The sequence below is a fragment of the Nansenia antarctica genome (genome assembly GCF_963989245.1).
Source record: "Nansenia antarctica genome assembly, chromosome: 10".
Classification (NCBI taxonomy): domain Eukaryota; kingdom Metazoa; phylum Chordata; class Actinopteri; order Argentiniformes; family Microstomatidae; genus Nansenia; species Nansenia antarctica.
In genome coordinates this window covers 36,407,388-36,479,476 of record NC_137680.1, presented here as the reverse complement: position 1 = coordinate 36,479,476, position 72,089 = coordinate 36,407,388, and the positions used below count along the sequence as shown (strand labels likewise).

General features: G+C 43.2%; 1 protein-coding gene across 1 annotated transcript; it reads left to right on the top strand.

Moving 5' to 3' along the window:
* Nucleotides 1-29,565: 29,565 nt before the first annotated feature.
* ino80c (INO80 complex subunit C) lies at nucleotides 29,566-33,498 on the top strand (the record flags this gene model as incomplete). Its single annotated transcript, XM_080541249.1, has 5 exons — nucleotides 29,566-29,799; nucleotides 30,063-30,176; nucleotides 30,287-30,398; nucleotides 31,916-31,983; nucleotides 32,859-33,498. 5 exons carry the CDS (start codon nucleotides 29,566-29,568, stop codon nucleotides 32,988-32,990), a joined length of 660 nt encoding a protein of 219 aa, XP_080397375.1. The 3' UTR covers nucleotides 32,991-33,498.
* Nucleotides 33,499-72,089: the final 38,591 nt, after the last annotated feature.

Below are 72,089 nucleotides of genomic sequence, written 5' to 3'. Positions count from 1 at the left end.
CATTCAACACTACCTGTCTGTCCTCCCATTCAACACTACCTGTCTGTCTGTCCTCCTCCCATTCAACACTACCTGTCTGTCTGTCTGTCCTCCTACCATTCAACACTACCTGTCTGTCTGTCCTCCTCCCATTCAACACTACCTGTCTGTCTGTCTGTCTGTCCTCCCATTCAACACTACCTGTCTGTCCTCCTCCCATTCAACACTACCTGTCTGTCTGTCCTCCCATTCAACACTACCTACCTGTCTGTCCTCCCATTCAACACTACCTGTCTGTCTGTCCTCCTCCCATTCAACACTACCTGTCTGTCTGTCTGTCCTCCTACCATTCAACACTACCTACCTGTCTGTCTGTCTGTCCTCCTACCATTCAACACTACCTACCTGTCTGTCCTCCTCCCATTCAACACTACCTGTCTGTCTGTCCTCCTCCCATTCAACACTACCTGTCTGTCCGTCTGTCCTCCTACCATTCAACACTACCTGTCTGTCTGTCTTCCTCCCATTCAACACTACCTGTCTGTCTGTCCTCCTCCCATTCAACACTACCTACCTGTTTGTCTGTCCTCCCATTCAACACTACCTGTCTGTCCTCCTCCCATTCAACACTACCTGTCTGTCTGTCCTCCTCCCATTCAACACTACCTACCTGTTTGTCTGTCCTCCCATTCAACACTACCTGTCTGTCCTCCTCCCATTCAACACTACCTGTCTGTCTGTCCTACCATTCAACACTACCTACCTGTCTGTCTTCCTCCCATTCAACACTACCTGTCTGTCTGTCCTCCTCCCATTCAACACTACCTGTCTGTCTTCCTCCCATTCAACACTACCTGTCTGTCTGTCCTCCTCCCATTCAACACTACCTACCTGTTTGTCTGTCCTCCCATTCAACACTACCTGTCTGTCCTCCTCCCATTCAACACTACCTGTCTGTCTGTCCTCCCATTCAACACTACCTGTCTGTCCTCCTCCCATTCAACACTACCTGTCTGTCTGTCCTCCCATTCAACACTACCTGTCTGTCTGTCTGTCCTCCTACCATTCAACACTACCTGTCTGTCTGTCCTCCTCCCATTCAACACTACCTGTCTGTCCTCCCATTCAACACTACCTGTCTGTCCTCCTCCCATTCAACACTACCTGTCTGTCTGTCCTCCCATTCAACACTACCTGTCTGTCCTCCTCCCATTCAACACTACCTGTCTGGCTGTCTGTCCTCCTCCCATTCAACACTACCTGTCTGTCTGTCCTCCTCCCATTCAACACTACCTGTCTGTCCTCCTCCCATTCAACACTACCTGTCTGTCTGTCTGTCCTCCTCCCATTCAACACTACATGTCTGTCTGTCTGTCCTCCCATTCAACACTACCTGTCTGTCTGTCCTCCTACCATTCAACACTACCTGTCTGTCTGTCTGTCCTCCCATTCAACACTACCTGTCTGTCTGTCTGTCCTCCTCCCATTCAACACTACCTGTCTGTCTGTCTGTCCTCCCATTCAACACTACCTGTCTGTCCTCCTCCCATTCAACACTACCTACCTGTCTGTCTGTCCTCCCATTCAACACTACCTGTCTGTCTGTCTGTCCTCCTCCCATTCAACACTACCTACCTGTCTGTCTGTCCTACCATTCAACACTACCTGTCTGTCCTCCTACCATTCAACACTACCTGTCTGTCTGTCTGTCCTCCTACCATTCAACACTACCTGTCTGTCTGTCCTCCCATTCAACACTACCTGTCTGTCTGTCCTCCCATTCAACACTACCTACCTGTCTGTCTGTCCTCCCATTCAACACTACCTACCTGTCTGTCTGTCCTCCCATTCAACACTACCTGTCTGTCTGTCTGTCCTCCTCCCATTCAACACTACCTGTCTGTCTGTCTGTCCTCCTCCCATTCAATACTACCTATCTGTCTGTCTGTCTGTCCTCCTACCATTCAATACTACCTGTCTGTCTGTCCTCCTCCCATTCAACACTACCTGTCTGTCCTCCTCCCATTCAACACTACCTGTCTGTCTGTCCTCCCATTCAACACTACCTGTCTGTCTGTCCTCCTCCCATTCAACACTACCTGTCTGTCTGTCCTCCTCCCATTCAACACTACCTGTCTGTCTGTCCTCCTCCCATTCAACACTACCTGTCTGTCTGTCTGTCCTCCTCCCATTCAACACTACCTGTCTGTATGTCTGTCCTCCCATTCAACACTACCTGTCTGTCTGTCCTCCTACCATTCAACACTACCTGTCTGTCTGTCCTCCTCCCATTCAACACTACCTGTCTGTCTGTCTGTCCTCCTCCCATTCAACACTACCTGTCTGTCCTCCTCCCATTCAACACTACCTGTCTGTCTGTCTGTCCTCCTCCCATTCAACACTACCTGTCTGTCTGTCCTCCTCCCATTCAACACTACCTGTCTGTCTGTCTTACTACCATTCAACACTACCTGTCTGTCTGTCCTCCCATTCAACACTACCTGTCTGTCTGTCCTCCTCCCATTCAACACTACCTGTTTGTCTGTCCTCCTCCCATTCAACACTACCTGTCTGTCTGTCCTCCCATTCAACACTACCTGTCTGTCTGTCCTCCTCCCATTCAACACTACCTGTTTGTCTGTCCTCCTCCCATTCAACACTACCTGTCTGTCCTCCTCCCATTCAACACTACCTGTCTGTCTGTCCTCCTCCCATTCAACACTACCTATCTGTTACCTATCTGTGAGAAAGTGGCTTCTCAACTTTGGTCCAGCTCTGGACTGTTTTGAACAGTTCTGGTTTTCCACTATACACAACAGACCAGGAACTAGTAGGAGGAGTAGGCGATAGTAGGCGGAGTTACGCGTCATAACAGCGCGCCATGGTGGTGACGTATATTTTCACGAGACACAACACAGCCACAACAACAGCAACATGGAGGAACTTGAAGCTATCGTATGCCTTTCCCTCGGCATGTGGTATATTATTAACCGTGGTTTTTTGGAGAGAAAGAGAAAGAGAGAGAGGAAGCTATGTACACATAATAAAGTCATGTTTTTTGAACCCTTAAAACCACTGCCTTCACTTGTCTGTCTATCTGTCATTCTCCCATTCAACACTACCTGTCTGTCTGTCCTTCTCCCATTCAACACTACCTGTCTGTCTGTCCTCCTCCCATTCAACACTACCTGTCTGTCTTCCTCCCATTCAACACTACCTGTCTGTCTGTCTGTCTGTCCTCCCATTCAACACTACCTGTCTGTCTGTCTGTCCTCCTCCCATTCAACACTACCTACCTGTTTGTCTGTCCTCCCATTCAACACTACCTATCTGTCTGTCTGTCTGTCTGTCTGTCTGTCTGTCTGTCTGTCTGTCCTCCTACCATTCAATACTACCTGTCTGTCTGTCCTCCTCCCATTCAACACTACCTGTCTGTCTGTCTGTCCTCCTCCCATTCAACACTACATGTCTGTCTGTCTGTCCTCCTCCCATTCAACACTACCTATCTGTCTGTCTGTCTGTCTGTCTGTCTGTCTGTCTGTCCTCCTACCATTCAATACTACCTGTCTGTCTGTCCTCCTCCCATTCAACACTACCTGTCTGTCCTCCTCCCATTCAACACTACCTGTCTGTCTGTCCTCCCATTCAACACTACCTGTCTGTCTGTCCTCCTCCCATTCAACACTACCTGTCTGTCTGTCCTCCTCCCATTCAACACTACCTGTCTGTCTGTCTGTCTGTCCTCCTACCATTCAACACTACCTGTATGTCTATCTGTCCTCCTCCCATTCAACACTACCTACCTGTCTGTCTGTCCTCCTCCCATTCAACACTACCTGTCTGTCTGTCCTCCTACCATTCAACACTACCTGTCTGTCCTCCTCCCATTCAACACTACCTGTCTGTCTGTCTGTCCTCCTCCCATTCAACACTACCTGTCTGTCTGTCCTACCATTCAACACTACCTGTCTGTCTGTCCTCCTCCCATTCAACACTACCTGTCTGTCTGTCTTACTACCATTCAACACTACCTGTCTGTCTGTCCTCCCATTCAACACTACCTGTCTGTCTGTCCTCCTCCCATTCAACACTACCTGTCTGTCTGTCCTCCTACCATTCAACACTACCTGTCTGTCTGTCCTCCTACCATTCAACATTACCTGTCTGTCTGTCCTCCTCCCATTCAACACTACCTGTCTGTCCTCCTCCCATTCAACACTACCTATCTGTTACCTATCTGTGAGAAAGTGGCTTCTCAACTTTGGTCCAGCTCTGGACTGTTTTGAACAGTTCTGGTTTTCCACTATACACAACAGACCAGGAACTAGTAGGAGGAGTAGGCGATAGTAGGCGGAGTTACGCGTCATAACAGCGCGCCATGGTGGTGACGTATATTTTCACGAGACACAACACAGCCACAACAACAGCAACATGGAGGAACTTGAAGCTATCGTATGCCTTTCCCTCGGCATGTGGTATATTATTAACCGTGGTTTTTTGGAGAGAAAGAGAAAGAGAGAGAGGAAGCTATGTACACATAATAAAGTCATGTTTTTTGAACCCTTAAAACCACTGCCTTCACTTGTCTGCTTTATGAACTGTAGTATCATTGTGTGCCGTGTTATTCACGGACAAACACGGTGCCCTTTGCAGGTTAATAACTGTGGTTTACCGTGGGTTAGGATAACAATTCCAACGTGTCCGGATAGGGGAGAGGACAGGGAATCCAAAACCATTTGAATGGTGTCGATACGACACTGTTATCACGGTTGACACAGCATAACTTCTCGGGGTGTAAAGCACTCTCTCTATTTCAGGCTAAACTGTGCAGTGTAGCCGGCGTCCTGGTTCCTCCAGCAACCGGACACTTCCATAAATAACAACAAATATGTAATATGTAAATATGTATAATACCACGTTCATTGATAAAATGATGCCAGGGATGGAAAGGGGTGATGGCAGTTTTAGAAGGGGGATGATGAAGCTCTGGACTACGGAACGGCACAGCACAACGGGGGGAAATGCGATAAGAATTATGTCAAAATGCAGCACCATCATGCACAGATCAGCCTTAAAACATGTAACGTTAGATATATAACGTTATACAGGGAGCGATGTATTTCTACAGAAAGGCTGATAGATTGTAGAATCTTCTTGTCGGTAAAACGATGGAATCAATCTATTGAGGATTGTGATCTTAAATGCGTTGTGTCATCTCAGGATAGATTAGGTGCACAGCATACACGATTTGACAAGAAAATAGGATGTTCAACACGGGTCGGAATCTCTGTACAGTTCAACTGTTCAAAAAGTGCAACTTCTCTGCTTTCAGAAACTCTTTGAATTTTTTAGATTGGGCATATAGTTCATGAATTACGATAGTTTGAATCCGCTGTAGACAGCTCCGGTTTCGGAGCAAGATTATCGGCATTAGTCAAATACATGCTCACATCAAGTCATCCGCTCACTGCTCTCCATCAAAAATGGCACATCCATCAATAATATTACACAATAACAACTGCTCTGATTAGATAGCTTAGATTGTTTAATACATCAACGGGGGGAAAAGCGAGATGAACTCGCGAGTGTCATGCTTCCTCCAAGTCCTAATCTATTCCATTCAAAGTGTTTTAGCCATCCCCCTTTCCACTGGTAATAAGGAATTGGCAAGAATAGATCGATATAAATAGATCAACATAATGCAGCACTATCATGCACAGATCAGCCTTAAAACATCAGGGCTCTACAGTGCGACCATTTCACTCGCATTTGCGACTAAAAATACATCTGTGCGACTAGAGAAATAAATTCACGAGCACACGTGCGAGTACCGTTTTTTAAAAATAAATCTGCGCGAACCGTGTGGCCACATTTTAAGCCGTCAGCCAGCCCGCTACGACCACGGGAAGTCATGTTAAAAGTGAAGTTACTTCTGTTAAACTGGCGCTAAGCTAACATCGCTAATCGCTAACTCCCTCCTGGGCCTTAAAGAGACAAGCGCCCTTTTCTCATCTCAAGCTTCATTAGCTTCATTAGCTCACCACATCTACAGATTTGGTCCCACACACTCCAGATTTGAACCCAAGGTTACAACCAGGGTTAACTACCCAGGGTAGAAAGTAGAAAGCTCTCAGACCTTCAGAACCCATTGAAAGTAGTGGAGGTACTCCAGAAGTCCAAATGCATCTCTAATCCTAGGAAACCCTAGGAAGCAAGTTGCCTAATGGCATGAAAATGCAACATGTTGTACTTGAGTGTGGCAGAGAGGTGGGACCCCCGGGGATGGTGGTGTGCTAACAGCTAGCCGCCGCAGAGGCACCGTGCTGGGCTGGCCACCTCCACATGTCACCACCCCGGGCAGCATGGGGCTGGGGACTGGTCATCTGGATGTGGGGTAGTTTAATACCCCTAGATGTGGAGTTGTCTGGCCACCGTGTGTGACTGATGTAGCCTGACCCAGCAGCAGGGAGGTGGGCAGCATGGAGACAGACCTCTGCATGGCCTGGCTGGGCTGCTAGCTGACAGACCTAGCCCTAAAGCCTGGCTGGGCTGCTAGCTGCTAGCTGACAGGCATGACATGGATGAATGAATGAACATGCTGCTAACCAGGAGAACTTGACACAGCTAGTTACCATAATACAATGCCATCAACTCTGCGTCTAGTAGGGCTGTAGGCATGGGCCAATGTGTGATTTTGGTGCAAAAATTGCAAAATCACTAATAAAAACGTGTTATAATTACATTTTTCACTGTGCTCCTAAATTTCTTTGTGTGCCCCTAACATTTTTCATTTAGGAGCACATGTGCTCCTAGTGAAAAAGGTTAGCGTAGAGCCCTGAACATGTAACGTTATATATATATATAACGGAGCGATGTATTTCTACGGAAAGGCTGACTGACGCGGGGCTCATTCAATCTCCAGCAGGCGCGGTCAACAGGAGTTTCATCCAGCAGCAAGCGGTGCTTTGCGGGTTAATAACTTTGGATTACCGTGGGTTAGGATAACAATTCCAACGTGTCCGGATAGGGGAGAGGACAGGGAATCCAAAACCATTTGAATGGTGTCGATCCTACACTCCTATCACCGTCGACAGCGCGGAGCGAATTCCCTGGTAAAACGTTTCTCTGCCCCCGCTGTCAACGGGACTTTCAACCAGCAGCAAGCGGTGCTGCGAGGAGCAGCGGCAGGGTGAACGCCCGGTTCATTGAGTTTACGGTTAAAAGCATAACTTCTCGGGGTGTCAGCGTGGTGGTTAAGGGCTCAAAATGACCGTATACCGATGGTGAAGTTAGCAAAGGAGTATTGTGTTTCTACCACATTCACAGCCGGTGTTATTCACGGGCAAAGACGGTGCATAATAGCGATTTTTGTGTTATGCTTGTTGTAAATAAAAGTTCTATGATGCATTGAAATGACATTAAACTAAGATAATACGATGGTCAGCATAATTTTTCGAATCTTTATTAATAAGCTATTACAGAAACTGTAGTGACATTTTCCAAGAGCGAATGTGGTATTTCAAGATGGCGGTTAGCGAAGAAATCTATGAACATGGGATGACGATTTCCATTGACCAATCAACGGTGTGCAGCGTCACACGTCACACACAGCCTGGCAAAAAGATTCCGGGTCTAAATTTAGACCCTGGTATCGAAGGGGAGCTAAAGAAGCGAGCCGAGCCGACCTGACCCGACCCGGGCCGACATATGGAAAAGCGCCAAAGAAGCAGGCCAGCCCGGGCACGATAATGGAAAAGGGGCTATAGATAGGTCTGGCTATGAGAAGTGTGGAGAGATAGGTCTGGCTATGAGAAGTGTGGAGAGATAGGTCTGGCTATGTGAAGTGTGGAGATAGATAGGTCTGGCTATGAGAAGTGTGGAGAGATGGGTCTGGCTATGTGAAGTGTGGAGATAGATAGGTCTGGCTATGAGAAGTGTGGAGAGATGGGTCTGGCTATGTGAAGTGTGAAGATAGGTCTGGCTATGAGAAGTGTGGAGAGATAGGTCTGGCTATGAGAAGTGTGGAGAGATAGGTCTGTGAAGTGTGGAGAGATAGGTTTGGCTATGTGAAGTGTGGAGAGATAGGTCTGGCTATGTGAAGTGTGGAGAGATAGGTCTGGCTATGTGAAGTGTGGAGAGATAGGTCTGGCTATGAGAAGTGTGGAGAGATAGGTCTGGCTATGTGAAGTGTGGAGAGATAGGTCTGGCTATGTGAAGTGTGGAGAGATAGGTCTGGCTATGTGAAGTGTGGAGAGATAGGTCTGGCTATGTGAAGTATGGAGATAGGTCTGGCTATGTGAAGTGTGGAGAGATAGGTCTGGCTATGTGAAGTGTGGAGAGATAGGTCTGGCTATGTGAAGTGTGGAGAGATAGGTCTGGCTATGTGAAGTGTGGAGAGATAGGTCTGTCTATGTGAAGTGTGGAGAGATAGGTCTGGCTATGTGAAGTGTGGAGAGATAGGTCTGGCTATGTGAAGTGTGGAGATAGGTCTGGCTATGTGAAGTGTGGAGAGATAGGTCTGGCTATGACTGTGAAGTGTGGAGAGATAGGTCTGGCTATGCGAGACTACTGGCGGACTAACGTTACCAACGAGCCTATGGGCCACTTGCCAGATTCGGGTTGGGTGCGTTTAAAAAACGCGGATATTTTAGCTTGTCAGATGTTTGGTGTTTATGTCCGTAATAATTCCTCTTTCTTGGGGGGGCGGGTGGTTCCGTTGGGGGGGCAATGGTAGGGGAAACACTGTGTTTACTAGTACATTTTTGAGAAATACATTTGCTTTGGTTTTTATTCTGTAAAAGTGGGTCGCGACTTAATGACCATGTGGGTCCCAAAGCCAGACCAGCTGAGAACCACTGGTATAGATCACACACACACACACACACACACACACACACACTCATCGACTCATGATGCACACAGACGCAGACCAAATCACACACATCATATACACACACACACACACACACACACAGACAAAGAAGATGTATCTGGGCCAGATTAGAAGAGAGACATCTGTGTGTGTGTGTGTGTGTGTGTGTGTGTGTGTGTGTGTGTGTGTGTGTGTGTGTCACAGTGCTGTTTCTCCATGAGTCAGCAGAATTTGGACACATTCCATTTCCTCTGGGGGGTGGTGGGGGTTGGGTCATGCCTTTCCTGTGGTGTGTGTGTGTGTGGGGGGGTCATATCTCACGCTGAAACAGATGCTCAATGAGAGAAACAGCCACACGTCCGGTGTGAGGAGAAGGGTGAGACTGGGCCCATCCTACCACACGGTTAGGTTAGACAACACACACACACACACACACACACACACACACACACACACACACCTGAATCAGAACTTGATTGAGCAACATCCTATAAAGAACATTGTAAAAGAGGCCAAACAACAGCCTCAGTGTCCGTCAGTCACCTGGACTGAAACACAGTCTGTCCTTGTCACCACGATGGAAACCCTCCCACAGACAGACACACGGTGAGAAACCCTCCCACAGACAGACACACAGTGACACCACTGTGACACCCAGACATCACGTGACTGGGCCACACTGGACCATGTGACGCCCTGACATCACGTGACTGGATCATGTGACGCCCTGACATCACGTGACCAACCTCTGGACTGGGAGGGGTCCTAAACACTGTAAACATTAACCCCTCAGTGTCCCACTATAAACACTTAACTATGACAACCACCAGAACACACCTCAGTGTGTCTGTCTGTCGATCAGCGCGTACGCTTCAATAATATCACTCCACGATCATCTAGTCTGGTCTGGCAAGCGTCTGGCAATCGGGCAAGCGTAATAATAATAATAATAATAATACATTTTATTTATAAAAGCACTTTACACAAGAAATCTCAGAGTGCTACAATTAAAAACAGGAAGATAAAACAATAAACATTTTCAATTAAAAGGCTAAAAAAAGGCTCTATTAAAAAGGTGGGTTTTAAGGCCTCGTTTAAAAGCATCCACAGACTGTGGTGCCCTTAGGTGGTCAGGGAGAGCATTCCACAGCCTGGGAGCAGCCGAGCAGAAGGCCCGATCTCCCATGGTGCGGAGCTTGGTCCTGGGGGTCTTGAGGAGGTTGGTGGCAGTAGAACGGAGGGTGCGTGAGGAGGTCTGAGTAGTATGGAGGAGTTCCTTGAGGTAGGGGGGGGCAGTTCCATGGATGCACTGGTGGGTGAGGAGGGAGACCTTGAATTCGATTCTGAGGGAGACGGGGAGCCAGTGAAGTGATTTGAGGATGGGGGTGATGTGATCATATTTGCGCACCCTCATCAGGATCCTAGCAGCGCTGTTCTGGATGTATTGAAGTTTCTGGAGGCAGCTGCTAGGAATCCCGATGAGGAGTGCGTTACAGTAGTCCAGTCTGGAGGAGACAAAGGCGTGGATGAGCTTCTCTGCATCTGCCAGAGTGAGTGCGGGACGAAGTTTGGCGATGTTCCTTAGGTGAAAGAAAGCTGTCTTGGATATGTGTTTGATGTGGGTCTCGTAGGTGAGGTGAGGGTCCATTTTGACGCCCAGGTCGGTAACAGATGAGGAGAGGGGAATGTTCTGGCCAGAGAAGGTGATGCTGGATGACCGGACCTGGTGTGGTGTGCCGACTAGGATGGCTTCAGTTTTGGAGCTGTTTAATTGTAAAAAGTTGAGCTTCATCCACGCCTCTATTTCCTCCACACAGGGTTGTGTGTGTGGGGGGGGGGGGGGGGGGGGGGGTACAGGGTTGTGTGTGTGTGGGGGGCGGGGGGGTGGCGGGGGGGGGTTGTCTGTTGTTAACTCTGCGTTATATGTGACGAGACGTCATCGAACTGCAAAACGGGCGCAAAGTGCAAAGGCTTCAATTTTGCGTTCAATGTTTTTTAGTCGAAAAAAATCTGATTTTGTTTTTTTGTCACCAGACACAAGTTAAGGTTTTGAACTACCCACTCGTTATTTTTTCGAGCAGTTTTACGATAGTTAAATACGTGTACTTAATCAACAAAATAAGCGTATTTTTCGCCTGAATGCTTCTGAGAACTTGGGGGCGGGAACGTGAGCCCAGCTAACAACAACAATCGGTGTGAATGGCTGTGAGCTCAATCGACGTAGCCAATAGCTGGGCGAGGGGGAGGGATAAAAAGCCACATGCAGGAAGCAGCGCGCTTTTGTTTACACCAGAATGTGTTGACCAGACTCTAAAAGGTAAGATCTTCTATGTATGTACATGCCTTTGTTAGTTAAGTTAGTTGTTAATGTTAAAAGTTTAAAAACATGTGCTTTCTTTGTTAGAAACGAGCTAGCCGCTAGTTGGCTAATGCCAAACACACTACTCTGATGATTTTCAATACATGTAATGTTTTTCTTCTCTTCCTCTTTTTTCTATTATTACCTTCTCCCTTACGTCCACTGACCCTCATCTACTACCTGGAGTTACTATGGAAGTATGGAGTTGGACAAACATACTTAGTTACCAGCACTTTAGGTAATTATCATTGTCATGTTAGGCTAGCTATTTTATGAACATGGTATAATGGTATGGTAGTATTTTATGAACATGGTATGGTAGTATTTTATGAACATGGTATGGTAGTATTTTATGAACATGGAGTGCCAGTAACTGTAGGCAATATTTTAATGTACTATCTTCTTTCTGTTGCAGCTTTGATGCCCCCCACCCCACCAGACACAGCATCTCAGAACATGACTGTCTAACAGCCAAGTGCTCATTGAAGTACACCACACACTCTGGCAATATTTTGTTGAATAACAAGAACAGTTGGGCATAGATACAGCATTTTGAACTGTGTCATGATTTATTAGCTATTGATAGTCAATTCACAGACCTTGCATGCTTACCTGTGTATAGTCTGTTGTATGTTGAACTATAACGCTGACATTTGCTGGACAGAATGTATAGTCTGTTGTATGTTGAACTATAAGGCTGGACATTGACTACTGAGCACTACACTATTTCCAGCACAAGACATCAGCAAATTACTCTTAATGCCTCCATAATAATAAGCTGGCTAATTAGCTACAGTAATAACATTGATAGGTGATAATGTTAGCAATATCTAGCTAAGTACTGTAAACTTCTCTTTGAAAAGTCTATCTGACCCAGTGACTAACACTAATGTTTGCACAGCTTGTCGCACTATTGTTCTGCTGTAGTGCGACTACCATCACTTATACTTATCACTTTATTACTTATTATTGTGACTATGTACCTTGTTGAAGAACCAAAGCGAAATAGTTTTATTCTTGTGTACTGTAAAATAAATTCTGATTCTGATTGAAGACTTTTTTGTATCATTAAAAGACTAACAATAACAGTTACAACAACCATAAATAATAATAAGCTGGGTAATTAGCTTAGGTAATACCTTGCTAGGTAATAATGTTATAGCTGTATAACTATAGCTGTCTGACCCAGTGACCAGTATTGACAGCTGATAGCTGTCAATCTAGAGGGGGAGTGGTTGGGGGTGGGGTTGACCAGCTATTGTTACCGCCCATTACCTGCCGGTGTGAAGGTGTGAAAAAGTCCCAAATCTGTCAAAGCCGTTTCCTCAGGATTTAGTTTTCAGGGTTAACAAGTTTCAAATACTCATGTTGTCTTACATTTTTCCCCGATGTCTATGTATGACACATCATTTGAAAGCTTACAATCTGTAGTTTAAGCATATGTAAAAAACAGAAAAATGACTTTGCCCCCTCTTTGATCATTCCACCAGATCGCGTCACATATGTGTCATGTTATCTGTTGTTAACTCTGTGTTCTATGTGCTCATGTTATCTGTTGTTAACTCTGTGTTCTATGTGCTCATGTTATCTGTTGTTAACTCTGTGTTCTATGTGCTCATGTTATCTGTTGTTAACTCTGTGTTCTATGTGCTCATGTTATCTGTTGCTTGTTGTTTCTGTGTTTTCAGTTTTTCCCATATTGTCAGCGTCTTTGAGCCCCGGAAAAGCGCTATATAATACAATTAATTATTATTATTATTATTATTATTATTATTATTATTATTATTATTATTATTATTATTATAAGAGGAGGAGGAGGAGGGGAGGGGGAGAAGGAGGAGGAGGAGGAGGAGGAGGGGAGGGGAGGGGAGGGGAGGAGAGGAGGAGGAGGAGGGGAGGGGGAGAAGGAGGAGGAGGAGGAGGAGGAGGAGGGGAGGGGAGGGGAGGAGACGGAGATGAGGAGGAGGAGGAGGAGGAGGAGGAGGAGGGGAGGGGAGGGGAGGAGACGGAGATGAGGAGGAGGAGGAGGGGAGGGGGAGAAGGAGGAGGAGGAGGAGGAGGAGGGGAGGGGAGGGGAGGAGACGGAGATGAGGAGGAGGAGGAGGGGAGGGGGAGAAGGAGGAGGAGGAGGAGGAGGAGGGGAGGGGAGGGGAGGAGACGGAGATGAGGAGGAGGAGGAGGGGAGGGGGAGGAGGAGGAGGAGAAGGAGGAGGAGGGAACAATGGCATTCCTGTGCTCGGGGGCTCCAGGTGCTGTGAAACCCAATCCCACCCAACAGCCTCGCTGGCACACGGAGCGCCGGGAACGCCGAGCCGCTGCCTCCTCTCTGGAGACAAGGGGACAGAAGGGAGCTATTGTTCCAGGCTCGGACCAAACCAACGCACAGGGAAAAATACTCTCTCAGAGAAACACACACACACACATACACACACACATACACACATATACACACACACACACACATACACACATAGAAGACACACATACAGACGTAGAAAATATCTCTCACTCTCACTCACACACACACACACATAGAAAACATCACACACACACACACACACACACACACACACACACACACACCAGTGTTTCCCCTACCATTGCCTTGGGGGGGCGGGCCGCCCTCCCAACGGAACCCCCCGCCCCCCCAAGAAAGAGGAATTATTACGGACGTAGACACCAAACATCTGACAAGCAGGCTAAAATATCCACGTTTTTTAAACGCACCCAACCCGAATCTGGCGAGTGACAAGCCCATAGGCTTGTTGGTAACGTTAGTCCGCCGTAGTCTCGCATAGCCAGACCTATCTCCACACTTCACATAGCCAGACCTATCTCCACATTTCACATAGCCAGACCTATCTCCACACTTCACATAGCCAGACCTATCTCTCCACACTTCACATAGCCAGACCTATCTCCACACTTCGCGCTGTGCCCGCGCTGGAGAATAATACAAGATTTTGCATTTTGCAAGATTTTGCAAGATTGACTGCAGATTGAAAGTAAGCAAGTTGAAACGTTAGCAAATATAATTGCTGAGTGTTCTGACAGAGAAAGTTGGTTAAAATTGGTCGTTAATATCGTGACTAGAAAGTGTCTGACTATAGTTCCATGGTGTAAATAGTGTCAAAGAACTAGCAAGCTAGCTAGCTCAGAGGTGATTAGATGAGCTAGTCTCCTTGCACACTTGCCAGCTAAAGAGCTAACTGGATGCACTTTATTATTTTACTTAAAGTAGATATACTATCTTTCTTATTCTGCTAGAGTTGGGCTTCATGGTAATACCATAATGGCATATTTACAGTACATGGACAGTTGATTGAAGCATTGGAAATGTCTGTTTTTTATAGTTGAGAGAGTAGGTGAGAGAGTAAAGTCAAAATGACATTATCTGACTGGATTGCCAACAGCAATCCAATATTCAATTATAATTATGTTATAAATTGATATGAATCATCAATCAATTAGATTATAAATACTCTGGCTGTTTTGTTTACCTTTTGGTTGACAGCGAAAGGGAGAGAGGAGGATAGGGAGGGAGAGAAGGAGAGAGAGCAGGATGGTGTCGAGAGAGAGAGCAAGAACCAGGTGAGAAAGTGGACAGGTAGTCAAGACCACATAAGTAAGTAGCCTTGAGAACCGATGGTTCTGGAGCCTAATGGCCCATAGGGCAGGAGCCTATCTCCTGTTTCCGTAGTGTGACGATCCACACTTGAACCAATAGTGGGCGCTATACATCTGTTGTCCTGTTGACCGTCTCTCTTGGTTCCAGATGGGCACAGGTGGGGGTGATCATCCTAATTGTCCCAGGAACCATAAGAGTGGGTCAAATTGATGGACTCGCTCTCTTCCTTTGTCGACCAGCAGCCGTTTTTGGTTGTCGTTTCTATTTTCTTTATCATTATTTCCATTTAAACATTATATTCTTTAATAAATCTCCTATTATTGTTATCCATGTGTCGTCTCCCTTTTTGTCACCTTGTCAAGAGCCAGGCAAGCGTAACAAATTGGGTGCTCGTCCGGGAGTGAATTTGGTGAGAGCAATATTCTCTCCCTTTTCATAGTTGATATTCGGGATTGGATTGTTGGATGTGTCCAACTCTATATTGGGAGACTCGCATGGTTATTTGTTATAGTTATTGGGTTTTGGTTGGATTGGATTTAATGTATTGTTTAGTATATTTGGTACGTTGGTTTGGGTGCTGGTGACGAGGGGGAGCTGGCCGTCCGACTGTGCTGACAAGGACGTAACTCTTGATATTGGCTGTGATCTTCGGCTGGAGTTTGGTGAGTGCTGTGTTCTATGCAAAGCAGAGAAGGATAGGTAGGGCGGGTGGTTTAGATACCATCAGAGCTATACGTGAATCCCCGTGCTAGGAGTAGAAGCGCTTAACGCTTGTTTATTGTTTTCGTTTGTTATTTTTGGTGTGTTGAACGCGGGGGCGCCACCAGGCATTTGCCGGTGGAAGAGTTGCATGTGAACGCACTGAAGACTAGCTGAGTGGTTAGTCAGTCATTACTGAGTTAGATGCGGGGCAGCTCTTACGAAGTATGTTAGTTACTTTTCTGTTTTGTATGTGTGCACAGTTACTCGCTTTAAATGGGCTGAAGATTATGGCTGATATGGGAGTAGTTTATAGGAGGAGTTTGTAATGGGAGAGGAGATTCCCGTTTGTTAGGGTTGATTTATATTGGTTAGTTGATTATATTGAGTTATGGATGTTTTTGAGGAGTTTGTGGAAGCTCCGTCGGTCGATGGATTGGTACGATTAACAAAGGAACAACTGTGGAAGGTTGTTGAACATTATGAGGTTAGGCCTGAGGTGGTGAAAGGCCGAGCAAAGAAACAGGACGTAGTAGAGGCTTTACAGAATACATTAATTCAAAGGGGCATACTAAAGGGTAAATTGTCTGTCCCTAAAATACCCGTTGGGGTTGCATCTGGGTCCACTGAGTTAACATTTGATCAACAGAAAGAATTGTTAGCATTACAGATGGAATCTCAGAGGCAAGAGCGTGAATCTCAGATGCAAGAGCGTGAATTTCAGACGCGAGAGCAGACGCGAGAGCGTGAATTTCAGATGCAAGAGCGTGAATTTCAGACGCGAGAGCGTGAATTTCAGATGCGAGAGCGTGCGAGGGACAGGGAATTGGAGTTGGATAAATTAGCTCTTGAACGGGAGCGCCTTAAGTTGATTGCTGAGGGAAAGTTATCTGACGGTGGAGGTGGTGGTTTGGGTAATTCTAAGAGGGATAATTTGTCTGAAATGGTTAGACTGTTGCCAAAGTTTAATGAAAAAGATCCTGACATATTCTTTTCACTGTTTGAGAGTGTTGCCGACGATAGGGACTGGTCTACTTCAGACCGTACCGCATTACTACAGAGTGTGCTTATTGGCCGAGCTCAGGAAGCTTATATTTCTCTTAATGGTGGAGAGAGGAAAGATTATGATACAGTTAAGGCCGCTACCCTTAGGGCATATGAACTTGTTCCTGAAGCTTACAGACAGCGGTTTAGACAATGGAAGAAACATGACAAACAAACTCATGTTGAGGTTGTAAGAGAACTAACCAGCCATTTCAATCGTTGGTGCGTGGCGGTAGAGGTGAATACTCTGGAGGATCTGTCAAATTTGATTATTTTGGAACAGTTTAAAACCATTGTCCCTGATCGCATTGCCACTTACGTTAACGAACACAAGGTGAAAACAGCAGGTCAAGCCGCGGTGTTGGCAGATGAGTTTATACTGACTCATAATGTCCTGTCCTAAAAGGAAAGAAAACCTACAGTGGGAAGGGGGGCTCTGTTAGACCGTTGGCTTTTGCAGTGCATGCTTGTGGGGCAGCAGCAAGAGTGTCTGGGGTTGCCGAGGGGTCTCCCTTTAAACCAGGGGTGATGGCATCCTCAGTATCCAGCCCACCTGCGGCTACTGAGTTGGCGGGGGCACTACAGGGCTCTGTCTCCATACTGATTAGCGAGGAGGATCCTGATTTTGGCCCGTTTATTACTACAGGTTTCGTTTCTCTGGTGGGTAGCCCACAGAAAGTGCCTGTCCAGATACTTCGTGATACGGGGGCTTCAGAATCTTTTATATTGGAATCGGTTTTAACATTCTCTCAGGAGTCAAGTGTGGGGACCAGCGTTTTGATTAGAGGGATGGGGATGCAGACTTTGTCGGTCCCCTTGCATGAAATTGAGCTTTACTCTGATCTGGTCCAGGGGGTAGTAACTATTGGTGTTCGACCCTCTCTGCCTGTGGTGGGTGTGGCAGTCATTTTATGAAATAACTTGGCTGGAGGAAGAGTGTGGAGTGATGTGCCCCCACCTCTGGTAGTTAGTTCTGGGTTTACACGGCCAACAGGACCCGACCTAAGTGTGAAGGAGTTTCCTGAGGTTTTTACTGCCTGCGCCATGACTCGTGCTATGAGTTGCATGGACCCTAAAATTGATGATGGTAAAGAGTCTGATAAGTTCACTCCTGACAATTCTGTTTTTCAGTTTCCTGATCTGCCGCCGTCTTTGTCTCGGAGTGAGTTGATTTTAGCCAAACAGGAGGATCCTGAGCTGAAGCTGCTGCTCAGTGGGATTCAGCCTAAGGATGAGCTGGAGAGCTCTGAAAGTGGTTGTTTTCTCTTGGAGGATGTGTTGGTTCGTCAATGGCTTCCTCATAATGATTGTTCTGTGAGTGACCCAGTTTTCCAGGCAAAATTTACTGGTCCTTACTCTGTTGTACGACAGGTGTCCGAACATAATTATTTGATCGATACCCCTGACCGTAGAAAGTCTACACAGACCACAGTGAATGGGGTCTCCATCTCCATCCACTCCTGTGGTGGCAGCAGGGTGGGAGGAGGATGTGAGTGGGCCTGGAGACGGTGTTTTGCGTCCTCGGCTCAAGACTTCTGAGACGTTGGCTGATTTATGGGTATTGTTGTTTGAGTACTGTTTGGTTTCTGTTTGGCACTGGTTTGGGCTCTGCAGCACTTTGATGTTTATGTGGGAGGGGGGGGGTCCCATCCAGTGGTCATTTGTTCAGATCATAACCCCCTGACCTTTTTGCATTCTTTGCAGAGTCCGAGCCAGCGCCTTACCAGGTGAATCCTTGCTGCCGGTCTAAAACTCTTGTCCTAAATCTCTCTTTCTCTTGCTCCTCCCTCCTTAAATAGAGCTTTTCCCCAGGTACCAGGAATTGCTGGAGGGTGGGCAGGTTGTAGGGGAGGTTGGGATTTGACGATTAGGCTGTGTGGCGGAGATCACCGTTTTCTTTGTGCCGGTTGGTCAGATTGGCATAAATTATTGTTATAATTTGTATTTTTGATTAATCTAGTTAAGTTAGGTTGTAATCTGGGAAACAGAATTTGCAGAGACCTTTTTAGTAGGCCTCTGTTTTAAGGGGGGGGGATGTGACGATCCACACTTGAACCAATAGTGGGCGCTATACATCTGTTGTCCTGTTGACCATCTCTCTTGGTTCCAGATGGGCACAGGTGGGGGTGATCATCCTAATTGTCCCAGGAACCATAAGAGTGGGTCAAATTGATGGACTCGCTCTCTTCCTTGTCGACCAGCAGCCGTTTTTGGTTGTCGTTTCTATTTTCTTTATCATTATTTCCATTTAAACATTATATTCTTTAATAAATCTCCTATTATTGTTATCCATGTGTCGTCTCCCTTTTTGTCACCTTGTCAAGAGCCAGGCAAGCGTAACAGTAGCGTGAGGCGGCTTAATGTACAAGTACACCCCTGGACATGACGCTGGTATGAGGCAGGGTCTTACCCCCTGGGGGGGGTCCATGCCACGGTCCATGCCACCCCCCCAAGGCAGCAAACCTTGGGGAAACACTGCACACACATACAGACATAGAAAACATCACACACACACACACACAGACAGACATAGAAAACATAACACACAAACACACACCTCATGTCAACATATGACAACCCTCGGGTACATAAGGTTCAGAGATAGGAAATGTTAGAATAGGTATAGCATAGCATAGAGTACAGCACAGTGTTTTATTTGTATAGTATAGTGGATAGTGTACATAGCCTTTATGTATGTAAACCAGCTCTTTTCCCTTCTTGTTTTTAGTTTTTTTTTCCTAGCACCAGGGGAGACCCCCCCTCCCAAATTTCGTTGTTTGGTACCTGTACTATATCAATGACAATAAATAAATAAAAAAGACCATTCATCACATACAGATATAGAAAACATCTCACACACACACACACACACACAGAGACATAGAAAACATCACACACACACACACACACACACACACACAGAAAACATCACACACACAAACACACAAACACACAAACACACACACTTTAAATGCATAAAACACAGACACGAAACAACCAGTGCATACGGATAACGGAGCCCATGTGCAGCTGAAGGCTGAGACCCGCAGCAGGCAGGAAACACCACCAGCCACCACAGCCTTGGGTTGAGGAACATGATTCATTTCCTGTCCATGCTGGACAAGTGATACTTTAAAACAGGGCTTGGCTTACCCACAGCCTTTTCCACTGACTGGGGAGGGGGAATTCAAAACATGACACACACACACAACATCTCCCAAGATCCCCGAGAACAAGGAGCGAAAAGGCTTGAGGCTTTTGGACCGACGTCAAGTCAAGGCTCTCCCCGAAGTCACACACACACACATGTTTGTCAGACTGGGCGTTATAGAGGGACTGTCACCACTGTTTAAAAAACGGTTGCGCAACTGTGTCGGCTGTGTTCCCTGCGGTTCAAGTTGTCACACACAGATCTGCTGTTGACTGCTGCAAAAGCACGACAGACCGCTCAGCCATGTTCAAAGCCATCCCTGCCCTCCGGCCACTCATCAGCTCTGTGTACCGGGGGTAGCAGGGGTCGATGCTCACACAGAACGCTGCACGGTTTCCCTCCAGCACTACTACAGCACATGTTGACCTATTGTCTGAGCCAGGGAGAGAGAGGGGGCATCCATCCACACAGGCACTTGGGGATAAATAACATAGGATAAATAATATATTTGCGGTCCGAATCCTACATCTTCATCTGCTGCAGTCAGACACTCTTTAAGCGGATTGATGGTGAAGCCATTTCCATATCTCTCTGATGGTAGGCTATAATTACTGTGCTGTGAGTGGATGTTTCTCTCTGTGCCAGAGAGAGAGAGAGAGAGAGAGAGAGAGAGAGAGAGAGAGAGAGAGAGAGAGAGAGAGAGAGAGAGAGAGAGAGAGAGAGAGAGAGAGGTTATGGCACCACATATACATCAACAAGACTATAATAGGTCCCTTTTGGATTGAGTTACATGAAATGTAATCAACTTCAGGCCTGCTTGTGAGAAGGAACTAGACAAGTGAGAGATGCTTGTCTATAGAGTCTTAGAATGGTCGTTTAAACAGACTAATTGAGTCTCTGAATAAGGCTACATCGTTGGGGGGAACGCAATCCAGTCCTTTGGCCTTCTGTTGACCCACGGGAGACACAAGCACGGGGTTAAATGAGGAGATGAGAGTGGACAAACATTCACGTCCAACATGTTCACAGCTAAAGACAGCATCGCGTCTTCAGGAATCGTTCCCACAAACCTACGGTACAAACTCCTCACTATTCACGTCTATACATTTACTGAACTAGTTCATTTAACCATTAAACGGTTTCAGTACAACATGCATCAAGCATCATTGACAATGACAAACACAGCGTCATTGACTTCAATTGATCGATTGTCATCGAGACAGCAGCCTAGTACGGCCATGCCAGGAGCCCGGTCCCGGTAGTTTCACCTCCCGTTAAAGGCTCAGCTAACAAACCAATGTAGATTTACCTGATTGCAATTAAAATACGTACCTTTTGGGTGAAAATGCGTTAAATTTCCCCGCCGATTCTAGTTTGTATGTTGAATGAGGAGTCGCATTCCGTTATCAGCGAACCCCCCCTGCAGCTCTCCGGTGCAGCTCTCCGGTGCAGCTCTCCGGGGCCAGTCCGCGGTGCTGTGTGCAGTGACCGGGGGACAGGGTGACCGGGGGACAGGGTGACCGGGGGACAGGGTGACCGGGGGACAGGGTGACCGGGGGACAGGGTGCGGGAGTACACACCCCTCCGACGACCACAAACCTCTCCGACTTGTAAACAACGTAGCTATGACTGGCCAGCTAGCTTAATAACGCTGCTTAAAAAAAAGCATCCAACATATATCTATTGAGTTTTCCCGATGATAAAAGGCGACAGACAGATGATCCAGTATAAGGGTCCAACTGTCCCCCGCCACCGTCCGATCTAACGCTGTTCTAGATGCTAGCCGATGCTAGCGGTGTGGATGCTGCTAGCTAACAGACCAGTACTCAGACATCCATCCTAGAAGAGAAGAGAAGAGAGGGGAGGGGGATTTCTTTTCACGGTAGAAAAAACAGCGAGATTAAGAACGTAGCGGGTTTTAAAACATGTCAAGCGAAATGGCGTCCGTTGAAAACACGGTGTGCTCTCCCGTCCGTTATGATTGCAGAGCGAGATGTTCGCCGAGGATTGTCTGTCCGTCCGTCCGTGCAGGCGGCTCAGGTAGGGCTGCGTTCAGAGCTGCTGTCTGCTGCGGGGCACCAGAGGCTCCTCCTCCTCCTCCTCCTCCTGGCTCCTCCTCCTCCTCTCCCTCCTCCACCCTCCCCTCTCTCTCTCTCTCTCTCTCTCTCTCTCTCTCTCTCTCTCTCTCTCTCTCTCATCTCTCTCTCTCTCTCTCATCTCTCTCTCTCTCTCTCTCTCCCTCCGTCCCCTCCTCCTCCTCCCCCTCCTCCCTCCCCTCCCCTCCTCCTCCTCCTCCTGGCTCCTCCTCCTCCTCCTCCTCCACCCTCCCTCCCCTCTCTCTCTCTCTCTCTCTCTCTCTCTCTCTCTCTCTTCTCTCTCCTCTCTCTCTCTCTCATCTCCTCTCTCTCCTCTCTCTCTCTCTCTCTCTCTCTCTCTCTCTCCCTCCGTCTCCGTCCCCTCCTCCTCCCATCTCCTCCCCCTCCTCCCTCCTCCCCCTCCTCCTCACCCTCCTCCTCCTCTCTCTCCTTCTCCTCTTCCTCCTCCTCCTCCTCCCTCCTCCCTCCCCTCTCCTCTCTCTCTCTCTCCTCTCTCTCTCTCTCTCTCTCTCTCTCTCTCTCTCTCTCTCTCTCTCTCTCTCTCTCTCTCTCTCTCTCTCCCTCCGTCCCTCCTCCCCTCCCCTCCTCCTCCTCCTCCTCCTCCTCCTCCTCCTCCTGGCTCCTCCTCCTCCTCCTCCTCCACCCTCCCTCCCTCTCTCTCTCTCTCTCCTCTCTCTCTCTCTCCTCCCTCCGTCCCTCCTCCTCCTCCCCCTCCTCCTCCTCCTCCTCCCCCCTCCTCCTCCTCCCCCTCCTCCTCCTCCTCCTCCTCGTTCTCCTCTTCCTCCTCCTCCTCCTCCTCCTCCTCCCTCCCTCCGCAGCTCCAACCCGGAAGAAAATGATAGCAGCCCTGCAGTACGGCCGCAGCTGGATATACTTAATATCTAATATTGATATCTTTAATATGTGTCATTAGGTATGGTTTGATTATAATCTATGTCATACATGTTTCTATACCCAATAAACAAATGTTATTGCCATTTAAGCATACATAATAGATAGTACTGTATCCTCCTCTTATGCTACATACAAATCCAAATTCTCACCACATCTTCTCCTCAACAGCTTACTATAGCCTGCAGTCTCTATTAATGGATGATGGATTGCCACGTCAATAGAAAATTGCTTTAGGGAAGAGGAAATAACTTCTGAGAAAGAAATGAATGGTTCGAAATTGTCTTACCTGTACCAGAAAGAAAAAAGAAAGTTACCGTTTATGGGAATTGCATTTTCTCTTTCACAAGGTTCTATACATATATCCACTCTATGGCTTCCCTGGTCCTTGTTTTATCAGGGGAGCGTTTGAGTGTGTTCCCCAGCGACCCCACTCTTCCATCACACTTCATCATCTCAAAAAGAAAGGCAGCTCCTGGGAGCGTTCAGGCTGTTACCACTGCTAGGGAGAACAAACTGCTTGACTCAATGAGTTCATTTTCTCCACTTAATGAATTGGGACCAATTCACAGTTATATTAAAAAAAAGTGAATAGCACTTGTTGATAGCCAACGACAAGCCAAAGGTGTAATACAAGGTGAGAAAAGTGCATGATAGCATTTACAAGCCAATGCCAGTGGATGTTGTTAGAGTGCTCTCACACGCCATGCAAATGTCCAACCAGAACAAATGCAAATGAGTTTCCTTACATTGCTCTTTCCATCCCTGAACCTCTTCTGCACACAGTACACTCCTTGAGGAGGGCCTGCCGACTCACTCACTGCACAACATTCTCATAATAGCAACTTCTGAGATATTCTCATAATAACCGGTAGGTTGTAGGTCTGCTGAGATATTTTTGAGCACAGATTTGCATTCTTATTTTGTAGTTAGTCAAGATTACACACAACAATACAATCTAGTGATAATACTGTATATGCGTGGGGAATAGGTAGGCCTCACACTGCCTGTTCGCTTCCTGTACAATGCACCAGGCAGGAGGACAGCTGTGTCATGGCCAGCTGTCTCACACTCACTGCTCACTGGTATGGAACAGCCAATATACCGTATACCCGCACTGTTACGTCATCTGCTTTTCAATCACAACCTTCAGGAAAAATCTATGTGACTGTCGGCACGCCTACAGTGGCCCACACCCTGTACTCTCGGCTGAAAACTGAAATCATTTTTGGAGAAACAGCTTGATACAGAGGCTCCTCGTCCCAATGTTTGTGAGCTACAGTATTGAGACTTCAAGTCATTCTCGATTCTCGAAGAGCCGACAACGTTTGAGATGTCAGGGTGACATCTTTGATGTCACAGTGTCGCGCTGTTCAAGTCAGCTGTCTGATGAGTCCATAAAGATGTGAGAGTTGCGGTCCAATACTTCACAGTTACAGCCCGCAGTTTAGGTTTGCTCATAAAACATTCATATCTGCGTGCTATTGAGCTGCAGCCCTACAGTCTCCAGGAATCCCTTATTTATGCATAGCTTGTAGCAGTAGCCTGGTGGAGTTGAAATATGGATGAGACGTCAGGATAAGCCCCTTCTGAGTCAGCAGTTCCCACTGTACACATGGCCGCAGGTTCACCCTAGGATATCCCAAGCACTGAAAAGGGCAAATCAGAGCAAAGAAAAAAGAAAACGCGCACGCACGCACGCACACACGCACACACACATACACACACACACACACACACACACACACACATACACAAACACATGGTGTAAAGATATAAGGCCTAAATGACACTGTGTCAGCATGGGAGGAGTGAGGTCTGATGTGTCTTCACTGTGTGCAGATTTCTGGATGTTGACACGACCGTCCCCTGGGGTCCTGGTGTGAGCTGAGGGATCTGGAGGCAGTTTATACCCTGACTGTCTGAACACTGCTACTGGCTAGTTCTGATCTGAAGTTGATTATCTTTGACTTATTTGCTTATTATCTTTGATTAAACAAATTCCAATATGTCCAGAACTCTGCTGCCCACCCCTGTCCTCCAAAACCTACACTGGCTCCCGGTCAAATACAGGATCCAATTCAAAATCCTACTCACCACTTACAAAGCCATCAACAATCTGGCCCCCTCCTACCTTGCCGACCTCATCCCCCTCCACACCCCCTCCCGTTGCCTCAGGTCTGACGATCAAACCACCCTCAAGACCACCAGGACCAAGCTCCGGACCTGGGGTGATAGGGCCTTTTCAGCCGCAGCCCCGCTCTCTGGAACGCCCTCACCAACCACACCAGACAGGCCAACACCCTCCCAACATTTAAACAGGCCCTCAAAACCCACCTATTCAAGCTTGCCTTCACCAGTTAACCCTCTCCCCCTCCCCTTCCCATGTGTCCCCAGCACTACCATAACCTTTTTGTGTCTTTTTATTATTACTACTCGATCTTTTCAGTTTGTAAAGTGTCTTTGAGTGTCTACAAAAGCGCTATAATATATGTTTAATATATTATTATTATTATTATTATTATTATTATTTATTTTTGTTACATAATCCTGTATGCATGTCGGAGGTGTGGTGTTGCCTAAGGAACTCCTGCTGCCTTTAGGATGCGACTCAGGACATGCTGAGGCCCTCTGAGTCACACACCCACGCACACACACACACACACACGCACACGCACACGCACACGCACACGCACACACACACACACACACACACACACGCACACACACACACACAAACACACACACACACACGCACGTACATGAACTAAGGTAATGAGATAGTAACCCTATACTAAGGTAATGAGATAGTAAGCCTATATACTAAGGTAATGAGATAGTAACCCTATACTAAGGTAATGAGATAGTAACCCTATACTAAGGTAATGAGATAGTAACCCTATACTAAGGTAATGAGATAGTAACCCTATACTAAGGTAATGAGATAGTCAGTAAGCCTATACTAAGGTAATGAGATAGTCAGTAAGCCTATACTAAGGTAATGAGATAGTAAGCCTATACTAAGGTAATGAGATAGTAACCCTATACTAAGGTTATGAGATAGTAACCCTATACTAAGGTAATGAGATAGTCAGTAAGCCTATACTAAGGTAATGAGATAGTAACCCTATACTAAGGTAATGAGATAGTCAGTAAGCCTATACTAAGGTAATGAGATAGTCAGTAAGCCTATACTAAGGTTATGAGATAGTCAGTAAGCCTATACTAAGGTAATGAGATAGTAACCCTATACTAAGGTAATGAGATAGTAACCCTATACTAAGGTAATGAGATAGTAACCCTATACTAAGGTAATGAGATAGTAAGCCTATACTAAGGTAATGAGATAGTAACCCTATACTAAGGTAATGAGATAGTAAGCCTATACTAAGGTAATGAGATAGTAACCCTATACTAAGGTAATGAGATAGTAAGCCTATACTAAGGTAATGAGATAGTAACCCTATACTAAGGTAATGAGATAGTCAGTAAGCCTATACTAAGGTAATGAGATAGTAACCCTATACTAAGGTAATGAGATAGTAACCCTATACTAAGGTAATGAGATAGTAACCCTATACTAAGGTAATGAGATAGTAACCCTATACTAAGGTAATGAGATAGTTAGTAAGCCTATACTAAGGTAATGAGATAGTAAGCCTATACTAAGGTAATGAGATAGTAACCCTATACTAAGGTAATGAGATAGTCAGTAACCCTATACTAAGGTAATGAGATAGTAAGCCTATACTAAGGTTATGAGATAGTAACCCTATACTAAGGTTATGAGATAGTAAGCCTATACTAAGGTAATGAGATAGTAAGCCTATACTAAGGTTATGAGATAGTAACCCTATACTAAGGTAATGAGATAGTAACCCTATACTAAGGTAATGAGATAGTAACCCTATACTAAGGTAATGAGATAGTAACCCTATACTAAGGTAATGAGATAGTCAGTAAGCCTATACTAAGGTAATGAGATAGTAACCCTATACTAAGGTAATGAGATAGTAACCCTATACTAAGGTAATGAGATAGTAACCCTATACTAAGGTAATGAGATAGTAACCCTATACTAAGGTAATGAGATAGTAACCCTATACTAAGGTAATGAGGACAACTGTTCCCTACAGGAGGTTTAAATATTCTCCTCGGGTCCACAACAAAAGACTTTGTCACAAAAGGTGTTCTGAAGGTCAACAGCAGTGACCTTGTTAGGCCTGGGCATCCGGCGCTCCAGCCCTGAATATTTTCTCTGAATAGCCCCGGACCTCCGGATCCTGGGGGTGTGGGGTGGGGGAGGACTAAAACAAAAAAATCTGACATCTACCGCATCGCCATTAATTTAGCCCATAGCCGTCATTTCAGAGCAAACTACCACACGTCAATCAAATACCCACCCTCACCCCGTCAACGACACGTGGCCTGGGCTAAGCCCTGGATGTTTCAACATCCTTACAACGCCTCTGGTCAACACAGATATGTACTCTTCCTATGAGGGCTGGAGTACATCCAGCATTCCTGTGTGCAAAGAAGGTTGTGTGTTCGCTAGGTGTTGAGCTCCGTGTGATTACATTCACTGTTCCCCAACGCCACCCAAAGCCGCTCCTTTGACCTCAAATGATTGAAACTCGGAATAGGATTTGCCGTGTTCCACAGCCTGATTCAAAAAAGGAGAGGGTTTATTTAGAATTATGACTACCGTAGCCTACCCATTATTTATGAAGAGAATGCACACTGTAAAAAAACACTTAAAAACAGTGACAACTCATAAAAGATGGGCTGGTTGCTTTCAACAGCCCACATTACTCATGCATGACATTGAATAGGCAGGGAATGGCAAAGTAAAGGCACTTTCTCCTGTAAACTGTCTTATAATCTAATCTAATCTAATGTAAGAAGGAAAAACAATATAGCAGTAAAGAAACAATATAGCATGTCCTGAAAGTAGCAGGCTGATTTGTTCTAGATTAGCACAGTACCCAGTGGTAACCAGTTGATTTAATCCCAGGTAATGACAGCTGTTGTTTCAAATAGATACAAATGTTCTCTTCTGTTATTGTTTTATTATATTCTGTTGTTTGTTTTTGTTTCCCTTTGTTTTTCTGCTGTTTTGTAAGACTCATTTTGCTCTATTCTGGAGTGTGTGTGTGTGTGTGTGTGTGTGTGTGTGTGTGTGTGTGTGTGTGTGTGTGTGTGTGTGTGTGTGTGTGTGTGAGTGTGTGTGTGTGTGTGTGTGTGTGTGAGTGTGAGTGTGTGTGTGTGTGTGTGTGTGTGTGTGTGTCTGAGTGTGTGTGTGTGTGTGTGTGTGTGTGTGTGTGTGTGTGTGTGTGTGTGTGTGTGTGTGTGTGTGTGTGTGTGTGTGTGTGTGTGTGTGGGTGTGGGTGTGAGTGCTTGTTTATAAGCTTGTGTCACTCTCCCTCAGCATCTGTGACAAAGACAGGAGCTGGTTGAGCAAACACAAGACACACATCTTTATACAGTTTACAGCTAGCATAGTTCTGACTGACTGAGACATGCACACAGACCCTGAATAAATGAAAAACAAATAAATAAACCATTTAGTTTGTATTAGACCCTACTGCCCTGAAAACCATGACAACACAATGACAGCTTCAAATTGAGTATCAAAATCCATATGAGTGTTCTAGGCTCTGGGTGGCCAGGGTCAGGGTTAGGGTCAGGGTTAAGGTCTTTGCACACCAATGCGTGCGTTTACGCATGCGTATTTTTTAATCCGTCATCCGAAAAAAACGTTACGCACAGAGACCTTGCACACCGGTCCGTTGCGTTTTTTACGTTGCGTTACTCTCCTCTCCTCTCCTAACCCTTTCGCAATACGCAACATGGAGTCTTCAAGCAGTGAGGATTATTTTGTGCTCCTCTCACTTCTTGAAAATAGGAAAAGAAAAAGGAAATATTGGATCCACCCCATCCTCAGAACTCGTCGGCAGCAAGGGGAGTTTCACGATTTTAGGAAGGACATTGCCTCCATGTATTTCCATTTTTTATTGACGCTTGCTCCCTGACCGCTTCTACATTTGTCATCCCTCTTCTTGCGCATGTATGTGTCCCGCAAGTTGCGCCACATTTTCTTCACTTCCCCTGCTTTATACAGTAAAACAAGACAGCTTATTGCTAAATGGCATTCATACCTAACTAGCTAGCTACCCAGAACACAATCACTAGTCTACGAATGAATGAATGAATGAATGAATCTTTTATTTCGAACATGATTTAAAAATAAAAAAATAAAAATAAAAGATTAATAATGACCACTAGTCTAATCTTTCGTAATCAATACATACCATTCCCGATTCCAGTCTGCTCTCCAATACTCTGCCATATTCTGTCTTTATACTCTGAATCTTTGTAATCACGACTATGTTTTTCATAAAGAGCTTTGTGCTCTGACACAAGTAGGATTAGCTTCTCGGAGACCATCACTTTCTCTTATTTTAGCTATCTCTTTCTCTTATCTAGTCTCACTTTACTTTACCTCAGTGGTGTCTCTCACTGTTTACCTCATTGTACATTCGTACGGTGGCCAGAGTTGGCCAGAATAATAATAATAAAAAAAAAACTACTCTCAAAACGCTTTTGACGGACGCGAAAAACGCAGAAAATCGAACCTGTTGCGTTTTGTTTTTTTTGACGGAGAGCAGGATAATTTATGTATATTATTATTATATTATATTCTTTTATTTTATAGAAAAATAACATTAGGATGACGTCAGGTTTCATTTCCGGGTGAAGCGGATGTTTACGATTCTTACAGCTGACGTGCGTACAACCACTAATGAAACCCTAACTCTAGTAGTGTGATCTGTCGTTTGAAGAGAAATGTCTTCCCCGAACTCTGCGCCCGGTGCAGCGACCACAGCAGGCGCTCTAATAACGGTATCGGCCTCACTGGCCGGTAAAAGCCAGACTCTGACCGCGGCTAGCCCAGGGCCGGGGGCGCTCCGGGGTAAGAAGCGACCTGCCAGCCCAGCGACCTCTCCCGTCACACAAACCTGCGGGAACAACAGCAAGAAGAAGAAAGTGCAGCTTACCGCAAACACAACGCAAGCACAGGTAGCTATGTTCACGATTCGTTGAAAACGGTTCGAGACAGTTGCTTTGAATGAACAGCGTCGATATTGTCACTGTTTTGCTACAGTAGTGCACAACCTATAGTGGACATAATCATTGCAAACCATTGTCATCATGATCATTCAGCCCGTGGAATAAACTATGCCTTTACTTGCAGTCTTATCGTAATCGTAATCGTCTTTTATATCAACCTAGGGAGTTAGCTGTGAGTGGAGAGCTCAAACCTGTGTGTTGTTTTCCTCTAGATGGTGGCAGTGGATGCTGTGTCAGAGGGCAAGACAGTGACAGTGGCCTTGTCAGACATTGGGGGTCTAGACACCATGACCAAACCCCTGCCCTTCAAAGACCCCAAGTTTATAGTGAGTGAGGTGCATTGCTGAATGATGGATGATATATGATTCAGTTGATTGCTCTCACCTGATTGAAGGAGCTTTTTTCTGCATCCCCCCCCCCTCTCTCTCTGCACTAGCATTCGGGGATTGGTGGAGCAGCAGCAGGGAAAAAGAACCGGACCTGGAAAAACCTGAAACAGATCCTGGCTGCGGAACGAACTCTACCCTGGAAGGTCAACGACCCCAACTGTGAGTGTGTGTGTGTCTCATTATGTGCTTCTCTGACTCTCTGCGAGAGAGAAATTAAACCCTTTTTATTATAATAGGAGCCACTACATGAGAGAGTTGTGGTGGTAATGTGAGGGTAGATCTCCAAACCACATATCGTAGAGCATAGGGGACAGCCATACAAGGCAAGCAGGATTTTTTAATTTGACCTTTATTTAACCAGATAAAATCAATGGAGAACAAATTCAATGATGCCTTGGCCAATGAAGCGGGAAAGTAGGACAATTTGTATAACAGGCTTTCACAGTAGCGTTAGACATCCATTTGTCTATCGTCATGCCAACGCTGAGCCCTGTGTCTTAGTACTGGTCTTTCTTTTGCTTGAGCTCCACTCGGCAGCAGTAAGGTGAGATAAAGAAGGTTTTTATCAGTGAAAGACACTTTCTGTACCGGAGGGAAAGGTTGCCTTCTCTAGGGTCCTGAGCCAGATCAGATCGGATAAGAGCTTCGGCTGAAACACTGGAAGAAAACCGGACCAAAGAACTGGTTCTCCGTATAACTGTAATGTCATCAGTGTTCTCTTGGGGGGGGGGGGGGCGGGCCTCTGGGCGACCTCTGGTCTTCTTTGTGTTTGTGTGAAGACAGTGGTCCACTGTTAGGGCTTTCACACCGGCAAGGCTCTGTGTCGGTTCCCATTCTGGAGTCTCAGAACCATGATGGTGCTTTCTGGCGAACCAGCCCGCGTTCATACTAGTTTAAGCGGAACCATCAACATCACCAACGTTGGGTAACGAAGGGGCGGGATGAACAAAAATGTCACAACAAGATGGTGGGTACTTCACTGGAAATTAGGATAATATCTTCCACTACAGTATCTGAAAAACAAAAGACACTTTCTAAACACATTCTTTTACTAGCCAGCTGCTCTGTTACTAGAACAGAAATGGCTTACGAAGTTCGCGTTCGTGTGTGTGTTTGTTGAGCATGTGAGAAAGATAGAGAGTATGATGAACACCCACTGATGACGTCACGTTTCTAGTTTTTGGTTCCCGATGAGAACCACTGTTTACTGGTTCCAGCTGCGAACCAAATTTTCAGGTTCAGAACCAATTTATGTTCGGTCTGAACGCACCGGCCGGTTCAAAATTAGGTTCGGGAACCAGAACAGAGCCTTGCCGGTGTGAAAGCCCTATGTATGGAACTGTTGGTGGTTGGGATGTACATAGGTTTGTTTGACCTATCTAGTCAGTCACTAATATGTCAAAGTAAAGGTAACATGTCACTAATATGTCAAAGTAAAGGTAACATGTCACTTACAGTATATGTCAAAGTAAAGGTAACATGTCACTTACAGTATATGTCAAAGTAAAGGTAACACTTCATACGCCCAGCATCACCTCTTTCCAGAGCCTTTGTTGATGCGCTGTGTTCCACCTTTGACCCTGACTGCTGTGTTCCACCTTTGACCCTGGCTGCTGTGTTCCACCTTTGACCCTGGCTGCTGTGTTCCACCTTTGACCCTGGCTGCTGTGTTCCAGATTACAGCGTCGATGCTCCTCCCTCCCTAAAGCCTGCTAAGAAATACTCTGACATCTCTGGACTGCCTGTGAGTAACACACAAACACACTCCGCCCTACACGTGCGCACACACACACACACACACACACACGCACGTACACACACGCACGTACACACACACACACACACACACACACGTGCACATACACACACACGTACACACACACACACACACACACACACAACCTCTGTTGTGTCATGTTCTATGGGGGCGGCTGTGGCGCAGGAGGTAGAGCCGCCATCTAATGATCGCAAGGTTGGCAGATCGGCGGTTCGAGCCCAGGCTGGCCACGTGTCGAGGTGTCCTTGGGCAAGACACTGAACCCCAAATTGCTCCCAGTGAGCGGGCCGGCGCCTTGCATGGTAGCTTGCCGCAATTGGTGTGTGAATGTGTGTGTGAATGGGTGAATGAGAGGCCGTTGTAAAGCGCATTGGATAAAGGCGCTATATAAGTCAGTCTGTATAAGTCAGTCTGTATAAGTCAGTCTATATAAGTCAGTCTATATAAGTCAGTCTGTATAAGTCAGTCTATATAAGTCAGTCTATATAAGTCAGTCTATATAAGTCAGTCTATATAAGTCAGTCTGTATAAGTCAGTCTATATAAGTCAGTCTGTATAAGTCAGTCTATATAAGTCAGTCTATATAAGTCATCTATATAAGTCAGTCTTAGATGACTTATATAGACTGACTTATATAGACTGACTTATATAGACTCTATATAAGTCAGTCTATATAAGTCATCTACCGGTATATAAGTCAGTCTATATAAGTCATCCATATAGGTCAGGTTGTTTACCATTTCTGTGTCTTCCGGCAGGCGTATAAGTCAGTCTATATAAGTCCATCTATATAAGTCATCCATATAGGTCAGGTTGTTTACCATTTCTGTGTCTTCCGGCAGGCGAGCTACACAGACCCCCAGACCAAGCTGAGGTTCACCTCCTCTGAAGAGTTTTCTTACATCCGTCTGCTCCCCACTGACGTGGTCACGGGCTACCTGGCGCTCCGCAAGGCCTCCTGCATCGTGCCTTGATAGCACCCCTCCCGCCCCCGCCCCCCACAACATGGAACACTAGTGAAACATGTAACACTGACCTGGAAGCAGTGTCTGAGTCAGCCCTGGCCTGGAGAGAATGGGGGGGGAAGACTCCTCTACTCTCCTCATGGGGGGGTGTAGAGACAGACCAGAGGGACTCACACTTTTACTGTCAGAAATATGACGGTCACCATGAGCCTCATTTGCCTCATGTAAAGAAGTTGCCGCGGTTTCCAAAGAGATAGTATCACTCCCAGTCTGACTCATGTGAAGGTGAACTGAAACTCAACAACTGATCTGATGAACAAAGAGATTGAATCGGATTTCACACATTTTAAACGTGCTATGGTCTCTTGTCAGGTTTGTCACCACGAAAAAAGCTGTATGTCTGTTACCATGTCCCTGTATGACTCTCACATTGCTGTACAATTATATATACAGTATATACAGGGTTCCCACGGGTCCTTGAAATCCTTGAATGTTTGTGAATTAGAGAAAAAAAAATCAAGGTATTAAAAGTTTTTGAAAATCGACATGAGTCATTGAAAGTGCTTGAATTCCCCCCTCTCTCCCTCTCTAAAAAAAGTAAAATAAATAAAATAATAATAATAATTTTAAAAATATATAGATACACCGCGTTCCAAATTATTATGCAAATGATATTTTTCTCAGATTTTCCTAAATAGTCGATGCAAATGACAATCAGTATAATTTTCAAGTCATCAACCGTTAGAGTATAATTCAAATTGTATTGAACAAACCTCCCAATGATAACAGTATTTTTTTTTTTAAATAAAAAACTCAAAATGCACTGTTCCAAATTATTATGCACAACAGAGTTTCAAAACATTTTATAGGTTGTAAAGAACTAACAATGGTAATTTGATGAATTTAGGGTTAGGAGGTCATATTAGGAGGTCATATTTACTGAAATCAAAAGCTATTTCAAACAAAAACATCTTAACAGGTCAAGTTACATGTTAACATGACCCCTTCTTTGATATCACCTTCACAATTCTTGCATCCATTGAACTTGTGAGTTTTTGGACAGTTTCTGCTTGAATTTCTTTGCAGGATGCCAGAATAGCCTCCCAGAGCTGCTGTTTTGATGTGAACTGCCTCCCACCCTCATATATATTTTGCTTGAGGATGCTCCAAAGGTTCTCAATAGGGTTGAGGTCAGGGGAAGATGGGGGCCACACCATGAGTTTCTCTCCTTTTATGCCTATAGCAGCCAATGACACAGAGGTATTCTGTAAGTTTGTGCAGTGTTTGTGGTACCTAAAATTATCCAGAACTAATATTTTACCCCCTCGGTCTCCAGTCATTATTTGAGCCATTGTCACTACGCATGTGTTACGAACATACCGGTATGTGAGGAAGTCTTGTAACTCAAGCTCAATTACAATTGAGCTTAAAACAATTGATAGGGGGTGTTACGCCCCCTGGTGACTCGGAGTAGAAGGGCGCAACAGAGACACACTAAATATCAGAGTGCAACATTGTCCCCTGAAACATACAAGTATATTATATCAATGTGTTTCTATGCAGTATCAATAGCATCTAATTTAGATTTTTTTTATTTTAGTTGTTTATCTAAAGAAAATAATATTTTAAAATAATGAATTATCTAAAACAATAAATTAAAAACAATCTAAATGATATGCTACATTTAGCATATCATGCTACAATGATATGTACATTTCAAGCCTGCAAACTGTGACACTTTAAATGAATGTGCAATAACACTATGTGCAATATGACAACCCTAGGGTACATAAGGTTGCAGAGAATAGGAAATGTTAGAATAGGTATAGCATAGCATAGAGTACAGCACAGTGTTTTATTTGTACAGTATAGTATAGTGGATAGTGTACATAGCCTTTATTTATGTAAACCAGTACTGTATCAATGACAATAAAGACCATTCATTCATTCATTCATTCATTCATATTATCAATAGCATACCCCTTTTATAATTAGCATACTGAATTTCATTCTCAGATTTGATATAAAGACTATCAGAGTTGGGTCATTTGTGAAGACAACCTCAACCCAACCCTACTTGGTGAAGACAGGAACCACAGGCAACCGGTGAAAATCACAGGCATATGGGCTACCATGTCAGGTAAAATAGTCTTACTGAAAGACCTTGTATAAAAAATATTGATGGGAATCTATAGCCTACCTTAATACTTGATGTCTTTTATTTTCAGAGAATCCACAGCTCCTGTTTGAAGGGACCGTGCTCCTGCCACTCCACAGAGAAGATCCCCTGACAGGCTGTGAAGAGTACAAGGAGGGAGCAAAGCTTCTCTTCCCACCCTCAGCCATCACTGACACCCTCCTGTTCCTACATCATAAATGTGTTTGGGAACCACGCCAACTTGTTGGGATAGGTATGAAGTCAACTGCCACCAATGGGCAATACTGTGAAATTGTTGATAAAAGAGTAGTCCACAACATCAGGAACACATGCTACCTGAAGAATAGGTTTCTCCACTCTCATATGGAGTAACTCTCCCATGTCACACTGTGATGGTGGTCATTGTAGTCTGTCTGGGATGGAGGATGTCAGTGTAGTCTCTTTCAGAAGGACAGTTTAGTCTCTCTGTGGTGGAGGGGAATGTTGGGGGAGTTGTTACACAACACATTCTTGTTTATTTATTTATTTGTATTTTAAATAGGGACATAACAGGCGCACCCCTGCGCTATCAGAACGAGCTACCCCAATGTCACGTCGGAATTCGACGTTTGGATGCAAATGTCACGTCGGAATTCGACGTTTGGATGCGATCTCACGTCAGAATTCAACGTTTGTTAAAGTCAAAATATAATTTATCTTCCACACATTTATTTCGATTTTTTCAAATCCGCCATATGATACAGACAACTCAAGGCACTCTTGAAGAACCCAAGCCCTCCAAAATAGAAGACCTTATCAATAAGGAGGTTCAAAGTTCTAAATGTATTTCTCAAGTTTATTTATCTCTGCTTGAATGCTTGTCTACAAGTACAGATGCTACGAGGTGTAAATGGGAAAATGATTTAGACATGGATATAAGTAAAGAGGACTGGTCTTTCTTTTGTCTTAAAGTTCATAAATGTTCTTACAATATGAGGCACAAACTCCTTCTTTTTAACATTTTGCATAGAACTTATTATACACCTGCAAAACTTTATAAAATGAATAATGAAATGTCCTTTTTGTGCTGGCGCTGCAAAAAACAGAAAGGGGAGTTTTACCATATGTTTTGGTCATGTAATTTGTTGTTAAGATTTTGGACACGATAGCATTATGTTTAAATATTCACATTGCAAAATCATCTCGCTTGTGTCTTTTAGGCACAATCAATATGGATCCTTGGAATGAATTTCAAAAAACAAATATTGATCTTGCTTTGATTGCTGCAAAGAAGTGTATTGCAATCCATTGGAAATCCGATTACTCTCCTACAATATCACATTGGTTAAATGAAATCTCTAGCTACATTCCATTAGATAAAATATACTATAATATAAGACATAAGAGTCAGGACTTTGTAAAAATATGGCAACCACATATAGATGTTATGGCAAGAAGGGCAGCTTCAGGTACTGTAGTGCTGAGGCACAAATATGTACATTTCAAGCCTGCAAACTGCGACACTTTAAATGAATGTGCAATAACACTATGTGCAATATGACAACCCTAGTCGTCTATCTGTACAGTATAGTATAGTGGATAGTGTACATAGCCTTTATTTATGTAAACCAGCTCCTTCCCTTCTTGTTTTTTTTAGTTTTTTTTTCTTTCCTAGCACCAGGGGAGCCACCCCTCCTAAATGTCGTTGTTTGGTACCTGTACTATAGCAATGACAATAAAGACCATTCATTCATTCATTCATTCATTCATTCATTCATATTGTTTGATGGACAGTGTTTCTTGTAGGGATGCACGGTGATGTGAATTGCTGTTAATATCATAGCGCATCCCTAATGAATGTATTATTGTGTGTGTGTGTGTGTGTGTATGTAGGCATGTGTGTTTTGTCTTATTATTATTATCTTTTTGTTGTGTTGTCGTTGGGCGTTGCCACACAATGGTGGGTGTGTGTGGGGGGGGGGGGGGTGGATACATGGGGATGGGGAAACAAGAAAAAATGTGTTCAATTATATTGTAAAAATGTTTGAATCTTTGGAAACATAATTTAAAAATATATATTTAAATTGATATAGAGTTAGTAGATTTGTGACAGCCCCCCAGTGTGTCTGAATTGGAGTCCTAGTATACTGTACTTCCAAATGGTTTAGCATGGGGGGTCAGGTTCAGTACTCGATTTGGGCCGAGGTCCAATAGTGTCCTACCTACAAAAGGTTTTGTACATATAATCATTTTGTTCATATAATAATGTTGTACACATAATAATTTTGTTCCTATGTATAATAATAATTTTGTTCATATAATAATGTTGTACACATAATAATTGTGTTCCTATGTATAATAGTTCCTGCAATTTCCTGTAAATGTCTTTATCAATGAGTAAATGTCTTTATCAATTAGTAATCCACAGTATGATTATGTATTTGTGTATGTTGTTTTAAAAAAACTAAAACAAAAACAAAACAGTATAATTATGTATTTGTGTATGTTGTTTTTTAAATAAAAATAAAATAAAAAAATCTCTCATGCAGTACTACATAACGACACCTGGGGTCGCTTGACACAACGGCAGGCGGGGAACATACGGAAGCGGGGAACATAGAACCCTTTTTCGGAAGCGGGGAACATCGAACCCTTTTTCGGAAGGGGTCATCCCTATGTTCCCCGGGTCCTATGTTCCCCGGGTCCTATGTTCCCCGATTACTTAGGAAAAAAAAAAAAAGGGTTCTATGTTCCCCGCTTCCGAAAAAGGGTTCTATGTTCCCCGCTTCCGTGAGTTTTATTTTTTTATTTTTTTATTTTTTTATTTAAAAAACAACATACACAAATACAGAATCATACTGTGTTTTTGTTGTTGTTGTTTTTTTTAAACAACATACACAAATACATAATCATACTGTGGATTACTAATTGATAGACATTTACAGGAAGTTGCAGGAACTATTATACATAGGAACAACATTATTATGTGTACAACATTATTATATGAACAAAGTTTTAGTAGAAGGCGATAATAGGGAGAAGGTTTTTCCTTCTATCAGTGGCCCCGGGCCCGAGCTAGAGTACTCTTCCTGCAACGAATAGTGGACTGCTGATTCACATGCTTAGTATTCAAATGTATTGATTGTAAGTCGCTTTGGAATAAGGCATCTGCTAAATGCCAAACATGTAAAATGATTATATGTACAAAACCTTTTGTAGGTAGGACACTATTGGACCTCGGCCCAAATCTAGTACTGAAGCTGACCCCCCATGCTAAACCATTTGGAAGTACAGTATACTAGGACTCCAATTCAGACACACTAGGGGGCTGTCACAAATCTACTAACTCTAATCAGCCTGGTCTCACACGGCAGACGTCAGAATTCGACGTTTATGGACAAACGTCGAATTCTGACGTGAGATTGCATCCAAACGTCGAATTCCGACGTGACATTTGCATCCAAACGTCGAATTCCGACGTGACATTGGGGTAGCTCGTTCTGATAGCGCAGGGGTGCGCCTGTTATGTGCGCCTGTCGGGGCTTCTCTGTTATTGGCCTAATTTTGTTATTGTTATTATTATTATTGTTATTGTTATTATTATGTTATTGTTATTGTTATTGGCCTAAATATTGTTATTGTTATTATTGTTATTATGTATGCACAAACATAGTCTATTTTTTTGGGTTGGTTGCAATAAAAGCCTATATTTTGGATTGATATCTCTACTGTATTTATTTGATTCCGTTTGACAAAAATATAGAAAAAATATTTAATAATGTGTATATATATATCACTGGTGTTCTTTTAGGAATATAAGATTTTCAATTCCATCTAGGGAGTTATATAAAATGCTGAGACAATACTATGACATTGATTATTACATAATATATATTATGTATATTGATACATATGATTATGTATTTGTGTATGTTGTTTTTTAAATTTCAGATTTCAGATTCAGATTCATTTATTTATTCAAGGGACAGTGCATATTAATAAAACAAAAATAAATTGTAAATACGCCAGAGTTAGCCCGAAAGCTAGTTTTCATCCGCAGTCCCTATGCCATGATGTTGTATACGGCTCCCTGGAGGAAAAAAGTACATTTAAAAGATAAAATATAGGTAGACCTAGGCACAAAAAAGTAGACAGGACAAGCATTTAGCTTAAGGGCATAACATAGGGGGTTAAAAGAGCATACATTAATCATAGGCGGTTAAAAGGAGGGTACATATAAGCAGAGGGTTAAAAGAGCATACATTAATCATAGGCGGTTAAAGGGAGGGTACATATTCGGTAAGCAGACTAAAAGCAAGCAACATATACGCACGGTAAGCAGACTAAAAACAAGCACACAGACTGTACAGGTAAGACATGTTAGGCGGTACACAGACAGGCGGTACACATGACATACAGGTATAGGACAGGACATTTCAATGTTGGCAGGTGTGTGTGTTGATCATCCACTGTTTTAGGTGCTTTCTAAATTATTTAAAGGTGCCTAATTCTTTAAGGTGCCCTGGAATCAGGTTCCATTCACGTGCCCCTCTAACTGACCAGGCAGACTGACTAAAGGCACTCCTCCTAGTAAATGGGATGGTGCAGTCCCCTCTGGTGACACCCCTTGTGGTGCGTGCTGTACTTCCTGGTCGTGAGATGAAGGTGTTAAGTGGTGGTGGGGCTAAATTGTGGATAGTTTTATAGACAAGGCAGAGGTTTGTGTAGGTTTTCAGATTGTCCCAGCTTAGAATGTTGTGTTTTTTCAGTATTGTGCAGTGGTGAAAGTGTCTTGGCTAGTGTCTTGTCTAGTGTTTTGATTGTTTGTTTGTATAGTGACTCGAGTGCTTTGCAGGTTGTGGGATTTGCTTGTGACCAGCTTGTTATGCAGTAGTTGATGTGTGTGAAGATCATGGCGTGGACATACATGGTAGCTGCCTCTGTTGACATGTAGTCCCTTATAAAGCGGAAGTTGGACAGATTGAACTTGACAATTTTACAGACCTTTTTGATATATGCCTTAAAAGTGAGGTTGGAATCTAACAGCACCCTAAGATATTTGAACTCGTTCACAACTTGTAGTTGTTCCCCTGAGATAATGACATATGCTTCTTCAGCAGAACAGTTTGTTTTGGTAAAAAACATGCTGACCGTCTTGGAAACATTAAGTTGGAGACGACAGTGGTTCAACCATGTAGTCACCTGAGCCATAGATTTGGTAAGTACAGCAGCTACCTCCGTCTTGGTCTGACCATGTACAAATAGTACAGTGTCGTCAGCATACATTAGTGTATCAACCTCAGGACATTGATATTGATATTGACATTGATATGATTGACATTGATACATATGATTGACATTGATACATTTTGGGCCGGTTTCACAGACAAGGCTTAAGCCTAATCCTAGACTAAAAAGCATCTTCAATGGAGATTTTACATTGAAAGTGTGATTTAGTCCAGGACTAGGCTTAAGCCTTGTCTCTGAAACCGGCCCATGATTATGTATTTGTGTATGTATTTGTGTATTTGTGTATGTTGTTTAAAAAATAAAAAATAAATAAATAAAAAACTGTATGATTATGTATTTGTGTATGTTGTTTTTTAAATAAAAAAATAAAAAATAAAAAAAGAAGCCGGGAACATAGAACCCTTTTTCGGAAGCGGGGAAGCGGGGAACATAGAACCCGGGGAACATAGGACCCGGGGAACATAGGCATGCTCCCTTTCGGAAGCGGGGAACATAGAACCCTTTTTTTTTTTTTTGCTAAGAAATCGGGGAACATAGGACCCGGGGAACATAGGACCCGGGGAACATGACCGGGATGACCCCTTTTCAGGGACGAGCTGGGCACACTGAAGGGGGTAACCGTGAAACTCCATGTTGACCCTGAGGCCGCCCCACGGTTTTTCAAGCCAAGGTCGGTGCCCTATGCCATGAAGGTCAAAGTGGAGGAGGAGCTGGAACGTTTACAGAAGCAAGGCATCATTGAACCCGTCCAGTTTTCAAGGTGGGCGGCTCCCATTGTCCCAGTCCTGAAAGAAGACAAAACAGCAAGGAGACTACAAGGTGACGGTAAATCAGGTCGCTAGGCTGGAGGAGTATCCACTACCAAGGGTGGATGACCTGTTTGCAACCTTGTCAGGGGGTAAGCTTTTCACAAAGCTAGACATGAGCCATGCTTACCAGCAACTGCAGCTGGACGAAGAGTCAAAAGAATATGTCACAATTAACACTCACAAGGGCTTATTCAAATATAATCGCCTTGTGTTTGGGGTGGCATCCAGCCCCGCCATTTTCCAAAGAACAATGGACACATTGTTACAGAGTATTCCGCACGTAGCGGTATATCTCGATGATATCCTCATCACGGGGGCCACGGAGGCGGAGCATCTGGCTAACCTAGAGCAGGTGCTGAAACGACTCTCAAACGCAGGACTGCGTTTGAAACGTGCCAAGTGTGTGTTCCTGGCACCGAGCGTGACCTACCTGGGACACAGGATCACAGCACAGGGGCTCAGCCCTTTGGAAGACAAGGTGAGAGCCATAAAAGAGGCCCCAAGCCCAAAGAGTGTCCATGAACTGAGATCGTTTTTGGGCATGGTGAATTATTATGGCAAGTTTCTGCCGGATCTTTCAAAGGTGTTGGCCCCGCTGTACAAGCTACTGCATATTGACACTAAGTGGGAGTGGAGTGGAGAGCAGCAGAGAGCTTTTAAGGAAGTGAAAGAGCTTCTCCAGTCCGCAAAGCTGCTCGTTCACTATGACCCAGACAAAGAAATCATCGTCTCGTGTGATGCCTCGCCTTATGGAGTCGGAGCAGTGCTCTCACACATAATGGAGGATGGGGCTGAGAAGCCTGTTGTTTTTGCTTCACGTACCCTGACAGCCGCGGAAAAAGGGTATTCACAGTTAGATAAAGAAGGTCTAGCTGTTGTTTTTGCTGTGAAACGTTTCCATCAATACCTGTATGGACGGGCATTCACTATTACGACGGACCATAAACCTCTGATGAGTCTGTTCAGTGAGACAAAATGCATCCCGCCTCAGCCAGGATACAGCGTTGGGCTCTCACACTGTCAGCCTACCAGTACACTATAGTGTTCAAAGCGGGTAAGGATAACGCAAATGCCGACGCGCTGAGTCGACTGCCGTTACCAGAGACACCCTCTGCTACATATGTGCCTCCAGAGACTGTGTTTTCATTGGAGAGGCTAGCAGAGACACCTATAAAAGCGACACAAATCAAACAGTGGACAGAGAGGGACCCGGTCCTGTCTCGAGTCAAAACCTTCCTTTTGCAAGGTTGGCCCAGTGTCGTGGAGGGAAAGGAACTGAGGCCTTATGCTAAACGCAAAACAGAACTGAGCCTGCAGGACGGCTGCATCTTCTGGGGGTCGAGGGTCATCGTACCTTCCCCAGGCCGGTCACAAGTTGTGGAGGAGATACATGAGACTCATCCAGGAGTGTCCCGGATGAAAAGCCTTGCGAGATCTTACGTCTGGTGGCCAAGAATGGACGATGATCTGGAGAGCAAGGTGAAATCATGCACACAGTGTCAGACAAATCAGAACAATCCACCGCCAGCCCCGTTGCACCCATGGGAGTGGCCAGACCGCCCCTGGTCAAGGCTGCATGTGGACTTCGCAGGACCCTTTATGGGACAGATGTTTCTGATAATGGTAGACGCACACTCAAAATGGATAGAAGCCCATATCATGAGCAATATCACAGCCCCCACAACCATAGATGATCAGCATGCAAAAGAGAGACAGTTAGAACCTGAGGACAATGTCTATGTGAGAAACGTCAGTACTATCAACAAGCAACCGTGGCTGCCTGGCGTTATTCTGAAACAGAGTGGCCCAGTCTCCTATGTTGTTAAATTGACTGATGGACGTGTTTTCCGTAGACACCAGGACCATGTACGTCTGCGTCACGACACAGTTTCAGAGACAGATCGCACCACGGTGGATACCCATGTGAGACAGACTATTGGAGACGTATGTTCACCAGTGACTGTACCAGAGAGAGACTCACTAGGAGAGGTGTCTGTGTCCCCAAGAGAAGTGGGACTTCCCCACACTGACACTCAGACCCCTCTCAGGCTCTCAACCCCAGAGCCACCCAAACCTCTGTCACCTGTGGTGGGTCCGAGGCATAGGTGAAAGTGGGCCGTAACGGTCCGGTGCTGCGTTCCGGCAAGACTTTCTGTGCCGGAACGCCGTTGGGGGAAGAGATGCAGCTGCCTGTCAATCAAAATCCGATTGCTGCAGAGTGCAGAAGCAATCACGATTCACGATCCATAATTTCCAACAAGGAAACACATGGCTGACGTAATGTTTCGTTGCGTCTATTTGAATACCTTTAAAAAGGACATGTTAACCCGCTTTAAAGTAGACCCGACGCGACGCGACGTGGTTGGGTGGGCAGCACTGGGCACTGAGACAGTCCGACCGGGATTACAGTCGCGCCGTATGGAAGCATATAGTGGACTTTATTCAAATGTTAATGCAATTTGAGATTGCATTTGTATGTTCCACTTTTGCATGCATTCTTTCAGACAATATTCAAATTCAAATGCAAATCTAATGATTTGCATTTTCATTTTCATGTACCTGATGTGCACATTCGCTGTCAATATTAAAATGATAATGCAAAGCCATTTGACATTTAATTTTCAAAGTCATGCGCTGCTTTGTAGCTGACAAAATTCAAAAGTTCATTCTAATGTGAAAATTACTATGCAATCCCAAAATAGCATATTCCTTTGCCACTTTTGCCTGCGTTATTTGAGTCAATATTCAAATTGTAATGCAATAATATGATACGCAATTGCATTTACATGTTCTAGTAAACACATCCGCTTTGTAGCTGACAAAATTCAAATTTTCATTCTAATGTGAAAATGACTATGCAATCCCAAAATAGCATATTCATTTGCCACTTTTGCCTGAGTTATTTGAGTCAATATTCAAATTGTAATGCAATAATGTGATTAGCAATTGCATTTATATGTTCTAGGAAACACATCCGCTCATTAGAATTGCATTTGAATTTGAATATTGTCTGAAAGAATGCATGCAAAAGTGGAACATGCAAATGCAATCTCAAATTGCATTAACATTTGAATTTAGTCCACTATATGCTTCCATAAGCAAGCCGTGTTGCCAGATTGGGCTACTTTTGGTCACACTGGACGGGTGGATTCGGCAGCTTTTAGACTGGTTGGGCTGGAAATTGTCAATTCCATGGTAGCAAAATATGCGCATACGTATCTGGTAGCCTACTGGTACTTTCAAATCGCATCGTATTATTATTATTATTATTAATAATAATTACAATTTACAATACAAATACAACAATTGGGGGTCCCTCAAAGAAAAATTGGGCGCACTGCGCGCGCACAACATCAACCTCCAAGGCTTGATTCTGACCCAGGAAAAACCCTGGTATGTACTGTATAACATGATAGCCATCTATGCACTGTATATAAGATGATGACCAAGGGTCTTTCTGCTGCTGACCAAGGGGTTGAGTTCACTTGATGAGGCCCAATTTTGTTTTAGACTCTGTAGGCTACTGTATTTGTTTATTAAGACTTAAGATATATTATCTGAATTTCTCCTGTTTTATCAAATGTTCCAATTATTTTCATTTCTTGTGCTGGTTTAAAATTGCAGGAAACTAGCACAAATAATTGTGTGGGAGAGAGGGGCCGCCGCTACCAAAACGTGCACAGTTTTGGGTCGCTCCACCACCAAAAACTCTCACTCCAAACTTTTGGTGAAACATGGCAGCCCTAAAGTGTTTCTAATTTCGACACCAACACCACGATGTGTGTGTTCAGGGATGCATGAAGCTGGGGGCAGGAGGAGAACAATATGAAACGATGAAGGTTGGGGTAGTAGCCTATAGTTCCTGTAAGAAACTCAAACCACTTTCACCCCTGGTCCGAGGTCACCAGGAGTATTGCGCAGGTCACAGCGTGATCGCAAACCTCCTGACAGAATGAATGTTTAATGGGACAGTTATGAAAGTATAACTGTTTAAAAATGTTATGTTTTTCAAGTGCCTTATTTGGTAAGCTGTTGCTAAGACATTTTCTGGTATATATATCTTTTTAGAGAAAAGTACAAGGGTAAGACCCTACTGTTATTTTTGTATTGCATTGACATTTGGGAATGTTGAAATTTAAAGGGGGAGAGGTGTTATAATGTGAGCATTATACCTAGGATTTATATTGAGATGCAATATCTATGTTTTCCCACCAGGGGGAGTTATATTATTTCTAGGACTACAGAGATGTAGACATGATGTGTTTCCGTATCCGGTATTCAGAGACAGCTTTACAGGTGCGCAGTGTAAGACGCACAGACATGTATGTATGACTCCATGCTCCCGTTCTATATAAAGTACAAACCGAAAGGACATCAAGCGTCATGTGGCTTTATTACGTTTAAAGGTTACCACATTACCCATGTCAGTGTACTAGAACCACTCTACGTGTTACCCTCAGTGTACTAGAACCACGCTACGTGTTACCGTCAGTGTACTAGAACCACTCTACGTGTTACCGTCAGTGTACTAGAACCACTCTACGTGTTACCGTCAGTGTACTAGAACCACGCTACGTGTTACCCATGTCAGTGTACTAGAACCACTCTACGTGTTACCGTCAGTGTACTAGAACCACGCTACGTGTTACCGTCAGTGTACTAGAACCACTCTACGTGTTACCGTCAGTGTACTAGAACCACTCTACGTGTTACCGTCAGTGTACTAGAACCACTCTACGTGTTACCGTCAGTGTACTAGAACCACTCTACGTGTTACCGTCAGTGTACTAGAACCACTCTACGTGTTACCGTCAGTGTACTAGAACCACGCTACGTGTTACCGTCAGTGTACTAGAACCACTCTACGTGTTACCCATGTCAGTGTACTAGAACCACTCTACGTGTACCCACTGTACTTTTGAGGTGCCTAGCACCTGTACAGGGGGGGTGGGGTTATTATTTTGATTACTTTTATTTGGTGCCACTGTTAGTCCTCTCTGTTCCCTGTGTTGCTGTATTAATAAAAATCAAGTTAATTGCAACCTTTAGTTTCCTGGTTTTTGTGTGACTGCACCCTCCCTTGTCCTTTCTGTTGCTCTATGTTGCGCCCTTCTACCCCGAGTCACCAGGGGGCGTAACAATTCAATTATCAATTATTTTAAGCTCAATTGTTATTGAGCTTTTAAGAGTTACAAGACTTCCTCACATATGTTCGTAACACATATGTAGTGACAATGGCTAAAATAATGACTGGAGACCGAGGAGGTAAAATATTAGTTCTTGATAAATTTAGGTACCACAAACACCGCACAAACAAACAGAATATTCGGTGGCGGTGTTGGAGAGAAGACTGCCGGACAGTACTGGTGACCAACATCTTTGATGTAGAGGTAGACAATCCCAACATCGAAGTTCGGGAGGTCTACGAACATGTACATGCCCCCGATACACAAAGGGTGAACAATGCACAATTTCGCCAAGTGGTTACTGGAGAGGTGGTGAGGGAACCCACAGTACCCATCAAACGCATTTACAAAGCTGAGCGCGTACGGGGCCGAGGTCGGGGGAGACCTCAAAGATTTCTGTCAGTTAGGTCTGTTATGGCCAGAGCCAGAGCTGCTGTAATCCCTCCCATCCCAGCTACCGTTGATGATGTAAGGATCGACGGTCCATGGGCTGAGACATGGGGCAGAGACCACTTCCTCCTGCACCAAGACAGTGAGTGGGGCATAGCAGTGTTTTCCACAGAGGACAACCTGAGACAGCTGCAACACTGCAGGACATTGTACATGGATGCTACATTCAAGTCGTGCCCACGCCCATACAACCAAGTCTTTACTATACTCTGGGACATTCATGGCTTCGTTGTCCCCCTTGTACATGTCCTCATGGAGCAACATACAATTGGACACTACCGACAAGTGTTCCAGTGTGTCAAAACGTCAGTCAGGAGAATCACCCACCACCGTTGGCGTCCGCGTAAAGTCATCTGTGACTTTGAGCAAGCGCTGAAAACTGCTCTTGAAACGGAGTTGCCACAAGCCAGAATCGGAGGATGCTACTTCCATTTCAACCAAGCCTTGTGGAAGAGGGTACAGGGACTTGGATTGGCTGGTCCATTCCGAAATGACCATCGACTGGCAGCAGTCATCCGCAAGGTGATGGCCTTAGGACACCTGCCTCTGCCTCTGGTCCAGATCAATTTTGATCTTCTCCTCAACCACAGAGACACCAGGCGTGCCCTGAGGAACCACCCTGAGTTACAAGACTTCCTCACATATGTTCGTAACACATATGTCCAGCCTGGAGCGGCCTTCCCACCAGCAATGTGGAATGTGTTCGAAAGAAACATGGAGCAAAGGACCAATAACCATGTTGAATGTAAGTGTAACAATGACAGATCTGAACAAAACAAAACAAAAAAACTAAATCTGAAGTATTGAGTTAATTATTTTATATTGTTAATATAATATTGTCTGCTAATTATGGGTTAATTCATTCTTATCCTATCACCTCTGGGCCTGTGCGTATATCGAGTATAGGTTTAACTATGAGCCAAAACAAAAATTAACGAAACATCAAACACAGCAGAGGACAGGAGGGCTCTTTAAACAGGAGGGCTCTTTAAACAGGTGGACGAGTTGCCAATTGGTCCGGTACAGGCGCGCTAATGATGATGGACGTAACATCAGTCCAATCATGGGCGGGCACCGTGATTGAGAAAGGATTAAGAAAGGATTTAAAATTGTGAAAGGAGGAGACACAGAGGGGAAAATGTTCAATGTCAAAATGTTCATGCCAAACTAATAACATTTAGGGCCTGATTTACTAAGATCCCAAATAACGAATACTAATTGAAGTTCACACACAGGGGAAGTTGTGAGATATACTTGTTATAGGCTATACTTCAAATAAGGCCCGCTATCTTCTACATTGGAAAGATCAACAATCCTCACTGCACACCGTTAGTAGATCAGCTTGCTGTGCCCCGCGGTGGTGTAGCGGTCTAAGCACTGGCCACTAGTGCAAGTTGCCCACCGGGGACTGGGATCGTATCCCAGCTCGCCAGATCCGGATATGGCTGGGGCACACACGGGGAGCGACATATTGGGCGGCCGCTCCCGAGGGCGGTATAGGAGTAGTTTCGGACAAGGATCCGTCGCGCAACACCGCCCCCGTCTGGTGCTGGAGTAACGGTACTGGGCTCGAGGAGCCAGTCAGCTAGTCTGCCTGGCGCCCTCCTCTGGGACTGCCGGCCACGGGGTCGTGCGGCGGATCCTACGCAATAGGCAGGGGATAATTGGATGCTAGGTTGGGTTCAATTGGCTACCAAATTGGGTGAAAAAAGGGATAAAATCAAAAAAAAAAAGAAAAGAAAAAGTAGATCAGCTTGCAGATGTAGAACCAGTTTGCACATTAATAGGCTAATAAGTTATAATTCTGTATTTTTGTTCTAGCTTATCATCGTACTCTAAATGATGCTGTCCAAGTGCGCCATCCTTCACTTTGGTTATTCCTTCGTCACCTGAAGGATCAGCAAATGCTTTCAGAGGATAAGCTGGGGATGGCAGACAGAGGCCACGCTCCCCCAACAAGGAGACGGAAGTGGAGGGAGTTGGAGTCCCGTCTACTGAGGCTGAAAGAACAGTATATGCAGGGCCTCAGACATCTGGCTTCGTACTGGAGGGCTGTCAGCCGTAGCGTCCTTATGGGCTAGATCTTTTTGATTTTTGCACATTTATTTGGATAGCACTTTGGCCTATGTTGTTGTTGTTATTATTATTATTATTATTGGCCTAATTTAATTATTATTGTTATTGTTATTATTGTTATTATGTATGCACAAACATAGTTTAATTAGTTGGTTGCAATAAAAGCCTATATTTTGGATTGATATCTCTACTGTATTTATTTGATTTCGTTTGACAAAAATATAGAAAAAATATGTAATAATGTGTATATATATATATATATATACACTGTCACTGGTTTTCTTTTAGGAATATACGATTTTCAATTCCATCTCGAAAATGATCTAGGGAGTTATATAAAATGCTGAGACAATACTATGACATTGTGTTCTTCATATGTGTTCTTCATATTTCCAAGACATCTTAAGACCCATGTCTATAGACACGTCAAACTCTCATGCAGTACCACATAACGACACCTGGGTTCGCACGTCAAACTCTCATGCAGTACCACATAACGACACCTGGGGTCGCTTGACACAGCAGGAAGCGGGGAACATACACAGCAAAAATGGCAGTGTTAAAATTACAGTGTTTGCACTTTTCAGTGTAAAGTGTTATGATTTCAGTGTTCCTTCAAGCATGTTAACGGCACTTGTTGTTAATACCCTATTGAGCACAGAGTTGGATTATGGTGTTGATCATAATTAACACTGAACACCAGATCCGGGACATTTATGTGCTGTGCGTGAGCTGAGCGCTAATTTTCTCGATCTCCGCCATCTTTCTCTCTTGCGACTTGATGCAGCGAGGTGAGGTACTCAACATCGCATCGCTCGACATTACCTTTATCAAGGTAAATTTCATCGACATGTATGTTATCATTTTTGTTAATTCGTTATATTATATATGCTTGTGTCGAAAACAGTGTATTTGTGTGGTATGAAACTTAGTTTGAGAAAGTTTAGCAAGCGTGGGGGGCACTAGGCTAGCTAACGTTATCAACCATAAATTCAAATGACAGTGGAAAAGAATGACTCCAAATATTGACACTTTTGTGTGCATATTTAGGCTCAAATGTAATATTTAGGCAAGACAATGTGCATATTCGTTTGTGTAAGTTAACGTTACGCTAGCCTGCTAATGATATGGTCCATGCACCTGCTGGCTTTGCTAGCTATCATTAACCATAGCTGGCTGTCGAACACAGCCACGTGAGTTCGACATCTATTTCCTTGAACGTTACAGCCCCTGTGTCAAATATGTATTATTTGATTTATTAGTTTATTGTAATTGTATTTATTTTGTATACATTTAAGTAGCACTAACTGTTATTTCCTTTCTAATGGTACATTCTGGTCGGCCATCAAGTAACCATCCACAAACCAGCAACGGTATGTTTGGCCATCTGTTAGCTTAACGTTACCTAAGAATGGTTGTATTGCTGCGCACTGAATTTCATCGACATGTATGTTATAATTTTAGTTAATTCGTTATATTATATATGCTTGTGTCGAAAACAGTGTATTTGTGTGGTATGAAACTTAGTTTGAGAAAGTTTAGCAAGCGTGGGGGGCTTTAGCTTGTTAGCTAGAGTTGACGCTGCCAAGCCAAATTGTTTCACGGTGATGGAATCGGAATCCTCTTGCGCTGGGAAACTTTGGCTAACGTTAGCTAGTTTACTATCAAGGTAACGATAGCTGGGTAGCTTGCCGCCACTGCGATGAGGAACAGTGATATTCCGACATCGCCCGGACAGTATTTGACTTGGCAGCACTATTTAGCTATAGCTGCTGAATGAGACAGATGTAGAATTAGATAGCTCAGAAAATGAAATAAGCAGCAATGTTTTGCACAGGTCCCTTGGAGAAAATGTTGGTTCACGTCGAGTGCAAGGGAGCCCTGAAATGGGTACGAGTACCAATGATGGATGACTGCTACGATTACTTCCAATTCATTCAAGAAGGTAGGGGCTGCCCACTCTTTTACACATCAAGCTAATGGGAAGACGGCTAAAAGAATGAGAACAGTAAAGAGAGTCAATGCTTTATGGAGCATTTGAATGTCACATGATGCATTGCATGTAGGCCTATATATATATATAGCTATCATAACATGAGTAAGTGTTTTTGCTCTCAGTTTCAGTGAAATTCAGCCTTCCACATGGAACTGATGTGAACCTGAAGGACTCCTCAGGAGTTGATGTGGAAGCTGACATCTTCGATGAGCTAGTGAGGGGTGCTGCAGTATCTTTCAAGGTGTTCACTGAGGAGCACTCTGGTACTTTGGAACACTCTGGTAAGAAACAGGAACGCCCCTCTCCATTGTAAATTTTACATTCAGGGCCTTAAGCTGACAGTTTTATCCAAAGCGACTTTACATTTTGTGAGTAGGAAGAGAAACGACAATAACTGTGTTCACAGTATTTTAGTATTCAACGAATGTTAATACCCAGCCAACATGGGTAACATTTCGTGCAAACATGGTCCTTTTATCAGGAATTAAGGGAGCCTATTTCCTCGCCACCGAGATATATATTGTAGATACAGTGGTTTTGCTGATTTTGGCCAGGTAATGTAATGGATTTTGGCATGATTAGAAGATGGATGTGACTCGAGAGGCTTTGACCTGCGCTGCTTTGCAGTAGCCTTTGTTAGAGTAAATTATTCAATAATGGCAGCCTGTTTCGTTTCAAGATGTATAAGAAAAGATATTTAATATTCTTCTGCAGAAGGAGGAAGTTTACAAGCACGTCAGACAAGTCTTGACAGTGAAAGTTCCTCGTAAAAGTAAGGATCATTCATTTCATCTGAGTATTTATACAAACAGGTACCTTCAGGTAAGGGGGTCCGCCCTCAGGTGAGGTTTAGACCAATCATGAGCAATGGGTGTGGACCTGTACATTTGATGAAGATGATTATGATGAAGGCTAGGGTGGAAGCGGCCCCCACTTTCTCCCAGGAGACAAAAGGTGAAAACGTAACACAATGGCCACAACTGGTTCAGTCTGGTCTTAGAGTACTGGGTCTGGGGCAACATAAAGGTCCAAACTGCTCTAGATGGTTTGGTCCACTCCGGGACAAAAGAGGGCAATCAGGTCTTTGTAATCATTTAAATGTGTCCGCCGTTCAGCCGATGTCAAGCTTCAAGCAGAGAAACCGGTTCTATTGTGTGATAACAAACAGGAAATCAGCTTACATAGCTTTGCCCCAAGACATCCAAAGTTTGAATCTTAAATGTAGAAGAATGTCTTTTACATATAATAATTTTCTCTCACATTCCACACTTTTTTAAGATGTAAACTCTTAAAACAAGAACAATTAGAAAAATATGGTTCAAAAACATTTTTGGAGAAAGAATAATAAAAATTCATCACAACCCAAAAATCCTAAAATTAACAACCAAGCTTAAAATTAAGCACAGTACATCATACACAAGACAAAAAAATTATTAAAATAAATCCAAACGGCCGACGCTTTCTTGATTCTTGCATCTTCAATCTCTTCCTAATCGGTCGTTGTCTGTCAGTGTCATTGAGGTTCAGGCAGTCGTCTGTCTCCTTCCATGTTGGACATGGTCTGGGGAGTGGTCTTTAGCACCATCGAAAACATGATGCAGGCATTCACCAGCATCTTCACTAGTACAGGTGTCCACACTTTGGACCCTGGCTGGACTCACAGGTATCTGTTGACAGATCCAACAATCAGAGTGTAATTCATCCTCGAAGCAAAATCTCTCATGATACTATGTGTCTTTCCTCCTTGAAACGGGCTGTTGAAACTGGAACACTGTCGTCGATGGTCGTTTGGTGGTTCTCTGTCGGGCCTGGCACCCTGGTGGCTGCGTCCTTCTCTGTCGGGCCTGGCACCCTGGTGGCTCTGGTTCCTCCTCTGTCGGGCCTGGCACCCTGGTGGCTCTGGTTCCTCCTCTGTCGGGCCTGGCACCCTGGTGGCTCTGGTTCCTCCTCTGTCGGGCCTGGCACCCTGGTGGCTCTGGTTCCTCCTCTGTCGGGCCTGGCACCCTCATCGTCATCTCCTCAGTGTTCTCTGGTGGGTCTGGTAACCCTGGTCGTCGTTTCCCTCTCTGGTGGCCCTGGTTCATCCCTCAATCATCTGGCTGGATATTGCGTAGCACGCCGTCTCTGGATTCTGGTAAAACGGCTTCCACTCTGAAATATATATCACATTCTTGCCGTGGCAAAAATCAAGTGTATCTGCAATAATACAGGGTCACCACTGGTCTGTCTGAGGAGACAGTTAACAAAATAAACAACAGAATTGTATGTCTAATCAAACCAACATCTTAATATCAAAATAGGAAACGGTAGAACATTTTCGTGTGATTTGAAAATCATAAACAAATGTGTCATGTTTTATGATGTCAAAACAAGAAAAACCAGGGTTAATTGTTAATGAGTTAGTGGGAGTTAGCAATCAAAAATATAGTATTTTATGAGCCTCTGATACGACAGGCCACATGGTTCTTTTTTCAATACATCATGGTCTGAACAATGCATGAATACCAAACAGATCTATATAATTTTGGACAGGTTTATGCAAAAAAACTCAAAGTGGAGAGTGATCAGTTCTCCCAGAGTTTCACACATAAACCTACCTTCTTGAGAATATAAATAACTCTCAGGGTCTTTCTGCACAAGAAAGCAGCTCCCCATGACTTGGGTTAGAAAATATAAACCTTGCCTAATGCAAAAAAAAATGTTTTTAAAATAGAAAACAGAAACTTAAAAACCGCTAGGGTCTCATCACAACAAAAAGAATCCAAACAACTCAACAATTTTCCTAGAAGTGTCGGAAAACAAAAACATTCTTAAACCATCAAAGATATACAACTGTACATGGAGAAACAACAATTATAGACTATTTCCTAAAATTTGCTGTTGTGGTGTCGGGCAGAATTTGTAGGAATGGTTGCCCCCACAATTATAACATGCAAAACCCTTATCACCCCACTGTCCGAAATGTGTCCGTGGCCGGCCACGCTGCTCTCCAGAACGTTTCTCCTGTCCCTCACAAAATCCAATTTGTGCAGAATGAGTCATATGTTTCTGTTTCCCATGGTTAGGAAACCTTTTTGACGTCGGACAGGATCTATAGGAATGGCCGCCCTTACCACAATTATAACATGCAAAATCCTTAACAACCTGCTGCCTATTATTTGTTTGTGGTTGGCTATGTTGTTCTCTAGAACGTTTCTCTTGTCTTTCATAAAATCTAATTTGTGCAGTTTGTAGACGCACCTGATTCTGTAGCAATTTCAAAAGTAAACCCTCTTCTGAGTTCTTGTGTTTGTCCTCTGCCATGCGTTCCCACTTTCTAAAGCAATCCCAATTTATCTCATTCTTTGCTTTCTTTCCTACAGATGTTTTCTCAAAAGTCTCCAATTCTATTCTAATCCCATTTAACATGCTAACGCTCAGTGTCCCACATGTAGCAGGAAAAGATGAATATTTGGACCATAACCCAATATGTTTAACAGCAGATAAACCCCATTTGTCTGCCATTATCTTAGCAGGACCAAGAAGTGGTGTCACTCTCTCTGAACGACTTGATTTTATACCCATTTTAAACTCAAAATCAAGATATATTCAAAGGAACAATATAGATACAAATAGCACTATTAGTTAAAATAGCTTAAAAAAAACACACAAGGAATGAAAACAGCTGTAATGTCTTATCACAAATAAGAAAATTCAAAACAATTACAATACAATACACAAACAAACTTGGTCTGTGGAGATTAGACTCTGGGCTTCAGGGGAGGGGTGGCTGGTAGGTCTTTTACATATGCACTGAGTCAACAGAAAAACTGAAGTATTAACACTGATTAACTAATTTAAAACTGGAGTTCAGAACTTTGGTTAGCTCAATGAAACTCTATATTCATACATGGAAAATTCTGAACACCTGGTTGGCTCAATGAATTGTATGGATAAGTACCACCTCCCCACTTTTACACAGAACTAACCTCTGTGTAATAAAAAACCCAATCCTAGATCAACCTAGGATTATTTTTAACCAATATGTTTAACCAATATGTTGGATCTTAGTCAACCAAGATATCAATATGTTGGACCTCTAGTTAACCAATATCAATATGTTGGACCTCTAGTTAACCAACTTGGACCTCTGTTGACCAAGATATCAGCTGATTTGGATCTTTGTTAACCGAAAAACAGCAAAGTCTTATCACAATCAAATGGCACTAGTTAACCACTGTTCACGATCGTTTAGACGCCATGGACCTGTTGTTAACCATGATCAGAAAGATACACGTATATATATATCATATACACAAAAAGAGTAGTCTTATGATTTTGCCAGGTGCAATTATAGCCACGATAACATGTAAATCGTCTAAAAACGCCACAAGCCTTGCATCACAAAGTGCACCCGGAAACAAAAACCTCTCCAATCGGATATCTTTCTCCGATTAAATACCGTTCCGTATACAAATGAAAATCGACAGGCTTACCCTTGTTCGTGTAGTACGTAGACAGCGTGCTAAGGCCCTGATCATCCGCTCTCAGCCAATCCAAAAAAATAGAGGGGATCTCCTGACCGCGTCACTTGCTAGGTGAAACGGGAGAGCTCCGTCTCAAAAACAGCTCGTCAGCTGAAATGGCTGAGAACGGACAGAACAGGATACCTCCGCAGCCGCTCCCCTTGTTTCCTCGTCGCCAACTTGTTAGAGTAAATTATTCAATAATGGCAGCCTGTTTCGTTTCAAGATGTATAAGAAAAGATATTTAATATTCTTCTGCAGAAGGAGGAAGTTTACAAGCACGTCAGACAAGTCTTGACAGTGAAAGTTCCTCGTAAAAGTAAGGATCATTCATTTCATCTGAGTATTTATACAAACAGGTACCTTCAGGTAAGGGGGTCCGCCCTCAGGTGAGGTTTAGACCAATCATGAGCAATGGGTGTGGACCTGTACATTTGATGAAGATGATTATGATGAAGGCTAGGGTGGAAGCGGCCCCCACTTTCTCCCAGGAGACAAAAGGTGAAAACGTAACACAATGGCCACAACTGGTTCAGTCTGGTCTTAGAGTACTGGGTCTGGGGCAACATAAAGGTCCAAACTGCTCTAGATGGTTTGGTCCACTCCGGGACAAAAGAGGGCAATCAGGTCTTTGTAATCATTTAAATGTGTCCGCCGTTCAGCCGATGTCAAGCTTCAAGCAGAGAAACCGGTTCTATTGTGTGATAACAAACAGGAAATCAGCTTACATAGCTTTGCCCCAAGACATCCAAAGTTTGAATCTTAAATGTAGAAGAATGTCTTTTACATATAATAATTTTCTCTCACACCTTCTGATCCCTCCAATTACCGTAATTTCCGGACTATAAGCCGCTACTTTTTTCCCATGCCTTGAACCCTGCGGCCTATACAATGGTGCGGCTAATCTATGGATTTTTACAGCTAACGGCCACAAGGGGGCGTTCTAAATCTATGGATTTTACCTGTCCACCACCTTACTATGGAGGACCGGGTCTGACAAAACTAACAATAAATATATACACACATAAATGAATGTATGAACAAATACACATACAAATACACACACTATATCGCAATACATTTCTATATGTATTTATTCTTTTCCACATTTATTCTTTCTTTTCCACATTCATTCTTTCTTTTCCACATTGTTTTCCACATTCATTCTTTCTTTTCCACATTCATTCTTTCTTTTCCACATTCATTCTTTCTTTTCCACATTCATTCTTTCATTCTTTCTTTTCCACATTCATTCTTTCTTTTCCACATTCATTCTTTCTTTTCCACATTCATTCTTTCTTTTCCACTTTATCAGACCTGTATGCAAATATATGGGGGCGTATCTTGCATGTTGTCCACGCCCCTACGCATTTTCATTGGTTGATACCACGCGTGACGTATGAAAGCAGCGACACTGTTATTACCACAGACGGGTAGAGAGTCTATAGTATGGAACGCCCGCTCCGCTAAAATGGACTCGCGTATCATAGCCAATGAGGGACCTTGAATCAAGGCACTCATACATATTAATGAGGAGTTTCGCGTCATTGCTGTCGACAACAGCGTAGGGGGTACGTTTCGCTACGTATGGAAGGCCACACCCTGCAGGCGAGCCGATTTGAAAACTTCTCGCGGGGGAGTAAAGTTTCACAAGCAGACCAACTTCGTGAGGATGGCATTGCGGATTTGAAAACTTCTCGCGGGGGAGTAAAGTTTCACAAGCAGACCAACTTCGTGAGGATGGCATTGCGGGCTTTTCTTTCGAATTGCAACCGCACATTTAGTGAATGTGTGAGACTAGCAATGTCGGACGATGAGGAAGTAGTAAAATGAACCCCTGACAGAGGGGGTTGGTGGCCTAGGTTTGCCTTCCATAACCAATTGTGTCATGTTTGTTGTGCAATAGCCCACACTTTATCATAGAGAAACAATCTGTAGAGACCCAGTGTCTCACAATCATGGCCATACCCTTGATCTTGTGATTACAAAGGGTCTTGAGGTCTCAATATCAGGTATCAGCGACCTGGCCCTCTCTGACCATTTCTGTATTTTCTTTACCATTGTAACACGTAAAGCTGAAAGCAATGCTGAACGTGTTGTTAAAAAACGTTATCTTACCCCTGCAGTGGCTGAACATTTCAAAGCTTTAATGAACAGTAATCACACAACTCCCACGTTATGTGAAAACTACTTAGTAATTACCTTTAACAATAAAGTAAAAATGGCCCTAGACTCCCTGGCACCTACCAAACTAAAAAAGGTTGGAGCCAAGAGGAGAGCACCATGGCGAAACAGTGAAATAAATCTCCCAAAGAGAACATGTAGAAAAGCTGAGCGCAGATGGAGAAAGAGCAAACTACAGATTGATCAGAATATTTTTAAAGAACATCTATCTGCCTTTAACTTGGCAATGCGAAATGCTAGAAAAAATCACTTCTCAAAGATAATATCTACAAACAAGAATAACCCCAGGGTCTTGTTCTCGACAATTGATTGCCTTGTAAACCCTGCTCCTAGGACTCTAGACGGCACAGCCTCTGTCACCAAATGCGAGGAATTTGCAGCCCACTTCAGGGATAAGATAACAAATATTAGAATGTGTATTACTCAGGAAAGACTAGGTTTGTGTAGCACCACAGATCCGCCACCACAGAACATGACTATGAGCATGTTCACCATGATTAGTACGGAAACATTAGGTAAAATTGTGTCACAGCTTAAACCGTCTACGTGTCCTCTTGACCCTATTCCTACCACCTTTTTTAAGGACATTTTTGAATCTGTGTCTGATGACATACTAGGCATTGTAAATCACTCCCTACTTAAAGGGATATTTCCAGCGGCGCTAAAAACTGCCCTGGTTAGACCCACCCTGAAGAAAAGTAACCTAGATCCTTCTGATCCAAAAAACTGTAGACCAATATCCAATCTCACTTTTCTAAGCAACATTTTAGAAAAGGCAGCGTATAGACAGCTTCATGAATTCTTAGTCCTAAATAATAGGTATGACCCACTTCAGTCAGGTTTCCGATCATACCACAGCACAGAAACCGCTTTGCTTAAGGTAACTAATGACCTTAGGATAAATGCAGACTCGAAAAAACTCTCGATTCTTGTACTCTTAGACTTAAGTGCAGCCTTTGATACGGTAGACCACTCCATACTTATTGAGAGACTTGAAAACTGGGTTGGCCTCTCAGGTCCGGTCTTAAACTGGTTCAGGACTTACCTGACTGACCGAGATTACTTTGTAGCCCTTGGTGACCATAAGTCAAAAAATTATAGCACAACCTGTGGAGTTCCCCAGGGGTCCATTTTAGGACCGTTGCTTTTTAGCCTATACATGCTACCCCTCAGTTCTGTTATCAAGAAGCATAGCGTTAACTACCACAGCTATGCTGACGACACTCAGCTTTATATCTCAGTAACTCCCAACGACTACAAGATGATCGACCACCTGATAGACTGTATTGCCGATATTAATATTTGGATGACACAAAACTTTCTCCAACTCAATCAAGAAAAAACAGAGGTATTGATCATTGGCGAGAAAACTGGGAGAGAGAAATTATCTGCACACTTGAAAACACTAGCTCTTAACACTAAGTGTCAGGCCAGGAATCTTGGTGTCATAATTGACCCAGATCTAAATTTTGAAACTCATATTAATAACACTATTAAAACATCCTTCTACCATCTAAGAAACATCACTAAGGTACAATCATTTCTCTCCCAGGCAGACACTGAAAAATTAATGCATGCGTTTGTTACTAGTAGGCTAGATTACTGTAATGCTCTCCTGACAGGTCTCCCCAAAAAAATGATAAATAGACTACAAATGGTTCAAAATGCTGCTGCTCGTGTCCTTACTAGGACCAAACGGAGAGCGCACATCACACCTGTCTTGAGATCACTACACTGGCTCCCTGTCAGTCATAGAATAGACTTTAAGATCCTTTTACTAGTTTATAAATCACTTCACTGTGATGCACCCAATTACATGGTGGACATGCTCATAAGATACACACCAGCTAGACCCCTACGGTCTAGTGGCACGGAACTTTTAATAGTGCCAGAGGCTAGGACAAAGAGATTTGGAGGATCAGCTTTTAGCATATATGCTCCTAGATTGTGGAACACCCTACCTGAGGGCCTGAGTTTGTCTAAAACTCAGGACATTTTTAAGCGTGACCTCAAAACCTACTTATTCAATGTCGCCTTTTGATACTAAGGGAGACATTGGACATTATAGAACTAGGATCAATAGGCCATTACACCATACTCGTGTTTTTGAGATTTGTGTTGACAGGAAATTGGACCCGGGTGCTGATGAGGCACTGTCAGCTCCAAATAGCACCTAGAGCAGTACTGGAACCGGTACAAGGGTGTACCAGGACCACCATCAGGTTGTATTGCTGTCATCTTTATTGTCTCTATTGTGTTGTTGCATCATAACTGTGCTTAAGTTTCTCTTTTGGCAGGACCTGTGACCATACTGGATGCAGAACGATGCAAATACAACACAACATTTATGGACAGTGTGTACGCCGATAATATGCAAGAAATTTTTCCTGGATACATGGTGTACAGGTTTTTGCCCTTGCTTGCTTGCTTTGTGCCGGTGGTCCTGGCCTCCCCTGGCCTCCCGCTGGGTACTGGTAAGCAAACTGGCTAGTAGTCGCTCTATTGGTAGAGGGCTGCAAGGGAATTTTTCCTGGCTACATAGTATACAGGTTTTTTACTTTTGCCTGCTCGCGGCTCTGTCAGTATTGATTGATTGATTGACTGATTGACTGAACATTTTCATCGTGTGAAGCGCATTGAGTTGCATCTTGTAAGAAATGCGCTATACAAATAAAATTTGATTTGATTTGATTTGAGTGTCCCAAGCCTACAAAAACCACAGCACTGTCACACAACAATGTTCAAAATAAATGTACATTCCATTTTCTATGTTTTCATCCCATATATACGGAACCCCTAAAGGGACGTGTGAAAAAAATAAATAAAAAATGTTTCTCGTGCTCACGAGATACTTTCGCGTGCTCACGCGATACTTTCTCATGCTCACGAGATAGTTTTCTCGTGCTCACGAGATACTTTCTCGTGCTCACGAGATAGTTTTCTCGTGCTCACGAGATACTTTCTCGTGCTCACGCGATAGTATTTCGAAAACAAGTAGTCGTCAGATGTGCTAACCATGGCGGAAGATATGACTGTTCAAGATGTAGTTAAGCTGTATTTTGACCTGGGACTTCATTATAAAGACATAGTTACTTTACTTGCAAGTCGTCACCATTATGTTGTGTCTCAAAGACATTTAAAACGAATTCTGAAGTCGTGTGGTCTTTCTCGGCGCAAGAACTACACCACTTTGGATCGCGTAGTTGAGTTCATTGAGGAACAGTTAAAAACATCTGGCCAGCTCTGTGGGTATAGGTGGATGTACAGAAAATGCATGGAGAATGGATTGCACGTCAAGAAAGAAGAGATCCGATTAATTCTGAAAGAACTTGACCCAAGGGGTGTTGAACTCAGAGGACTAAGACGTCTCCATCGCCGAAGGTATTTTGCAAAAGGGCCCAATTATATTTGGCACTTCGACTCCTATGACAAACTGAAGCCATTCGGTATCTGTATAAACGGCTGCATTGACGGGTTTTCCCGTAAAATTATCTGGATTAATGCATTCACTACCAGCAGTGACCCAAAAATCATTGGAGGCTACTACATGGAAGCAGTCAAGAGATCAGGTGGCTGTCCAACGATTGCCAGAGCCGACCGGGGCACAGAGAATGTTAAAGTCAGAGACTTTCAGCGTTTTCTCCGTCGCAACATTCACGACGGCTCTGGTATTGACAGCTACATCGAAGGGGCAAGCACCGCAAATCAGCGAATAGAGAGTTGGTGGTTCTTCCTCAGAAGGGAATCAATGGAATTCTACATTTCTCTGTTCACTGATCTGAAGGACCGTGGTTTGTTCGATGGTACTTATTTGGACAGAAGTCTAATTCAGTTCTGCTTCATGGGTATCATTCAGGTGAGCTACAAATGTGCCATAGGCTATTGTGTTAAACATTCTATCATCTGAAACTTTCCAATGAGCAGGCACTGCATGGTGGTGAAAAGGGCCTACTGTATGGCACTCAAGTGTCTCATCCATGTGGTGTCCTACAGTAATAATTCCAATAATTCATAATGAAAAGCGAAGATGGCTCTAATAGCGTTTTTTTTGCATGGTCTGCGGTGCTTTTCCACGTCAGCTGAGCTACGAACCTGTCCATGGTGCTGACATGGCAAATGCAGCGCGACCAACTCTGATTTTCGATGTTTTGTTTATTACCAATAATTAACTTCATCAACAACTTTAACATTTAACATGATTAGTTTCAAATAATTTCATAATGTATGTAAGGCCCATGAGAATAACGAATTGTATTTTTCTAGGACGAATTAGATGAGACCATCAAAGTGTGGGATTCACATGTCATCAGACCATCGAAGAATAACGGGGTACCCAGTGGTCGACCCCGAATCATGTACATGTTCCCAGAACTCTACCGAAGTGAAGACTGCCTTTCCCCAGTGGACAGAGCTGATGTACAGTTATGTCAGAGTAACTGCACATTTCGACCAGCAGTGCCATGTGACACAGACATCTACAACATCTGCAACGTTCTGATGGTTGAGTCACAGCTGCATCTTTCAGCTGATGCTTATCAAGCAGTGGATTTGTACCTGCATTTGAAGAATGAGATAAGATCTGCTCTCTAATTTTAGATGGAACTACATTTGTTGTGGTATAGGACAGGAGCATTGTCATTGATGTTTTACTTTGACTTTAAATCAGTAATGAACAGGAAACAAACAAAACCACAATAAAGAAAAGAAGAAAACAAGAACAAGGAATCTTTATTGAACAAAATTGAACAATTATGCTCTTGACAGAACAGTACCAACATGCAAATACTTGGTTGTGTAATACATGAATGAACAAAAGAAGTGTTTTGAATGTAAATAAATGTAAATCTGTAGAAATTGTTTGTTTCAAACAAATGGGGCTAACACTTTATTTTAAGGGGTCCCCTGATACAATGTATCTACATCATTAAGTACAGTGTGACAACCTATGTACTAATATCATGTATTTAAATTGTACCTAACCCCTAACCTTCCATAATGTATGTACAATGTAAATGTGTGGTATTACATATTAGTACATAGGTTGTCACACTGTACTTAATGGTGTAGATACATTGTATCAGGGACCCCTTAAAATAAAGTGTTACCCAAATGGTGTACAGTGTACATAGGGTAAGGGTCAGTGGTTACATACATGATACATATGGAAGCATATAGTGGACTTAATTCAAATGTTAATGCTAATTAAGTCCACTATATGCTTCCATAGATACATGACATTACATATTGTTACACAGTTGTATTTGGGACCCCATAAAATAAAGTGTTACCGACAAATGTCATAACAATATCAGTGGAAGATTGACATGTGTAAGTTCCCTTACATTCACTACACAATATCCATTGTAAAGCAGTCACCAGACAGGATATTGTCAAACTCTTTACGAAACTCAGGGTATGAGCTGTAGGTGCATGGTAACTCAAGAACCGCTCCACATGTGTGTGCTACAGGCCTGCGACTTAAACCACACAATCTATTAAAAGTTACTTCGATTGTGTCTTTGCACAACACAGTGGATCCTGTGCAGAAGCGTAAGAAGATCTCCAAATTTTTTGGGTCGATGCTTCTAACATACCGTAGCAGGTGGTTAAGAGCTGTCTGCTCTTGTGGATTTAGACTATCAGTTGATGGCTTTATCATCTGGGCCACTTTCTTGTTAGTTGGCCTCTTAGATTCGTAAAGCTCCATTATGCTCTCTTTGGTTATGAGTGCTGGCACAGCATTGTGAATACAGGAGTGGAAACAGTCAATTATGAATTTAGGCTCTTGAATCAGAGCTTTGTGCGCCATTGTTAAGATGGCAGCTCGTAAGTTATCTTTAGAGGGCAGGCAGTGTGAGCCCATTCTTGAGAAGATCTCAAGTAAGTCCTCTTCAACAGTTTCATCAATGTTGCCCTGTAGTGCTTTTTCAAGCGATGCACGCTCATTCCCTGAAAGAAATCTGGCAAATGACATCATCAAGAATTCTTCATCCACCGAACTAACTCCTTGACAACAGGCTAGAACAAAAGCTGGTGACAGTCTGATTGGCATGAAATTGTGGTCCAGGTATCCTTTCAACCACACTCTTCCAAGAGCTTGCCATTTCTTCTCGGGATAGTCTGGTTGTAGTCTGGGCACTCGTTCTTCTTCCCCCTCACACTGTTCCAAGAAATTTTCCCAGAACGCGGAGTATGCCTCTCTTGACACACCATCACTATCCACAGCTTTCTCATTTGTAAACTCAATTTTTAGATTAGCTTTCAGTACTTTTGGTTCCATGAAGACATTAAGGACATCAACTATGTTTACTCGTCTTATTTTCACAAGGACAAATTCTTTTTCAAATGGGTCTGGTGCAGCTGGAAGACTGCTTGATGATTCAGGTCCGTCATTCAGTGTAGAGTGCTACAAGATTTTTAAAAAGGCAGTTAGGTGTGATTATAGATTGATTCATCAATTAGCAAGTATAAAATGAATAAACATCTTGACAATCAATATATTAATTAGCATGAAAAGGTGTGATTAGGTACAGTAGATATTATGAATTATATAGATGTGCTGCTTTTCTTTTTTACATCACAATAAATAGAATATCTTTTAATTTTGAATATTTGGATGAAAAATCAATCTGAAGACATTGGCAATTTGTCACTGTATTTTGTAAAATGTATATACATTGTAATTACTAAGAAAAACTCTTCAAATGGATCAATAATGGCAGTCATCCATGGCAGTAATGTTAGAGGTTAGTTCTACACTATACCTGCATACTGTTAAAGTCATGTGGATTCCAGGGAAGGGTGGAGTCTTCATTATCCCAATCATCACCAATAACGGGTCCAAAGTGTACTTCGAATTCCTCAACAGATGCTTGGGTGGCAAGGGCAAGATCTGCCTCATCATTTAACGACTGGTTTGCATCTTGATTTGACTCAGCCATTAAACATTCATCTTCAGATCCATGGCTGCTTGTTGATTGGCAAGTATCGGCAGATGGTGGATGCAGAACCTCTGTGTTACTCATCACAGGAGTTGATTGTCTTGATTGGCTGATTGGTTCTCCTGTCTGTTGATAATTCAATTAAAAAACATACAAACAAACATGCAATTATTACCTTATCTTTGATTTTGCATCATCTGATCCAAGCAGTCATGTGTACTATCACATGCATGTGGTTAAAACACCTTGCACCTGAGCAGGTTTTTTTTTGGGTATATGCATTGAGTTAATGTGGCGTTGAATTCAAAACCATTGGCCCATTTCCATTAGCTGCAGTCAAAATGTAAGATCGAATTACATTTGTTGTTTGCAACGAAATCATGATCTCTCCATCTCTCTGTCCTCATAGACTTCACCTGTGATTTATTCTAAACATAGCTGCTGTGTCATGCAGATGTAACCTAAATGCCACTACAGGAAACTATAACTTTTAATAAATTATTTTTTGTTTGAATCTTAAAAAGTAATGTTTGAACATTACTGCACAAATTAATCTCTATACAACACAAGTTCTATCACAGACTGGGTCTACGAAATGGGGCTTACGTTTTCATGGTTTTCCTCCATTGAACCACTGGGTGCTGCACCTAAATCAGCGGAGCTCTCTGGATGATCCACTTGATAATCAATTGTAGTCCTCCAGTGATGACTTCTCCTAGTTGTGTTCCTCAAGGATCGTCTCAGCCTTTTCCTAGTCTATAAAGAATTCAGATGATCAGCACATTATAAGATTATACAGCCACATATTGTCCAACTGTTCAAAGAAAATCTTTCGGAACTAAGCGCCTCTCTGGCTGCGCATCTTGACTTATACACGCATACACGAGTCTTTAGTCAAATTCTGTGGCCCATTACTATTCAGTAATTACTCCGTTATTTTCATTTTAGAATCTGAAATACATGTTTGTCTAGCCTGGCTATCACCAGACCAAGCTCAATCTTATTTAAGCTGCAGGGCGAAATAAAATCGCTGGCAGATCGGGCTGGGTTTACCCAGTCTAATGTTTGTCCACAATAGGCTACCACTTGATAACCACCTCCCGCCCAATATTTCACAATTAATAGCCTATCAATATAAATACAATATAGTATTGATACGTGGCAGAATATACATTACCTTCATTTGACTCTCCTCTGGGGGCTCGAAGTCCGATGATGAAACATCAGAGACAGATACCTGTGTCACGTCTTTAGCCAGTGTGGTTGTGTAAACGCGCAACATCCTTAGTTTGGTCTGCTCGTACAGCTGGGCCACTGTGACTTCAGGGGATAATGCGTTGTGACTATAATCACGAATATCAAATTCGAAATTTGCCATCAGCCCTTTGGACGAATGTCCATTTGGAAAAAACAAGCCTTTGCCTGTCTCCAGCAGTTCCCTCATCGGTGTTGATTTCTGGACCGAAAGGTGCCGTGTTCCACCTCCCTTTCTGGTTTTTACTTGGTGAAAAGTGCCGTCCTCAGAGTGGAGCCATCCCATTTCAACCCGCCGGGTGTCTTTGACGGCATGTTGGTTTCCAATACCGGAGCCTTCTTCTGGGTTGGCAGGAGTTTTCCTATGGTTTTCCCCAAGCCTCTCTCTTACTTTCTGCATGAGAGAAGACTTAACTGTCTCCACTCCTCCTGACTTCACAGTTTTTTGGCGACAAAATGCACGGATTGCAAGTCGGTCACCATATTGTTCTATATACTCTTTTAGCTGCTCATCAGTCATCACATCTATGACGTCGATGTCGATCTGAAAGGCAAACGTATAAAAATCTATTGAACGGAAGGTGCTTGCACCAGAAAGCTAGAAATAATACTCTATAGTGTATTGCTTACTTTATATTATAAATTAACATTCATTCTCACCTTATCTGCTTTTAGTTGGTTTATTACCCGGTCAGGTATATCTCTTGACTTCATGTACAAGTATATATCTTCCGCCATGGTTAGCACATCTGACTTCTTCTTCTTCTTCTTCTTCTTCTTCTTCTTCTGTTGGGTTTAACGGCAGCTTGCATCCTTAGGGTTGCACTACTGCCATCTTCTGGATGTGTCCAAGTCTAGCACATCTGACGACTACTTGTTTTCGAAATACTTCTCGTGAGCACGAGAAAGTATCGCGTGAGCACGCGAAAGTATCTCGTGAGCACGAGAAACATTTTTTTTTTTTTTTTCACACGTCCCTTTAGGGGTTCCGTACATATAGCCTATATTTATTGAAAAATTAAATGACCTCAGTGTGCACTGCTATCAACAATACCAACCCCAGCAACAGGGTGTTCACCCTGCTGCAATCTGGCAAGAGATACAGAAGTAAGTAAGTAAGTAAGTAAGTAAGTAAGTAACATGTATTTGGACAGCACCTTTCCCAGACCAAGGGTCAAAAAGTCACAAAGAGTTTGGGAGCCACGGTTTGTAATGCTCTATCACCCTGGGTCTGTCTGTCTGTCTGTCTGTCTGTCTGAATGCTCTATCACCCTGGGTCTTCAGTCTGGCACGGGAGACAACCAGCAAACCCTGGTCAGAGGACCTGAGAGACCTGCTGGGGCTGTAGGCTCAGAGACATCTTCTTCCATCAAGCTATCAGACTACTGAACTCTGGCCACTAGCCTAGCTAGCCACTGCCAATATTGCACACTATCTCATTTAGTATTTTTTTATTTTATTTAAAATATTATTTCTTTGCACTATGTTGTTGTCTGGTGCTGATGTAGAACGGAGCACGGACACACACACACACACACACACACACACACACACGCACACACACACACACACACACACACACACACACACACACACACACACACACACACACACCTGAGACCTACTGGGACTGTAAGGACCTGAGACCTACTGGGACTGTAAGGACTATATTTTGCATCTCATTGTGCATCCCTGTGTTATAGAATGCCAATAAATGAACCTTGTACCTTGTTGTTGTTACTAAGAGTCAGGGGATAAGATAAGAGAAAGGGGATAAGATATCAGAATGTGTATTACTCAGGCAAGACCAAATTTGTTTTGCACTGAACATCCGCCACCATGTAACATGACTATGAGTTTGTTTACCTTAGTTGATACCAAAATGTCAAGCAAAGTGATGTCCCCTTGCCAAAATAAATGATTAAATAAACAAACAAATCATAATCTGTTCTCGCTTATTACTGTTAAGTAATAAATGGCGCTGTAGAACTGCGGCCTCGTACCTATCACAGCCGTGCTGATATTAAGTATAACAGCACTCCCTCTCGTGTGATATTGCTTAGATGTTCATATGCCAATGGGCCATAATGTTGTCTTTCAATGTCATCCTCCCCTACTTTTCACCCCTTCATATCAATCGCTGGACAGACATTTGCTGATCTAATCTAATCTACTAATTAGTCAAATCTATATGAGCCCCAGGAAATAGGGGACAATAGAAAAATCAAATGTTCTTTTCTTTGTCTTACATGTGTAAACATACATGCTCTGTGTATATGTTTTCGATGTACTTATTGTTTTAAGACTGTAATTTCAACGTTAGTATTGAAGCAGTATTGGAATGACATTAAACTAAGACAATAAGATGGTTATCATAATTTTTTAAATCTTTATTTGTTTGGACCATTGTTTTTCTCATACAATTCTCTATGTATTATCTATCTCTCCTTTAATCTAAAGTGAAAGCAAAATTATATGTGTATATACATGAGAATATACATTATATATGGCATAGTGACGCCTAGTGGTAGGACTGGTAACATTACAAACATACATAGATTTCGAAATCTATGTCTGCTTGTAATGTTACCAGTCCTCGTTGCTTCTTCTTCTTTTGTTGTTTAAACAGCATCATCGTTCTAAAGGTAACTATTATAAAGTTAACTGGTAATGCACCTAAAAGCTGTTTGCCAACTGCCTTTAAACCACAAAAGGCTTCCTTTCTAACACCCAGACATCAGTAGAATGGAAACACCCAGACATCAGTAGAATGGAACAGCCCGTTGAAATCGACGTGTCTACGTAGACACGTTAAAAATCGACGTGTGGAATTGACGCCTAGAGGCAACGTGTGGAGACGTGCCGTTTTATGTGGGCATGGCCTTCCATACTATAGCCCCGTTCTCCCTATAATTTCCATGGAATCCCAAACTATGTCTATGACATCCCAAGGTCATACAGATACAGATCTATTCTAGTATAGTACATGATAGTAGCCTTTAGCTACGGCGCTAGTTGTTGTGCTAAGTTGATTGATTGACTGTGTTCGCGAATGCTATGCTATGGTATGCTATCATGTGCTGTACTCGTTTTCACTGAATAAATCGCGATTTCTTTCAAAGAAGGTAGCAGGTGTGTATGTCCATGTCAAGCAGAAGGTACGACTTGTATGACAGTAGTGTGATTAGGACATAAGTTAAGGATATTAGTGTAGTTGTACTTTAGCCTGTGGAGACGATAGCATTAGCTCCACACGGATTTAACATGAACAGTAGTAGACTACATCACAAGATACTTTATGCATATATAAACGGGTTATTTTGATAAACTGGACACATTTTGTGAATATATATGGTTACTTTCTCACCTGAAAACATATAAAAACTTCATAAAATGACATATTAACACTTGTAGAGCCAAATTACAGATTTTTGCCACAATGGCGGCCAAAATTGAGGATTTAAAATCTGCGCAGGGGCGTGGACAACATGCTGCATACATTACTGATAATGCATACATTACTGATAATGCAGACATTACTGATAATGCATACATTACTGATAAAGCGAAAGACAATGTTGTTTTCACATAGAATGTTTTGTCTTTGTCATTGTCAGATGTGTATGCAAATATAGGGGCGTATCTTAGACGCACTCTACGCATTTTCATTGGTTGATACTGCGCGTGACGTGATAAAGCACTCAGCCAAGATCCAAAAATATTTTTTTACGAGTGCACACAAAGAATATACGTGCTGCACATATCTTAACTGTACATATACACTGCCAGTTTACATTAGGGATAAACCTCAGCAAATTATGTTCAAGTCAAGACTAAAAACCCATCTTTTTAATATTTTAATAAGAATGACTAAATAATTAAATTAAGATTATATAATGATTAAAGCACTTTGAGCTGCAACGTTTGCAGGAAAAGCGCTAAACAAATAAAGTTGTTATTATTATTATTATTATTATTATTATATATTCGCCCTTGTCCTGTACCCATCACACTGTACATATATCTTTACTGTACATTTCATATTGATATTCATGCAAATATATTGCCTTTTTACATTCATATTCAATGCGCGTAGTGCGAGGCTTGACGTGAACAAGTTGAGCACCATACGCATTGACTTCACAGTAATGAACATCTTCATAAGGGTAACGTTCCCGATAAGTCCAATGATACACCATGCAATGTCCAATTGTCCATACAATGATACACCATGCAATGTCCTTACAATGAAGGTGATGATCAATACATGAACAAGCCCACTGTAGACAACTGACTATCATCCCCAAACACACCCCATGTATACGGACTACGAAAACCTTGGCGCACAGCCACTTTATTACTGAACTCTCTATTATCACTAGTTGCACCACTATTATTATTATTTTTTGCACTCCCAATTTTATTTGGCGATGACGAGACCTGAATTTCAATTGAATGAATGAATGAATGGTCTTTATTGTCATTGATATAGTACAGGTACCAAACAACGAAATTTGGGAGGGGGGGCTCCCATGGTGCTAGGATTTTTTTTAATAAAAACAAGAAGGGAAAAGAGCTGGTTTACATAAATAAAGGCTATGTACACTATCCACTATACTATACTATACAAATAAAACACTGTGCTGTACTCCATGCTATGCTATACCTATTCTAACATTTCCTATCTCTGAACCTTATGTACCCGAGGGTTGTCATATTGCACATAGTGTTATTGCACATTCATTTAAAGTGTCGCAGTTTGCAGGTTTGAAATGTTCACAGTTGTGTTTCAGTATTACACTTGATTTCAATCTAGTAGCTGCCATCAATTTGTCAAGATTGTCCAGGGCCTAGAACCTAGGTCTTTGCTGTGTGGGTAGAAGCTGAGCTTCAGTCTGTTTGTCCTTGCGAACATGGTCCTGAACCACCTGTTTGAGGCCAGCCGAGCAAAGTGTTCGTACCCAGGGTGGGATGGGTCTCTGGAGATCTTGGAGGCCTTATCCTGTATCCTGTCTTACCTGTAATATTGTCACCTTTATCTTGTATAATAATAATAATAATAATAATAATAATAATAATAATAATAATCATATTAATAATATTAACAAGAATAAGAATAACTTTTTATTTGTATAGCGCTTAACCTTTTACGTTGCAGCTCATTATGCCTATAATTGTATTAGTTTATATACAATTGTTTATTAGTAGGACCCAGTCAAAAGACCCAGTCAAAGACCCAGGAAATCATCGTGGACTTCAGGAGGAAAAAATCGGAGGTCCAGCCCCTGCTCATCGACGGAGAGAGCGTGGAGAGAGTCTCAACCATCCGAAAATGCACAAGGTGTCCTGCTTGAAGGGAGAAGTGTTTTTTCAATGAATTCTAACTTTATTGGGGGCATATGGCACTCTATATTGGGGTAAAAAGTGAATTGGAACTGCTGCTCTCATTCGATGTAGGCCTCCATAAATGAATAATAAATGAATAATTCTGAAATAACACTGGCTACAATTGTGTGTGCATGGGTATGCTTGTCTACACAACACATGAAGCACAGAATGTGACAGTGTGTGTACCTCAAATGTACTTTTTGAAGTTGCTGCATACTTTCTGTACAGAGCAAGAACATTTAAAAATGTTTACAATGTTGCACTTCAAAGAGTAAAGAGTGCAGAGCAGACGGTACTTGGCGTGGGAAAGGCAGAGCAGACGTGTTGACCCGAACACCACACCAACAAGGGTTAATTAAGAGGTGATAACCACTAATAAGCTGCCAAACCAAAGTCTACCACATCAAAACATAATCTAGGGATGTATAGGAATAAAAAAAATCACGTCTAGAATTTGCCCACCCAGATGGTAATGAAAAATGGTTTGGCCCAAGGACTATAAATCAGGTTTCCCAACGGACCTTCTAAATTGCTGAACAAGGAAGGTGTGAGCTGGAGCTAATAAGACAAACTATTTGTAGACCAGAGGTAAAACATGGCCGGGCACTTAAACATCGTAGAGACAATTCACCGTCTTCTGATGAACGTGGCGGATGAATTGCATTGTAAGTATGATTACTTGATATAGTAGTTTTACTTGATAAAGTAATTTATTAGTGCTAGCTAAAAGCCCATAGCCATCGCTGTGTGCACACGATGCTGCACCTGCACGATGCTGAAGGTGATTCTTCAGTGAGCTGCATGAAGTTTCAATGAATCCAAGATAGCTCAGTTGTTTGATTTATGTATCAGTTGCATCTTTGTCACATTTTTCACCCATGATGGGTTTACACCCCTGTACCTAGGCTATTGATAGCTAGTGTTAGCTAACG